The sequence below is a fragment of the Suricata suricatta genome, chromosome 2, assembly GCF_006229205.1.
Source record: "Suricata suricatta isolate VVHF042 chromosome 2, meerkat_22Aug2017_6uvM2_HiC, whole genome shotgun sequence".
NCBI classification, from domain to species: Eukaryota; Metazoa; Chordata; class Mammalia; order Carnivora; family Herpestidae; genus Suricata; species Suricata suricatta.
In genome coordinates, this window is record NC_043701.1 from 114,913,689 (window position 1) to 114,985,777 (window position 72,089).

General features: G+C 39.9%; 1 protein-coding gene across 2 annotated transcripts; it reads right to left on the reverse strand.

The window, feature by feature from the left end:
- Positions 1-7,192: 7,192 nt before the first annotated feature.
- On the reverse strand, positions 7,193-59,863 carry A1CF (APOBEC1 complementation factor). Of its 2 annotated transcripts, none has more exons than XM_029915082.1 (11): positions 59,765-59,863; positions 42,536-42,670; positions 40,195-40,325; positions 36,200-36,438; positions 30,436-30,600; positions 22,455-22,552; positions 16,832-17,105; positions 14,697-14,878; positions 11,638-11,774; positions 10,556-10,710; positions 7,193-7,426 (listed from the first exon to the last, which is right to left on the reverse strand). In XM_029915082.1, exons 1-11 carry the CDS (start codon positions 59,861-59,863, stop codon positions 7,275-7,277), a joined length of 1,767 nt encoding a protein of 588 aa, XP_029770942.1. In that variant the 3' UTR covers positions 7,193-7,274. The 2 variants fall into 2 exon arrangements, with proteins under 2 accessions (XP_029770942.1, XP_029770934.1); XM_029915074.1 differs by having other exon boundaries at positions 14,697-14,902.
- Positions 59,864-72,089: the final 12,226 nt, after the last annotated feature.

The following is a 72,089-nucleotide window of genomic DNA, read 5'->3' on the forward strand; positions in this document are numbered from 1 at the left end:
TTACGTTTACATCTTCCAAACCAATGATTATTGTCCCAATGAATGGACGTTGTCATTTTACTTATTATTCAGGTACATCAGGGTTCTATAAAATAGGGTACTCAAAGTACAAAAATAAGGGCTTTATGCACATTCTTTAATACTGTTTTTGTCTCTCTCTCTTTTTGCTTTTTTTGGTACCTCAGCTAACTAATGTCACATAAATCAAGTGTATAGTAACAGAAAGGAAAAGAAGCAAGAGATTGTGTAACACCTGGAAACTAGAAACACATTTGGTTAACAGCATTCTTTCTCTTGGAAGGGGGTAACAATCTCTGACTGTACTGCAGTCACAGAAGTGGGAAAGAAAGAACTCATGAAGGAATAGACACAAAAATATCAATGATTACATTAAATATTTAAACCAGTGATAATGATGGATTGATGAAAATAGACCTATCTGAAGCACTTATTCTAAGATCCCCCACATCTCCTAGGAATTACAGTAAAAAGTGCCAAATTTCAAAATAAAATTTACATTTGAAAAGAGCATGTACACTTCATTACAAATCATTTATTGCAAACCATAGAGGTATAGCTAAGGCTTGTTAAAAAGGTTTTTGAATTTTATAAACACAGGTATATTTAGAATACAGAAATAGTGAATAACAAAATGTTTTCAAGAGAATAACAAAGCCTGGGTACCTGCTTTTTAACATCATAAATTAATGTGTGAACTTGTTAATGCCATGTTTTAAAGCACGTGTTTTTGTTTTGTTTTATAAAACTTCCTGTATCATGTGCTGGTGAGGGTACAGAGCAACTAGAACAGTTTTTTTTTTTAAGATTTAATTTTTAAGTAATTTCTACACCCCAAGTGGGGCTCGAATTCACAACCCTGAGCTCAGGTCACATGCTTCACCAACTGAGCCAGCGGGTGCCCTGCTGATGTATGTTTGAAATCTGTACCACTCACGAAGATGGTTTCTTCTTCTTTTTTGCACTATCATTTTATTTAACATTTCTCCTAGGAAAAATCTTTGAAAACTCATTTTACTTAAATCGCAATAATAATAGGTCGAGAGTTAATCTTTAAAAACACTTACTGCACCCACCTTGTATTTGGCAATAATAGTTGAAACTTAAAATTGAGAACAGAGTTGATTTAATTTGGAGGATTCTGACTAAGTGAAAAAACTATCAACTGGTGAACTTAAGTGTAATTACACTCAATTTATAAAAATGCACAATGGATCAATAGACCACGTACTGCACTGTGGAAATACGTACTCGCACATTCATAGTTTCTGGCATAAGAGAACTGATCATACCTTCTATGAAGTAGAGGCTTGTGGTTTATAGCAATAGAGATTAAAATTAGTTTCATTATTTTCTTCATGAATATTAAGAATTAAAGAGTGAAAAGGAGGTTCTATAAAAAGGAAAATATCTGCCAATATTATTCTCCATTAAGAAATATTGAAAACTTTATATGAAATTACATGAGCACAGTTCATAAGCAACAATAATGGCAAAGTGAAATGGAAATGTTTGAACAAATCTGTAAAATGGGGAAGGAAAAAGGCAACATGCCTTTTAAGAGGAAGGTTTACATTCAAAGTCCTTTCTGGTTTGCAATGTAAGGAGATTGGTTTAAGGAGGAAAGGAGCTGGCAAATCCTCCATGACCCTCCTAATGGCCTATCTTTTATTTGTCCCTTGTCCCATCTGGCCCCCGAGGCAGAGCTCAGGACCCAGAGCCCAGGGGCTTTGGGAGGACAACTAGGGCCAGAAAGGGGTTGGTCTTGGAATCACTGGGTGGGGAGTGGATTGAGGGGAATCATGAACGAGAAGATAATATGCTTCCCTGTGCTTCTCTCCACTCCTACCTAAGTCAGAAAGAAGTCAGTGGGGCAATTTCATTTAACATGCACCTGTTCTGGAGAGGATAAAGCCAATCCTACAAAATTTAAAAAAAAAAAGAAAGAATGAATGAAAGAACGAAAGGAAGGAAGGAAGGAAGGAAGGAAGGAAGGAAGGAAGGAAGGAAGGAAGGAAGGAAAAGAAGAAAGAAAGAAAGAAAGAAAGAAAGAAAGAAAGAAAGAAAGAAAGAAAGAAAGAAAGAAAGAAAGAAAGAAAAAGAGCCATAAAGATGAGGTCACTGTATAATTTGTTGTCTAAACTGGGACACATTTGTGAGTCTGAAGAGTTATGTTAATATTGATAATTATGGCTGTTCCAGCAAACAGAACATACTGATGCCCCAGAGAGACATCATTAACCCTGAGTGGCGTTGACACTCTTCAGTCTCCAAGAAGTCCCTGCAGGCAGCTTATTTTCTTTAAAGTGCTGTTTCTTGGCACTTCCCCTTCCTTTAGACAAAGTAAGGAGAGAGCAAGGCATATTCTTCTTGATTTCTCTCCCCAAATAAGAGAAGAGTGGGGGAGGGAGGTGCAGAAGGGTTGTAGATTTCATTCCAGGCATATTTAAATGAATGGAGACTTCTGGTTTCCAGGCAAAGAAGTGAATTATTTTTCACTTCTAGATTGGTTACCAATTTCTTTTCACTATTAGCTGAAGTATACAGTTTTCTTTTTATCTTTTCTACAAAACTGAGGTGACCTGCGATGCATGAAGTTCACATTCTCCCATCAGTGAGTCTATGTGTTCAAGATACAGTGTTCTCCCTACTAAACTCACATTATACTTCTTGTAGAAACATTGTAAGAAAAGCTGGGGGCGCCTGGGTGGCTCAGCCAGTTAAGCCTCCGGCTTCAGCTCAGGTCAGATTTCAGGTTCGTGGGTTCGTGCCCCACGTCAGGCTCTGTGCTGACAGCTAGCTCGGAGCCTGGAGCCTGCTTCCCGTCCTGTGTCTCCTTCTCTCTCTGCCCCTCCCCCTCTCATGCCTGTCTCTCTCTGTATCACAAATAAATAAAACATTAAAAAAAAAAAAGAAAAGCTGACTTTTAAAATGGACATTTTCTGTAGAATTCAGAATATTCTGTATGCATTTTTTATTGAAAAAAGTTTGTATATGTTCTCCATAAGCAAAGCAATCAGGCACGCAGGTCAGAAAGTCTCATTTCTCTGATGGTTTTACTCATTAGAGCAGGATGTCCTTGGCTTTGTTCTGACATTGGCAAAGGCAGACATCTATCCTGATGGATACATGACATTTTCTAGGACGATGTTCTTGTAAAGCTCAAAGCATTTTTAAAACATCACTAGAATGAAGTAGAATGTCAACATCATATTTAGTGATCAGTTCAACAAAATGCAGTAGATAACTATTCCACATCAGGAAGGAACAGTGGGTGCCTAGTTTCCCTGTCTTCCAAGAAGTATATTAAAATTCCTAAATTTTGCTATTAATGTTTTCTTGTAAAAGTATTTATCACAAAGTTCACTTAAAGTGTTCTATTTGAAGCTCAGTTTTGCCTTGGACAGAGGTATGTATGATACATAAAAATGTATCCCCAGGATATAAAGAGATATAAGTTGTTTCATCTCCTGGGTACTTCTGGATGAATGATGTCAGAAGGGGGTGACGGACCATGACCTTATGTGAACCCTTGGGGCACACTGTTCACTGTTAGTTGTAAGTTACTTTGGGGAAATCTTTGCTGGTCCTGGAGCTAGGCAACATTAATATATTTTATCAAACTTCATAGCTTTGGATATCTTTCCTAACCCTTATTCTTGAAAAGCCACCCTAGAGAATTTCCCTGTCCCCCATGGATTCAAACTGTGACCGAGTTGTCCAAGGCAGAACTAGAAAACAGTCATTTAAAACATATCATGAAAATGAACATAATTCGAAAGTTATATTGAGGCAATATTCATGAAAAGCAAACCAATGTGAATGGAAGGATGTGTTTTAAAAAAACTTTTAAATAAAGCTAAACCTAATTTCCTGCATAACTATTATCAATACATAGCTATAATTTGATCTCCATCCACCATTAAAAAGTCAAGGAACTGTGGTTTGTTAGATATTTTTTGAAGTCAATGTTTTCTTAATACGAGGTAGCTTTCTAGCAGCACTTTTGGGTGCTTCTACCCAAACACAGAGTGGTTTGGCATGATACCAGGTTTGGGCACAAGTGGGAGGCAAGAGCTAGCTATGTAGGAAAACTGTATCTTGCTGCAATTAGAGATGGTCTTCTAGCTACAGTAATGGGGTGGGAGAGATATATAGCAATTGGAGAATAAGCAGCCTTTTTACAGGTAAGAGAATAGATATCTAATCTCACTTGCTGTACCATTTCCTTGTACGTAGCAGTGGTTGATTTTAATTTTCACTAAGCTATTAAGTCCCCAAACTGAGAAACTCAATCTAATTTACTAGATGTTCCTAAATTATTGGCTTGGTATTCTGTTATCACTTGGTTGGTTGACTAATTTTAATTTCTTCTACGAAGGATTTTTTCTAGGAAGCAAGAAGAAGTAACAACAGCAACAAAAAAGATATTGATGGACAAAGGTACAATAGGTATCAAACAGGTGCTAATTTCTGATATCCAAAAACGAGAACATCATGTGAAATAAACCTCTGGTCCCACAGGTGATTTTTAAGCATCCCATTTTTTAACATTCCCAACTCCTTATAGTCAGAGCTGTTCTCCATGACTTAATTTGGGCAAAGTAAATACATATGGCAGTACAGACACATTGATACTTTCTATGAATAGGTTCTAATGAAATTCAAAGTATTGTTTGGATTTTACTAGAATGAAGTAAAATTTCACCAAAAAGTAAAACAACAGCTTCTCACTTTAATACAGCTGGTCCTTATGAGCCAAATGCATGAAATGTTTCCTTAAGCAAGTAATGAAGTGGTCCAGTAGTCATTTTCTCCATATTTTGCGATTTTTGTATATTTAGGCTTCTGTTCTTAGCCTTTAAAAGTCATCATGATTTCACCCAGAATAATGACTTTTCTCATAAAAAAGATTCTTATGGTTAACTAATTGTTCATTTTGAGTAAATTTAAAACACCTCTGGATGAAACCTTCTATTTTTCATTGATGAGACACACAGAGGGACTCTTTTCTATTTCCAAAGATTTAAAAGAAGGTTAAAACTTTTGCTCTTGAAGTTTGGAATGTTTTTTTTTTTTTTTAACTAAGCAGGAATTTGCCTACCCCAGTGTAATTACACTTTTTGAGTATAGAAGAAGGTCTGTAGGGGAATGTAGATTTAGACCTGAAAACTGCTTAGGAAAGAATTTTTCACTTCCTCATTTTAAAAATTAGTTTGAAAGAGTTAGTTTGAAGCCAATATGAATTATATTTCAAATTTGTACTTTTTATGAAGTGAAAAATATAATTTGGCTAGTTAACTTTGAGAAATTTTTCTTGCATTTTTCTATTTAATGGAAGTCAAATTAAAAAAGGAAGACATTAAGGGACAGGGTTGAGATGGAAAGATTATGGTCATTTCTAAAGCTAGTTATACATTGAAATCACCTAAGATCTTTAAAAAGTACCAGGAATATCACCCCAGGATATTCTAATATAATGGGTATGAGGCGCCATCTTGGTACAGGCATTCTGAAAAGCCTTCCACGTGTTTCTAATGTGCAGTCAAGTTTGGGAATCACTATCCTAGGGAATATGAGGATCAACATGTAAAGCCAAAAGCACCAGGTCTTCCAGAGTGAGCTTACCCTTGAGGCCTTTGATTATCTGATTGGAATTACTAGAACTGAAAAGTTATAAGGACTTTTAACCATTATTGGAATTGAGCTGATTCTGATTGGAATCTGGGTTGATTGTGAATCCCAGGATTCCATTCAAGAGTTGACAAATTGTTGTATGTATTCATGTTGGTGTTCTCCTTTGAGTCCTGTAGAATTTTACCAGGGCTAAGGGACTTTTTTTTTTTTTTTTTTTTTAATGAAAATTCTGGTACTGTAGGTCTTAAGCCACTAATGAGACTGAACCTGTAGTTACACGTGTTTGGAGTTCAGACCTCAATGACTTTTGTTTTGAACAAAACACAGTCATTTACATGCATGGTAAGAAAGCAGTGCTTTCTGCTCCCTCCATCCTGGTTTATTGTAGCACCTGAATCCCAATGAGATGTTCCTGGAAGATTTTGGTAGAATCAGTTTCTAATCAATTAGCAGTGGTGGGTGTAAGGTTTACTGTGACGAGTTCAAGACCAAAGGGCTTGGATACGGTAAAGCTGTCTGATAACTTGTTGAAAGTAGGAGGGAGGAAAGGTAGAGGATTTGTCAGTAGATTTAATATGAGTGGGTCAGACAATCCAAGGCTGACCCCACATCAATATAAGAGTCTCTGAATGCTGGATGGTGGTCAGGATGCTGGAAAAAGACCAACGAAATGAGAGTGAATCTTCACTTCTCTGTTTAAAATGACTTGGCAGCCCATTTGCTGAATAGGAAAAAGCATCATAAGTGATAATTGGTAGATCTGATGCGGCTTTTTATGGTATTAGGCATGAGCAAAATGAGACTGATATGAAAATAAACCAATGTGAACAAGTGGAAATGTTTACAATGAGAAGAAGTCCTTTTACACTGGGGTGACTAATGTGTTGGGGGACCCTTGGCAAGGATGGGGGATCCAGGGAAGAAGAGGTGTAGGCTGATGAGTTTAACAGACAGTAGGCTTGGATTCATTTTATCGTTATCTGCAACACATCACAATGATTTCCAGGAGGTCCCTGGGACCATGGGGGACAGGGACATGCTGGCCTAGGACCGATTGAGACGGCGCAGTGAACAGAAGTTATGCTGACCCCATCAGCCCTTGGGTAGTCTTTCACAGACCCCAGCCTGAGAACATATCCCATGCATGGTGGGGAATGCAGACCTCCTTTCAAAGAGCATCCCGCTCCCCCCTCCTCTTTGTGACTCTGTATCACAAAAGCAGGTGAGAGCCCAGGTTAAGACTCAGGCATTCACATGCCTCTCTTTGTTGTTTCTGACCCAGGTCTGCTCAGCCTCTGAACTCTTGCTCATTAACAGATCTCTTTCCACGTTATCAGTGTTCAGAAACATGTCCCCAAGTCCCACGGGAGCCTGGGAGAAACAACTTTGGGGGCATGACCCTTTAGCTTTCTGTCAGACAAAAGGCTTCTTGACATTTGGTTTCACTGGGAATATATCCTCATATCATGATTCTACAATTAGTATAAGCTAAACAGTCTCAGGAAAGTCACTGCTTTAGGAAAAGTATTACTTGTGATCGGTAGGAAACTGAGTGAGAGGTTTATTTCTTCTAGATAGAGTTGTGTGTGTCTTATTCTTAAATTAAAAGAAAGATATCTTCAGAAGGCTCCATATCCATCCCCTCGGGCAGTCACTGCAAAAGTGGGGTAGACCTCATACGTTGTATATGCTGCTAAGTCTTGTCCAAGGGTCACCGCTTGCTTGAGCTGGGCTGCGGACACAGGTGCACTTGCATTAGGGACAGCGTATCCTGGAGGAGGAGGCAGAGAAAGCTTCATCAAAGGCATTTGTATGTGCTCCCTTTGGTTTATCGTCTTCTTTTTGGAATGTGAAAATTTAACATCTCTTAAAGCCAAAAGTTAATATATCTATTTGACAAAATAAACTCATGGGGTGGCTCAGTCAGTTAAACATCTGACTTGGGCTCAGGTCATGATCTTGCAGTTTGTGAGCTCAAGCCCTGCATCAGGCCATCTGCTGTCAGCACAGAGCCTGCTTTGGGTCCTCTGTCCCCCTCTCTCTGCCCCTTCCTCTCTCTCTCTCTCTCAAAAATAAACATTAAAAAATTAAAAAAGTAAAAAATGAACTCAAGAGACCTAATATCTAGACTCATTGACTAGGGGACAGTGTTCCTTGAAGCAAGGCCAACTATGTGTGCCAGAACCACTTCATGCTTACAGGACTGGAAACACTGAAGATTGAGTCAAAGAAACAGAAATGTAACAGGATGTTGAATTAATGAAATCTTGAGATGTAGAATGATTTCAGAGGGTGGCAGAATTTACCAAGGAGGGGAGGTGATTGAGAGGTTTGGTAGGGCTGGAGAGGTGCAGTTCTGTGGTCTGGTTTTGTACCTCTCACCCTCATCTAAATGAAATGTTAAAAATCATTGCTTTTACCCAAGAAGGACATATAGGGACTAGGTAGACCAGTAGGAAAAATACTGAATGTTTTTGCGTATTTCTACATAGCATCATAAAAGCAAATACCTGGCCTGTTTACATTTGTACCCAACTGTGAAGGGGGAAGACCATCTTGGCTCCCCAGCAAGCTGTCTGGGGGCCATAAGGCTCGTCCACACCATCAGGCAACCAAGGGGTTTGGGTGGTAAGGAGGTCTTCACGTGCGGTCACATTAGTATCATGTTGGGCTGATTTACATCTACTTATAGAGAAAAGAGCATAACAGCTATTATCTAAAAGTAGTGTTTCCCTGTTAACATTTTAGATCAAAATCAAGCTATTTCTGAGATGATCCAAAAAGGGAAAAACATACTTAAGCAACAAACAGGGACCTGATTAAAAAAAAAAAAAGCCCCATTTGGTTATGTGCTGAGGCTATCATCCCAACCCCAGACACATTGATTTCTTTCTGGTGGCTTCTCAGGAAGTGGTGGCAGGAAACTGGCTGGACTATTTTTTTAAAAACTTAAATCCACTCCTTGGCTTGTGTACTTTGGTCAGTAATACTGACTAATGCACTACTGAAGTTTGGTACATCTTCCAAGGATGTGAGAAATGTGTTACCAATTACTTTCCTAACTTTGGAAATAGCATTTCTAAATAAGTGAGTAAGAAATACACATGTGTGAGAGTATGTGTGTGTGTGTGTGTGTGTGTGTGTGTGTGTGTGTGTGGTGTAGATTCTATTTTAGGGGTTTTGAATTTTTTTCTTCAACTTGGCTAATTTCTCAAGTGCAAGAGTATTTGGATTTTAAACAGATTCTTCCCAGGAGCCCATTATTCTTTGCTTGACTCCACAGCAAAGTTCTAAGAGCAGCTCTCTGAGTCTTCGGTGTCCCCAAGACAACTCTCATGCCCTAAATATTTTTTACTTCTTGTGGGAGCAAACAGAGGTGAGGACAAGAGCAAACATTCTTAGGTAAAAGCAAATCCTTTCCAATGTGCAACTGGAAAATTCTGACAGTGGCTCATTTGTTTTTATAGAACATTACTTAGGTGGCTTTGGGGTGCAGCTGTCCACAAGACAGGGGCTCCACCTTCCACAAGAACTGAGACCCCTGGCGCAGGACCCCCAGTAGACTGGCATGTCGACACCCTTGTGTGGCAAGCGAGCATGGGGCCCCAGCACAGCCCAGGGGACCTGCCCTGTGTAGTGGCAGCTGTTGGCTTGGCAACCTCGCAGGGGCACGCCACACATCTTCTCCACGTTCAACAGGCCAGAGCTGGAATTGAGGTCACATTCATTGGTTGCAACCTTGCTTGCCAGAATGGAAAACATATTTGCAATTTTTTAGAAGCAAAAGAAAACCAGAATGAGCCCAGGTGTTATGGATGTGAGCAATAGAGAGTCGTCACGCCTGTAACGTGACCAATATATGAATGAATGGATTAGCAGACATGCCCTATTTCTGGGTCCAGTCAGATCTCTGAATTGGCCTTAAGGGAGGTATGCCAATACAATGACTCATGACCAATTTCTTCAAAAGAAATGAACTTTTATTGCTAAAAAATGGAGTTATTCAACCTAACTTCTAAGGAAAAATTTCCAGAAAAAGTTTGTTGTCTGGTTTCTTTTCATCTCTAGAGGGTTCACATTTTTAATTATTAGCATTGGTTGTAGGTACCTACATAATAAATGGGGGAAAGTCTTTTAAATGTAACCCTGAAGGCATGTCGATCTACAGATAGGCTTTACTCTGAGCAAACAGCATGTGTTCCAGACCAAAATTACAGAGCAGATAAAATGAGGACTGATTATCTACATATTGAAGAGATCTCAATCTGTCTCTGGCTCTCTCGCACACAGAGTTTTTGACTTAAAATAACTTAAGAAACACATTTCTTTCAGAAAGCAAAGCAATAGAAGTCAAGTTGAGTTGAAGATTAGGAAAGTGCAGATAGTTCCAGGGCTCCTTAAAAGCCAATTGACCTTGGCCAAATTACTTCATCATCCCTGTCCTTGGTTTTTTTCAGCTTACGATGGGCATTATGCTACAACCTACCTCTTGCCATGTCATGAGCGTTACTGACATAATATAAAGTGTGCTGAGCATTTATTTGGGTGAGAGCCTGGCATGCCCTGAGCGTTCAAGTAAACATCAATTTTTAATAGGCAGTTCCAAACTCTTTTACTAAAAGTGAAGACCCAAGCCAGCCAGATGCAGAGACTGGCTCTTTCAAGATCCCGCTGCCATTCAAGCTGAGCTGAGGCTGTTCTCTCCCTACTGCCCCCCCACTCCCATCACTCCTCTCTGTCCAACCTGGATGGTACACTCGCCTGGACAGTGTTTTTGGTTACAGATGGTATAAATCAGATTTGCTGTGGGTGGAGGTCATAAACAGCTCTAAGAGTCCACGGTCCCAAGGGAGGGCAAACACTCTGGGTGGGGCGCCATGTCTGGCAGAATTTTCCATACCTGGGAAAGCAGTGGCGGTGGCGGCAGTAGCAGCAGCAGCTGTGGGGGCATCGGCCCCTTCGGTGGGGATGCCCAGGGTGTGAAGGGTGTGCTCAGCTGCGTAGGTCTTGGCCTCATCCACGTAGGCACTTAGCTTCGGAGGCGTGAAGTGGTGGCTGCAAAAGGCATATTTGGTCAGGGTACGCATTCACATTTGAGGTGTTGAGATGGAGCCAAAGCTAGTCACTGTTAGTGTTTTCAGATGAGCAGATAGTGGAATTTTGTGAGTGTTTTTTATTCTCTTTGCATCTAAGACCTACGTGTGTGTGTGTGTGTGTGTCTGTGTAGGAAGATTTGTGATCTGACTCAGGACTTCCGTGGTGGACATAACATTCTTGGAACGCACACATAACTTACTACATGGCTTTTTTACTGCATGTGTGAAACAGGAGAGTTCCTAAAATACGCAGAGATGCAGGCTTGAGGCAGTGATACCCACTCACAGAGAGGATCTTGGATCCAAAATTTAAGTGACAGAGCACAGGGTTATTATGTACAAAATGGCAATTTCCTATGGTTCAACCTGAACACTACACAGATAAAAGAACAGATGATAGTTTTCAATTCTGTTATCTTTCACAGCTGAAATTTTTCATTGGTTGATGATGTTACACTGTCTTCATTGTCTTTAGGCAGTGTGGGGCCTTTGAGAGGCTTGCACATCTATCCCACTATACAACTCAATGTTTGCCTTTAATGGAAATTGAGTAGGTAGTAGACAAGTAGTTAGCTTTTATAGATAGTGACAATATAGGGGCCCCTGAGTTGCCTAGTGGGTTAAGCATCCAAATCTTGATTTTGGCTCAGGTCGTGATCTCACAGTTCATGGAATCAAACCCCATGTCAGGCTCTGCGCTGACAGTGCGGAGCCTGCTTGGGATTCTCTTTCTCTCCCTCTCTTTCTGCCCTTCCCTGTTCATGCACACATTCTGTCTCTCTCAAATAAACATTAAAAAAAAGATAGTGACAAAATACACTTAATTTACTGGAGACTCTTATTCTAAAAATCTTAAAAGATTATGAATTTAGGAGACATTACGCACATGGCAGGATTCTGGCTGGCCAGGGCAGGAATGGTTACTTTGTATAAGAATAGTTGCCTTTGATCTTGTCCAATGGCCGAGTGCAGCTGATATACCGGTTGTCCCCAGTTATTTTTCTGACAGATTTCTTCTAATATCTACAAGAGTTAAAAATAAAAGTGATTTCCCTTCCAAATGTCACATTTGCATTATTTCTCCAGCTTTCAAGGTTTTAAGCTCTACTCTTCAGTGTTGAAACTAATGTAAGAAAATATAAAATGCCACATGGTTTAATGACTCATACAATTTAAGATGAACTCAACTTGAACTCCATTTAAAGTGTTATGTCTATTAATTCATAAAAATCATTTTCACATCACTTATTCTAATATGTTTTTAGTTCAGTCCATTAGCTGTAACTTTTTTTTTTTACCAATAGCTTAATTTTACAATACGTTTCATGTATTCATTGCATTAAAGAAAAATTGACATTTCAGCACTGTGTGGCTGGATTTCCTCCTTATTGCCCTCAATCCTTCTGTCTATAATGGTTTAGAGAAAATAACCTAAGACTATATTTTTATTTTATGTCATTTGTCATAGGGTTTTAACTTTACATTTTCATAAAAATCGAGTTAAAAAGTTTGGTGGGTTACTAGTTCCCAATGAGCATTAATAGATAGGTGTTGACAGCTGCAGTGTCTTTGGCAAACCACTTCTGGCTATTTTTACAGCAATCGGAGTTTTAGAATCCTCCTGCATGCTTTTTCCTTCCTTCGTCCCTACTTCAAACTAAATCTTCTCTCAAGGCACACATTTTTAATTTTTTTTTGTTCATCCTGAAGCCATTTTTGGTGGCCCACCAGTGCTGATGCTTCCCATGAGTCAACAGATTCAGGAAACTGCAAAATGGGGCATACGTCTGAAAGGAGTATGTGTTTGGGATAGAGGAAGGCCCCTGGCGAATCTAGGCAGGGTCTTATCTCATTTGTTCCGACACTAATCGCAGCTGCGATCATGGGGCATTTTCCAATTTATTAAATTTGTAGATTGCTCCTATTTCCTCTCTTAACTTTTTCTTTCCAGTACTCGTGATTTTGCAGGGATCCTTTGTCACCCCTTGTCATCTACAGAGCATTCCCTAAGTGTTCCTGGATGCTAGAAAACTGCTTTAGCAGGCAGACACATTGTGTGGGCTGCGTGTGCCCGGTGTGCAAGCATGTGCTCAAGCAGTTACAACTACTGACTGTACAGGGCAGTCCTTGTCTCTCTGCTCCTGTTGGGCATTCATGACCCCATCATGGGGGCCAACTATGTTGGTTTGGGTCAGCATAGCCTTCCATGTCTAAGCTGTAGTTGTAGAGATTCAGAGACAAATTAAAGAACTTTCATTGGCTGCTAGAGATCGTTCCTTACATATTACTATAAACCATGACCAACTTCTAAGCTGGGTTTAATACCAGAAGCAGAGATGATCCCTCATGCTATGGCAGCTCATAGAACTATGATATGGAATTTATAATAATTACTATTTTTTATTTTCTTAAAAGATTTCTATGTATCTTAGTTATTTAATAAGGTTCCTTATTTTAAATTTTAACCCACAATAGATTGGATGACAAGCTTTAGTGTTTTCTGAGCAAAGCTTCATCATGACACTGGATTTTATTATAATTATGTATATTTACTATATATATACATAATATTATGTATAATTATTATATTTGTATGTCAATATTTTCTTACTGGATTAACATATGGCTTTTGATGGCAAAGACTGTATTATATTCTCTTTTCCATCCCCAGAACCTAAGAATACTTGGTGCATGATGAATGCCCACGAAGTGGTTTTTGAATAAACAGATGATTGCTGTTTCTCACTCTGATAGGCATCTTTATTTTTAATTGCCTGGGTAGGGATGGCAGACACCATAGATGAACTAATTTGTATGTCTAAGACAACCACTAATCCTGCAAAAATAGTGAGCTTTTAGAAAACCAAAATTTTTACTTGATTGCAATTGTAAGGGTACTTCCATCAACTTGGGGCTTATACCTTTGGGCTAAGAGTAGGGAAGTTACCTTTAGGGTCTGCAAACTGTACCTCTGAACAACTGGTTATTGGTTCTTCAGTCAATGCCTCTACAGGGAGACCCGCATGTACTGCACACTCACAGGCAACAGGCTAAGGGTTAACATAGATCCCATTTTGTTTTATTTTTAACCCTGTTATTCATTTTCCACACTGGAACAGCTTTTATAACTTTTAATTTTCCAATAATAAAAACCACAGCCTCATACAGACACATGGAAACGTGGAGCTGTGGAATGAGAGCATTAAAACTTAACCATAATCACTGCCCAACTATAATCATTATAGAAGAGTTAATTGGATATGACAGATGGCATCTCATAGTTAATATGGATAATGATATCACCATTGGTAGCATGGTGCTTTGTTTTAAACACAGTGTCTCCGAGGCACCTGGGTGGCTCAGTCGATTAAGTGCCCAACTTTGGCTCAGGTCATGATCTCACGGTTTATGGGTTTGAACCTGCATCGGGCTCTGTGCTGACAGCTCAGAGCTTGGAGCCTGCTTGGGATTCTGTCCCCCCTCTCTCTGCCCCTATCCCACTTACCTCTCTCTCTCTTTTTCTTTCAAAAATAAGTAAACATTAAAAAAAGAAACACGGTGTTTCGAGTAAAGGATGTCCTGTCTGGTCTATTCATTCCCTGTCATGAATACTCTTCATTAGTCTATTCCTACACAGTAGGTATTTATTTTGAGTCAGGGTCTTTGTTTCACTTTATTTTCATTTAAGGTATTGGTTGATAATTCTTGGTTGCTCTCAGGATCTTGGTATACCAGTTCTGATTATTTAGAGTGTCAAACTTGATTTTTAAGAAGTGTGAAATGGGACAGCGACACTCAACAGTGGGCATTCTCTCATTATTGGCTGCTTTGTCTATGTAAACAAAACAAGCAGTGGCCTAAGTAGGGATCGAGTCAAATCATTTGATGAAAGGTGAAGGAAGGTCTTGGCCTCACTTAAGGAAACTCTGGAATAACATTACCTACCTGGGGAGCAAGTTTAATTCCTTGGGGTTTTAAAGTGACAGGATTCATTGGGGTGAGCTCCATCCCAGGTAAAAGATCGTAGAGTTTGTCTTCTCTCTTGTCTCCCTTGACCTGGTATCCACGGCCCAGGCCTGTGTAGGCCAAATAGCCACGGCCGCCTAGTCTTCTTACTCCCGCAGCCCCTACAGGTATATTCATGTAAATTTCTAGGAATGTAAGAAGGCATTAAACTGAATCAAACCACCAGAAAATCACCCTGAATCTTACTGTAATGGAAAAGTTAGCCCAAGTCCCATTGATTACCACCCTGAAGATGCACAGAACATTCTAGGATTCTGATGTAATGAAACTCAACAAAAGGTAGTGGTCGTCATAGGTGCCTTTTTTTTTTTTTTTTTGACTCTGGGGAAGAAAGCAATCCTATCAAAGCCATCGGTAAGTGCATGAGCAGCTTTGAAACTTTGGTATAGAGGAAACTTTTGCAACTTCTGTCTTCAGTTAACCTTTTTTGACCTTTTTCTACAGACTAATAAATGTGGGGAAGGCATTTACTGAAAGATCCCAGCGTGTTATGACCACGTGTATTAAAAGAAGAGTTGCATTTTTATCATCGATCAGTAAATCAGAAATGAATTCTAGCTTCCCCAATAGTTGCATCCCCAATGATCAGTCAGGAAATGAACTTTGAGAAAATGGGTTTTTAAGTTCACTATTTTCTGTTTTATGATCTGTTGATGTGAGGCTTAAATTTCTATTGAGTTTCATTAATAGATTCCTTTTGATTTTTTGTTTTGGCATGTTGCTACTTTGATTTCCTACTGATGGCGTAAAGTGATAAAAAAATTAAATTGATTACCCTTCATCCATGAATCTCATTCATTGATTTCCTTTCTTGTTATAAGGTATTTTTTCCCTTGGAGTGGAGTTTGTTTTTTTCCTACATTACAACTGGTTGCCAATCTATATTTAATGCATGGATTATTTAATAACATGATTTCAGATTACAAATGCATAATATTTGATGACATAGTTTGTCATCACATGGATTATGCCAGAGGAAAACCTGATGATTTCTTTAGCATTATAATCTTGGGTGGAGTGATTTTATGATGATTATGGAAATTTTAAGGCTGTTGAAGACTAGAGATCTTAGGATGGTCAATTCAGTTTTCCTGAAAAATAGTAAAACAGAGTAAGAAAATAGTTTTCATAGTAATCTGACATGCCCCTTTGCTTCTAAGTAACACCCAAGGATGGAGTTAAATACATAGTTTGTTTTCAAGTTGCCCAGAATGGTATCATACTTGGAAGATAGAACCGAGATCTTTTTGGCATTAACTACATCCAAGCAGAAGGATTCCATTAGGCAGAGACAAACCAGTTTACTAGAAATTTAAAAAAAAAAAAGGTTTCCTTTTCATGTATTGCTTGAACTGAGCCCAGAACACTGCTTGAACATTTGGACTTCTTATAGGATTACATGGGAAATAGTTATTGTTTAGTAGTCAGTCTTTTTTCTATTTGGACGTACTATTTAGTTCCCCATATCCTGGAGAAATAAGTTGATTTCCTCAGTAGTGTGGCTTTTTAGACGGCATAGCACATATTTCTGGGGAGGGAAGTCAGATGAAAGTATGTCATGTGTCTATTAGAATGTATTTATGATAATTTGATTTATATATGAATATGACCCTGAGTTACCATCAAATACACAGGTGTCTTGACATATTTTTGTATTTGACATAATTAGTTTTCATTGGCCCATCTTTGCTTTTCACTTGTAAGTCTTCTAACGAGTCACACATGACTGCAATATGGTGGTCGTCCAATAATAAGGGACAAGCTAACTACTTAGCCTGTACAAACTTTATGCACCCATGAAAAGATCAAATGTATGCATTAGACTCCTTTGTGCTATATCCTGACCAAGTTTTTCCAATAACCAGTTGTAATGTGAAAAAAGATTTTTATGAAAGGACAACTATTGATATAATAACATTTGATTTTTCATAAACAATTTTCCAGTTCTTTTCTCCCAGTGGACCCCCCCCCCCATCCAATTTGTCTAAGGCTATAGCAATACAAATCATTTCAAATTGTAAAGTAATCCCCGGGCAAGAGCTGATGAGCATTACCTCTAACAGAAGGGGCTCGGATAATGGCCCTGTTGCCAAGATGTCCTTTGGTGGCTGGGAAATGAAGGCTGGGAATTGCTGTATAGGCCTGAGGGGCATAGAAGACAGGAGCTCCAAGGTAGGCTGTTGTGGGATCATAAACTTGGCCCAAAGAGTAGGTGTAGTCTCCTTGCAGCATGGTACCCCTTCCGCCTGTGCCTCGGGTGTACCTAACGTAACTGTCCTTGTCCACTGGTTTGGCTAGGGTCACTTCAATGGGGGAACCATCTAGCACCTGTTGTGGAGAGCAAAGAAGAAACAACATCAGAAGGTATGAAAACAACCAGACAGTGGAGCCCTGTCTCTTGAGTGTTAGTCAATTTGCTACTCTGTTCGCTGTTCCACTTAACATGTATTTTGTCTTTTTATCGGTTCATGTTTGTGGGTCAGTTGAGTTTTCCTGAGTGGTTTTGTTGGTAAATTGCATATAATATGCAACAGGTTTGACAGTGACAAATTGGCCACTATCTACTGACTGGTTTATAAATTATATGAATACAGTCACTGTGACAGAGAATTATGTGATATCTTTATGAGATACATATGTTTTAAATTACATATTATATAATTTTAAGAAATTTTAGGTTAATAATGGATGGAATATAATTTCCACTACTTAGCACAGCACAATGAAGGTGAAAGGAAACCAATATGAGGATCTTATCTGTTGTTAGCACCTTGCCATGGGTGGCCTAGTCAGGTCCTTCTGGCTGCCAGCCAGCTTAAATAGCTGCTTCTTTTTTTAATGGTTTATTTATTTTTGAGAGAGAGACAGCATGAGTGAGGGAGGAGTAGAGAGAGAGGGGGACAGAGGATCCAAAGTGGGCTCTGCACTGACAGGCTGATAGTAGCAAGCCTGATGTGGGGCTTGAACTCACGAAATTTGAGATCATGATCTGAGCTGAAGGCAGATGCTCAACCAACTGAACCCCCAGGTGCCCCTAAATTGACTTACTTCTTAGAGCGGCTACATAATAGGTAAGTTTTTACTAGGAAAAAAAGAGGCTTAAAAATGGGGCCCAACTTAGGGAAGAGGATTTCCCCACAGGTAGTGGTGAAACAAACTTTTGACCTGCTGCCAGCTGGGAGCCAGCAGAGAAGCCAGGGGAAGCACTGCGATTTCTCAGTAATGCACTTCTTAAAATGTGTCCTCAACAATTGTTGGGGTGGTGTTTGTTTTTGAGGCAAGCTTTTGACATTTTGATATGTTTCACAGATCCCAATGTTGAAGACAATGGCTGTGTGTAGATCTCCATGCACGACTCACTTCTCTCTGTTGCTTGCTGACACTAGAGACTAAAATGGCTCTTGACAAATGCTTGATGGATTGACGTATTTCTTATCAAAGGGACAAGGTGTAGTGAGGAAGCATTTGTGGCTTCCTCTGAATAAGAATGTTGTAAGCCTCTATTTTTATAAAGAAAAGAAATGATACGAAGTCTTCCTGCAAGAATTCCCTGTCACAGCAGTTTGCCATTTTGTGAGAGCCTCAGTCGTTCTGGGATCATAGAGGTTGGCTGGACAAAGTCATGCTTCATGGTTGCTCTGACCATTTTGGTCAGCCTTGGGGCAACTTATGCCTAGTTCATATATCTGCCCTGCCCTGCTTTTTTTTAAAATATAGTTTATCGTCAAGTTGGTTTCCATATAACACCCAGGGCTCATCCCAACAAGTGCCCTCCTCCATGCCCATCACCCTTTTTCTCTCTCCTCCAACCCCCATCAGCCCTCAGTTTGTTCTCAGTATTTAAGAGCCTCTTATGGTTTGTGTCTCTCCCTCTCCTTAACTACTTTTCCCCTTCCCCTCTCCCATGGTCTTCTGTTAAGTTTCTCCTGTTCCACATATGAGTGAAAACATGGTATCTGTCCTTCTCTGCCTGATTTATTTCACTTAGCATGACACCCTCAAGTTCCATGCATGATACTACAAATGGCCAGATTTCATTCTTTCTCATTGCCATGTAGTATTCCATTGTATAGATAAACCACATCTTCTTGATCCATTTGTCAGTTGATGGACATTTAGGCTCTTTCCCTGATTTGGCTATTGTTGACAGTGCTGCTATGAACATTGGGGTACATGTCCTCCTATGCATCAGCACTCCTGTATTCCTTGATATCTGCCCTACTTTCTAGCAGCAAGAGCCAGTATCAAATATGTTAGTTGGAATAGACTGAGAGAGAATCCTATTGATATTCAACTATCTTTAGCTGGTATTGATGTACTTAGAGGAAACAGACCAGGATATCAAAGGTAAGGAGAAGTCTTGGCAATAAGATTCTTTATCTTCAGTCCTGTCTTGAGGAAGGTGAGAGATTCAATCAGGTCTCTGCTGATAAAAATATCAGGTCTCTGCTTGATAAAATATCAAGAGGTATTTTTAATGGAGTTTTTAAAATCCATTTTTAATGGAATGATTCTTTACTGCAAAGTCAGATTCCATATTGTAATAGAATTTATAGTGTATTAATTATCCCTGTAGAAGTGTTTTTTTTAAATTTTAAACATTTATATTTTTTCTGAGAAGGGAAGAGACAGGGCATGATGAGGACAGAGTATCTGAAGCAGGCTCCAGGTGCCAAGCTATCAGCACAGAGCTTGATGTGGGGTTTGAACTTGTGAACTGTGAGATAATGGCCTGAGCTGAAATCAGATGCTTACCCCTCTGAGACACTCAGTTGCCCCTTGAGTGTTTTAAACTCAGTATTGTATTTTAGTTATTTGCTCTAGATGTTTTAAGAGCTAGGGTGATATCTTATTTATTGGTATATTCCCAAGCCCAGAAAAATTCCTTGCACATCATAGACACCCACAAGTATTTCTAGAATAAACAACCACATGCAAAGCTCAATTCATCACCTTTCTCTCTAAATAGGTTTCCTTTCCTGGCTTCCCTAACCATACCATCCTGGTATCCCATATTGAAAACTGATGACTCTTGCTTGCTCTGACATCCTATCATTCCCCACAGCCCTATGTGGAGCTTTCTCCTACTTTCCTTTCCCGCCCTCCTTCAAGCCCTTATTTCTTCCCATTTGGGTGACTGTAACAGGTTTTTAACTAGTTCCAACGACATCTCTCTCCCTACTCCATAAAATTTCCATTCTTAGTGTGATAATTCCCCTAAATTGTAAATGTGATCATTACTCCATTGCACACAAAACTTCAAAGTCTCACCTTGTCTGATAAGTTAACTATTAATATGCATATCTGTACTCAAAGCCTTCATAGTTCCTAGAAAAACTTACTTTAGATTTTCCCATACCACATTATAGTAATATATAATTATATTTGTTATATATTTTAAAATAATGAATATATGTTTAACTACATAATAGATATACATTGCTGTAGAGATACCGAGCTGTGAGGCACCTGGCTGGCTCAGTTGGAAGAGCATGTAATTCTTGATGTTGGGGCTGTGCATTTGAGCCCATGCGGGTATAGAGATTATTTAAGACATAAAATCTTTCTTTTTAATTTGAGAGAGAGAGAGGGAGAGAGCATGGGCAGAGGGAAGGGTAGAAGAGAGAGAATGGGGGATGGGAGGCCAGAGAGAGAAAGAGAGAAAGAGAGAGAGAAAAACTTCAGCAGTCTCCATGCTCGGCATGGAGCCCAATGTGGGACTTGATCCCATGACCCTGGGATCAGGACCTGAGCTGAAATCAAGAGCTGGATGTTCAACTGACTGAGCCACCCAGGTGCCCCAAGACATAAAATCTCTAAAAATATATCTAGCTTATCTAGCTGTAAAAACTGGAAACAATTTGAATGTTTTTCATCTTAATTATTTCAATGTCATTATTTAGCATTTAATTTAGGACTGACTGTCTCTTCTCAGCAATCATCATGTATCCTCAGGAATGTTTTAAAATTGAGAAACTAACCTATGAATTGTTTTCAGAGTAATAACAGCTTTGTGACACTAAATGTGATCTTCGATAAAGGTGAAGTGGTGATTCGCTTCACGGATGTGTATCTAAATCTGCATTAATTTCTGCTTTGCAGTTTTTCTTTTTGTGTTTTGGAGTCAGTACTTTCTCTCCTCCAAGACTCAACCATGTCTGTGGACCCCAGTTTGGCCCCTAAGCCCAGCCTCCTGGGACTGACGGACCTGCTCTGGGAGGTACTCCCGTAGCCGCTCTCTGTGTCCTTCCGCCCAACACCCCTACTTCCTTCTCCCAAAGAGACCTACTCTATCCAGTCCTCTCTTCCTTAGGATTCCCATTATGTTTCCATCCCCTTATGGCCTTGACCCCAGTAGTGTAGTGATCTTCAGCTCCTTCACTCTTTTGTTTCCCCTTCCCCACACTCACACTCTGTCCCTTTACCCGCTGGCCGCTGCTAGGATCAACAGGTGCAAAGCCCAACAGGCGATGCAGCCCTAGGTACATTATGTTCTAACCGAATTGGTCTACTTTCACTGTTCCTCAGTCATTTCTTGTGCCTTAGAAGTTCTGTGCCTCTGAGACAGCCTCTCCATTTTCATGTGTTTTTCTTTTGGAAATCTGCCCAATTTTTATGGCTTCTTATAGTTACTATCTTTTCATCTTCATGATTTTCTGATTCTTAATAACTCGTTCCTCCTTCGGACATGCTCACCACTTTCAATATTAATGAAACTTATTTGGCTAAACTATGAAAGACGTGGGTGTACTTGTCTACCTCTGGTAGACTCTTAGCTTGATGAGAAGTATCTTTGTTTTTTTGTATCCCAGATATTATTTAGCATGATAAGTGGTCTATAGAAGGGTTTTAATGTTTTTTTAATTAAAAAAATTTAATGTTTATTTATTTTTGAGAGAGAAAGACAGTGTTTGAGCAGGGGAGGACAGAGAGAGAGAGGGACACACAGAATCTGAAGCAGGCTCCAGGCTCTGAGCTGGCAGCACAGAGCCCAATGTGGGGCTCAAATTCATGAACTGTGAGATCATGACCTGAGACAAAGTCAGACGCTCAACCAACTAAGCCACTCAAGCACCCCAAAGGGTTTTAATGTTTATTGCATTGATAAGTAAATATTATATTGGTTTCTATTTACAAGTCAGAAAAAAGGATTAGAAGCTGATTTTCCCCAGACCTTACTCTTGGCAAGGTGATGAGACCCAAAGCCTTCCAGAATGGGGAGATCAAAACTCTGAAGGCTGACTGACAGCAGTGACCTTGACATCTTTTCTGGTCATCAGCCTCCAAAATACTACACTACTGAGGTAATAATCTCTTGAAGTAATGACAGAAAGTTGCACCTGAGAAAAACAACTTGAAATAACATATGCTAATACTCCAATCCCCCACTTTGTAAGGAAATTGAGGGCCAGTTCAAATTGTTCAAATCAGCCAAAATTAGAGAGAGAGAAGGACATACGAGTCACATCTCCATTGTGTTTTCTGTTACTTACTCTTCTTTTCATTGTCAATGGACCAAGGCAGCCATGTTAGAAGTGGAAAAATCCTGAGTGACATGGACTTGCCAGGTCATTCTTTTGAATAAAATTTCCACACCAAACTTGGGTGGAACTTATGTGTGTGTGTGTGTGTGTGTGTGTGTGTGTGTGCGTGCGAGTGTGCATTGTCCTACATTACCTTTCCATTTAAAGCTTTCATAGCCTCAACTGCATCCTCCCGATTACTGAAATGCACAAAAGCATAGTCTCGGATTTTCTTTACCCTTTCCACAGAGCCTGTAAACAGAGAAAGTAGGCCCATTAGCAAAGTTGAGATAACATTGAGTGATACATTTTAGCAATTAGCTTCCAAGAGTATTGAATTTTTTTTTTTAGAGACTCATTATTTAGGTAAAGATCTAGAGAATGCTTGCTGTGTCCAGGTTTACAATTGTACACATTCACTACAAGCTTTTGTTTGTAATTTTTTTATATCACCTACATTCTTCCATATATACTTCTGGATTTGTGTTTTCCACTTCCTAGAGTATAAGATTTTTAAGGATAGAAGCAGTATCTTATTTTGTCTGTATATAATGTAAAAGATAGTAACTTATACTTGGTAAAATATTTTTTCAGTTGTTTTGAACTATTGGTCATCCTATTAATATACATTTAGGTGATTACCTTTTAAAATTTTATGGCTTTTCCTCTAGACAAATATTTTATCTCTTTTGATTTATGTAGTACAACTTTAGAATTAGGAGAGACTTTAGCAATGATTTACTTTAAGTTTTTAGAAATCCATTTGAGCTTGGGGTGTGTGGGTGGCTCCGTTGGTTAAGCATCCAACTCTTGGCTTCAGCTCAGGTCATGATCTTGCAGTTCATGGATTTGAGCCACATCAGGCTCCGTGCTGACAGTGCGGATCCTGCTTGGGATTCTCTCTTTCCCTGTCTTTCCCCTGCTTACTTTCTCTGTCTTTCAAAATAAATAAACTAAAAAAAATTCACTTGACTTTATTTTTAACTTAAAGTTTAGGGTTCTGACAAGGTAAGTGAGATTTATAAGAGTTCACATAGCTAGGAACTAGAACTCAGCTCTCTTAACCGCTTCTCTGATAGTCTTTTGATAAAAAAAAAAGTAGTTTCTGAAACAACATCTGAAAACCAAGATAGTTCCTTACTAAGCTGTTCATAATATCTAAATGTTGGAAACAATGTAGATATCCACTACCTTTACCTTGAGGAATGTCTTTTACAGAAGCACTCCTATATGCAAAAGGATCATGCATAAGGACATTAACTCTACCACTGCTGGAGTAGCAAAAATAAAACGACTTAAAGTCCATTCTCATGAGAGTGATTAAATCTGGTACATTCATATCAAATGAAATATGTCTTTAGAGATGCCTCAGCGGCTCAGTTGGTTAAGCGTCCAGCTCTGGGTTTTGGCTCAGGTCATGATCCCATGGTTTGCGGGATGGAGCCCACATCCCACCATCTGTGCTGATGGTGTGGAGTCTGCTTGGGATTCTCTGTCTTTCCCTTTCTCTCTGCCCCTCCCCCACCCTCTCTCAAAATAAATAAACATTAAATATTTTTAAAAGAAGGAAAAGAGTCATTGAAGAGAAAAAATAGACTTATGTGTGCTTACATGGAAAGATTTTAGACCTACTGTTAAATTTAAAAACTTGTAAAATAATAAGTATAATTTTGTAACATTTATGTTTTCAAAAGCCCAACCTATGTATATGTACACAGACATATGAATACACACATAGAAAGAGAACTGGAAAGATAGAGACCAAACTGTTAAGAGAGGTTATTTAAGGAATGGGAAGAAAATTTGCAAGAAAAAAGGGAACTTTCATATGTTAATTTATATTCTTTGGTGTTTTACAAATATGTGCAATGTTTATTTCTATTATTTGCATAATAAAAAAATAACAAATCGATCGCACCTCTTTTAATGTAGAGGAACTGTTTCAGATGCTAACGGTAACATGAAAATAAAAAACAGTTACAAACATGTTTGAATTTTACATTTTACCTTGATTATGAAAATGTTTTTAGGGAATATTGTTGCCTTCTCAGTTTTAAAAATAGAAGTTTTGGGGAGCCTGGGTGGCTCATTTGGTCAAGCGTCTGGGCTCAGGTCACGATCTCATGGTTTATGAGTTTGAGCCCTGAGTCGGGCTCTGTTCTGACAGCTCAGAGCCTGGAGCCTGCTTCGGATTCTGTGTCTCCCTCTCTCTCTGCCCCTCCCCCTGCTTATACTCTGTCTGTCTGTCTCTCTCTCAAAAATAAACATTGAAAAATTTTCTAAATAGAAGTTTCACCTAGAGTGAAGGTAAAATGGAAACTTTAACATCAACTTGTTAGCAGTTTAGCATGATGATTGCCCCTTTTTAGTGACACTCATGTGGGTGTGTCTTGAGAGATGTGGTCTCTTCTCCTCTCCTTAGTTTCCGGACATCACACAGGAGGGGACCCTTTCCAAGGGAGGATCAGAAGAGGAGATATGGGTTCTCCTTTTGTCACCTGCTACCAAAGCTCAGTCATCTATCCTCTTAGATTTATGATCACAAAGGCAATAAGACTTTTTTCACTCTGAACCACGTGGTTCAATGGCTATAGTTGTCTTCTTTTGGAATAATAGCAAGCCCTTCTCTCTTTCCTCTGCATTCAACCCTCGACTCGTCTGGCAGAGGGCGCGCAGAGCAGAATTGTCTGGCTAGGCTGAGAACATACATACAGGTATTTGAGACCATGAGACATGGAGCATGTAATTCATTCAACTTCCAGCACCATGTCTTTATTCCTTCAGTGTCAGATAGGGTAATTGTCTTGATGTAACCCCATGGCTTGTCCTTATAATTGAGAAGTAAAAGCTGGGCTGATGAGATTCTCTATCTTTCCAGTCTTTGCTCTGTTCATTCTCCAGTGCAGGCTCCACTAGACTGTTAGCCTCCTGAGAACAGGATCTCCTTGGGGGCCATCTTGGCATTGTCTTCTCCTAGGTCCTACCTCCTGCCTTTTGTATAGAGGCTGCTCTACAGATAGACATGGAATGAACGCATATTACCAGTCAACTCACACTCCCACTTCTATCATTCATATTAGGTGGTGTTTCAGATGATAATGAATCTAAATGTCCTCAAATTCTGTTTGTGGATAATGCAACTGGCTTGCATTTTTGAGCAATACTGTTCAGCTATGCCTGATTTTGGAAATCTTAATATATGAGAATTTAGCCTCATGAAAAAAATTGGAATGTGAGAGTTTGGTTTTCTCTACAATCGTATTAACCACATGGCTTATGGTAGTATGTCCCTTCTTTAATGTATAGGAGCTTGTTTACTGATTGATCATCATCTGGAAGAGAGGGGAGGGAATAAAATACTAGGGATCAGCAGCAGCAATGGTGAAAAAGACTCTGAAGTCCTAATACAGGGAAATAGAAAAATAGTACTCTACACAGGAGCACATCAATTACCTGAAGAGAAACACATCTGTGATCCAAAAGGAAGATTACCAGAGGGCCATGGCCCTCAAAGTGTGGCCCTCAGACCAGCGGGCATCAGCCTGGGTCCACCCAGATCCATGATTCCGAAACTCTGGGTGGGGGCAGGTGGCCAGCAGTCTGTTTTAACAAGCCCCTCCTGGTGATTCTGACCCTAAACTGTTTTAGAGAAATCAGATTTTGTAGAATGGAATCTCCGCAGACATCCTTAGGCTATGCTGTGGAAGCACATGCATTTTCAGCCCCAGTTTCTGTTCTGATTGTCATTTATCTCTCTGAGTGGTGGTACAGTATTTCCAGGCTAATCAGGGTTAAAACAATATGGTCAGATATTTGCCAGGAATATTCTGGCTTCTCTGAGGGATCCAAACTTTAAATAGGATTTTTAAAGCATTATTTTCCTGTTTCTCTCCATAAATTTTCCTAGATAAGTATAAACACATCCTTTCTGCTAGAAAATAAACTAGTTTAGCTCTGACTTTTTATTCCTAACCCAGCAGATGTCTGCTAGTCATCCACCCTGTAGAGTTCATATTCTTTTGTGGAGTGTCAAGAAGCAGTCATATGTCATTATAGAGCCCTGAGTTGTGCCACCAGAGGGAGACAGATGGAGAGGGAGAGAGAGCTAGCATTTATTATTTTCATTATAACTAGTAGGACAAGAAAGCAAACAAAAAACGGTAATGTTTTAGATTTAGAAAATATTGTGTGTAGCTATCATCATCGTCCATTTCTAGAACTTTCTCATGAACCCACACTGAAACTCTGTGTCTATTAAATGATTATTTCTGAATCCTTTCTCCCCTGTCCCTTAGTAACCATTATTCTATACCCTTTATCTATGAATGCGACTACTTTAGGTACCTCATATAATTGACACCATACAGCTATGTCCTTTTGACTGTCTTGTGTCATTGGAATAATGTCTCCGGGGTTCATTCATATAGTGTATTTCAACAGTTCTGTACAGTTCAGGTCTGAGTGCTGTTCTATTGCACATGAACACCTTGTTTCGTTGCTCCATTCCTCAGCTCCTGGGCGCCTGGGCGGTTCCCACATTTTGGGTGATATGGATACTGCTGCTGTGAACATGGTATACAAATATCTGTACAAGTCCCTGCTTTTATTTATTTGGTGCATATGTCCTGAAGTGGAATTGTTGGATTCTATGGTGATTATATGTTCATTAGTACCCAGCATTAGTTTTCCACAGAGGCTGCACTATCTTTGTGTTTCCATCTACAGGGCACATGGTTCCTATTGCCCCACAGTCTCCCCAGTATTTCTATCTTCTTCTTGTTCGGTTATCACTACCACTACCATTGTTATCTTGTGAGGTCGGAGATGGTTTGAGGTTGCATTGCCCTGGTGAATAGTAAGAGACATTGAGCATCTTATAATGTGCTTATTGGCCACATTTATGTGGCAATTGGACAATATTGTTCTTCGGACAAATATCTACTTGAAGTTTTACTTGTCTTAATTTGGCTGTTGACTTATTGATGTACTTAATATACTTGGCCTGTCGATCCTTTTATCACCTATATTGTTTGCAGATGTTTTCTCTTATTCTGTGGGTTGCTTTTGTGGTGTTAAAAGTGTCCTTTGAATGGAAGGAGAAAGAATGAAATCATGCCATTTGGAGCAATGTGGATGGAACTGGAAGGTATTATGCTGAGTGAAATAAATCAGAGAAGGACAGATATTGTATGTTTTCACTTATATTTGGATCTTGAGAAACTTAACAGAAGACCATGGGAGAAGGGAAAGGGAAAAATAGAGGGAGGGAGGCAAACCACAAGAGACTCTTAAATACAGAGAACAAACTGAAAGCAGAAGGGGGTGTGAAGGAGAGGGGAAAATAGGTGATGGGCATGGAGAAGGGCACTTGTTGGGATGAGCATGAGTGTTGTAAGTAAGCCAAAAAAGAAAGTGTCCTTTGATGCAGTTTTTAATTTGGATATAGTTCATTTAATCTATTATTTCTTTGTCATCTGTACTTTTACTTATTTATTAAAATTTTTTATATCTTTATTTTATTTCGAGAGAGAGACAGAGAGTGAGCAGGGGAGGGTCAGAGAGAGAGGGACACACAGAATGTGAAGCAGGCTTCAGGCTCTGAGCTAGCTGTCAGCACAGAGCCCGTCGTGGGTCTCGAACCCACGGACTGTGAGATCATGACCTGAGCCGAAGTCAGACACTTAACCAACTGAGCCACCCAAGTGTCTCTGTTGTCTATACTTTTAATACCATCCAAGAACTTACTGCCAAATCCAATTTTCATGAAGCTTTGCCCTATATATTCCTCTAGTGTTTTTATATTAGCTTTTTCTGTTAGTCTTTGATCCCTTTTGAGTTAGCTTTGTATCCGATATCAATTTAGTCCAACTGTATTATTTGCATGTGGACATGACATTCTCTCAATCCAATTTATTGGAAAGATTGAAAAAAAGGAAGTATTAAATAAAATTGGAAGGTCAGGAGTCAACACAAAGCGGGAACAACACCTACACACACACGTGTCAATCATCTCCCTACAAATGGATCAGCTTTCAGATCTCAGCTCACACTTCACTTTTCTTAAACACAAGTCTGCTCCGTGCCACAAGGACAGGCTGTCATCACTATTATTCTTCTGGCATCTTGAACTCCTTCCACACACACACCACACCCATTTGCTCCTCCCACAGTGCCTGGTACATAGGAGCTATCAAAGTAACGACAGTTCAATGAATGAGTGAATGAATGGAATAAGGACAGGGCATGGAGGTCACAGAATTGTGAAGAACATGGTCTTGACCAGACCTGGTTCTAATCTGGGATTTGGCACTTGCTAGTTGTATGACCCTGAGCAAGCTACTTAATCACTCTGGGTTTTGGTTTTCTCATCTTTACAACAATGGAAGTGACAGAGTAACCTATAGCCTGGAGTCATGGTGCCAAATATATGACAAGTGCTGGGAAAGTGCCCGTGGCAATGCCTGGCTCATAGTGAGCAGGCAACCACTTGTATTCTCTATGTTAGTGATGGCCTCCCAGCTGGTGGTATGGAGCCACACATTATACACTAGAATGGCAGTAGGGCTGGAAAAAGATGAATCTGGGGAATGTCTCAAAAAGAAGTGGCATCCTCATTAATTGCCTACAGAACAAATCGACAGCTTCTTCTATTACACCTGACATGGCACCCAGAGTTGACAACATGACCACATGAGGGGGATACACTCAGGCAGCTTTAACATGATAGCACCATGGCTCATGCTTATCAACAAGGTAGAGAATTACTGCCTGAAGACAGAAGGATTCTCATTTATGGAAAGGTGTTCCCATGGTGCTCAATGTAGCCAGGTGTGTTCCCAAACAAGCTAATTTCACAAGATGATTAGCCACAAAACTGAGATCTGTGGTCCAAATATTTGGGCATCCTATATCTGTTCTTTTGGATACTTTTAAAGTATATTATAAGGTTAAGGACCCTGATAAGTCCCACAATTAAAAACTTTTGTTTAATTTTGTTGAAATTGTTGTTTACAAAGTTCTTTGACAGTGGACCCCTTTTATCAGTAACATCTACTAACAGTCCATAGAATTAATGCTCCACAAAGCTGGCTTTGGGAAATGCTTATTTGGGCATTGCTTGCTGAGATGTTTTACTGTCTCACTGTTATAGTTCCCATATAAGAAAAAAGTGATGAAGGCTGAATCTCATGGTTTAAAACTAATACTGAAAAGTAGCGACAAAGATGAGCAATAATAATCATCCCCCTCCCTCTCGTTCAGTTCCGTTCTCCTCTCTCCTCACCCAAATGAATTTCCTAGAACTAATTCTTGCCTCCCTCCTTATGTACCCAAAGTCACAATCATATTCCATTAGACCAGTGGTTCTCAACCGGGGCAATTTTTCCCTTCAGGATAAATGTCTGGAGACATTTTTGGTTATCATATCTTGCGAGTGGTGTCTAGTGGATAGAGGTGTGGAATGCCGTTAAAGTTCTTATAATGTGCAGGACAGAGCCACATGACCAATAATTATGTGGCCTAAACTGTAAAGAGTACTGAGGCCGAGAAACCCAGCCTTAGATTTATATTTACAGCCATGCATTCATCAACACAGTAAATATTTAGTGAGCATCTACTATGACCTGGCACAGAGATAAGGGCTGAGGAGACAATAGAAGCCAAAAAAATCTCTTTGAATTTATAGTTTAGTGAAGGAAATGTGTGTTAACTAAGGAATCTCACAGGTAATTGTAAAATTATAATGTTATCAATGTTATCCTTGTTTTCTTTTTTTTTTAATGTTTATTTATTGTTGAGAGAGAGAGTGTGAGTGGGAGAAAGGCAGACAGAGAGAGAGACACAGAATCCAAAGCAGGCTCCAGCCTCTGAGTTGTCAGCACAGAGCCGATGTGGGGATTGAACCCACAAACCATGAGATCATGACCTGAGCTAAAGTCAGATGCTTAACTGACTGAGCCACCCAGGCACCCCTGTTGTTTGCTAATCCAAAGGTTGGAATATGGTTTTTGTAGTCCTCATGAAATTATGAGAATGCCAAGTGAAGGCTATCCTGTTTAAAGTTATGGGAAGTCATCTCAAGCCTAAGTGTTCTCAGAGCACATTTCGACAAAGCAATCTTGTATGGTAAGTCCCACCTGGTTTAATATTGTTGAATTCTTTCTCAATCGTCTCTTCAGAGGTAGACAGCATCAGGTTCCTCACATATAGGATTTTCACCGAAGACATTGTGTCTTCATCAACTTCTACTTCTGGTTCTGCCCAGTCTACCGCGATAGGATGTCCCCATAACTGAATTCTGCCTGTTCAAAAGGATCACAAGTCCTATTAGTTACATAGAAATCGGGATAGCACCATCTCAGTTCACAGAGATGTCCTTTTAACTTCAGTTGATGCTCATGGTCTTGATTGGCCAAGAAGACCAATATTAAAAGAGGTGATTACTGATTTCAAGAAATATTCTGAATAAATGGAGAGCATGCTAGAAGAGAGTTCTGTGTGACAGATGATTTATTGTAATAATTGAGTATATAGGGAACTAGGATGTGGTTTGAAATGGAACAGAAATGAGGCTGCAATGGGCAGGTTTGGGTTTTTGAAAAGCTCTCACAGGGAAAGTAAGTCTTTGAAAGTGAGGTGGCAGAAAGAAATAAAGGAAAAAATGGATTTAGGGCTTGGGCATAGAGTCTGACTTCATGAAGCATTAAGGTCATTAGGGAGTATGTCTGCTGCTTCTAGAATCTGCATGACCAGGTGCCACTACAAGCAGTTTAAAAACTGGAGGTGTGTAGGCAGGAGTGAGTAGGGCTCAGGCAGCCCTGCTTTGTTCTCTGTCCCTTACACTTGGTCAGGGAGCCAATCAGCTGTGTTCATGCCTAGTTCTATGGCAGCACCTGGGCAATGTGGGAATCTGTAGAAACATTCTTTATCCTGATTAAGAAGACAGAGAGCAACAGAAGGGTCTATAATGAGAAACCAAACTCTTGTTAAAGGGGTAGTTGTTACCCATGACTACGTATATTTTTGTATTTCTATAGTTGCAATTTACTGAGTGTCTTGCACTATATAATGTGTTTTCCATATGCTACCGCAGTTCCTACTCACAGTAACTCTGTGGGGAGGGGAGTGACTTTCTTGATTTTATGGAAGAGGAAATGAGCTTTAGAGGGATAAGTAACTTGCCCAGACCCACTTCACCTCTCCATGGTTCCTTTGGGTTTTGAAGTTACCCAACCCTGTACCCCTAAGCATGGCAGAGCCTAGCTGAAGTGATGAAGGGTCAACTCAGTTTCTAAGTTTGCTTGGAAGTCTTGTGGTTTTTATTAGTTGTTTTGGAACAAGCTATATGCTGCTGGAGAGAACACAATCAGAAATTCTCAGTGTTGGTAAGAGTTCAGTTGTTCAATTATTATTCCACATGGGAGGCAATTATTTTCAATCAAAAATCATCTTTTTATTCTTTGGAAAGCAGTTAATGAAACCATCTGTGGCATTGACTCTCTGAAACCCTAACAAAGAAGAGGCACATTTTCATAAGTCAGCTAGTCCCAGAGGGGCTGGCTCTTGCAGGACCCCAGTGGCTAGCTACCTGAACTGCATCCTGGGGAATAGTTTTCTTCATCCCTCTCTTCCCTCTTCTTCCCTCTGCTCCCTTCTATCCCTTCCCCTTCCTTTTCCTTTCACTCCTTTTGCTTTGCTTTTCTTCCCTTTCTTTTCTATGCTTTACCTAGATCTCACTGACTGTCCTATCCCAAGATCCCCGAGGTCCTTCTGGTTTCTGTAGCTGAGGGCTTCTCAATGTTGGCCTCAAATTGTAAGAGCTTTGAGAAATACCCAACTTGAGTCCCACTCCTTGTTGAGCTGGGCCTAATTCCTTTCCCCTAGCAACACTAGACTGTTAAGTTTTCAGAATTTTGTGAGCCAGACGATGCCATCTTGGTAGCATGAAATCAACCACAGTGGGAGTGCTAATGCCATGGAAATCCACACATACTACAAGTCAGGGCTTTGGATTTTCTCTGAGAGTTACCTGTTAAAGATTTACCAACTCAGGGATGCCTGGGTGGCTCAGTTGGTTGAGCCTCTGGCTCTTGATTTCAGCTCAGGTCATGATCTCATGATTCATGAGATCAAGCCCCACATTGACTTCTGCACTGTTAGTGCTATTAGCTTGGAATTCTCTCTGCCCCTCCCCTGCCTGCACTCTTTCTCTCTCTCTCAAAATAAATAAACTTAAATTAAAAAAAAAAAAAAGATTGGCCTGCTCATCACTGACCCCAGGACTCTCCTTCCCAAATTTGACATGATTGGTCTGGGCCTCAAGATTCTTAAAATCACTTCAGTTAATTCAGCCAAAGTTGGGAACACTGTTCTAGCCTTCCTGTCCTAGGACCACAGTCGGCCTTCGGGCGGTCTGAAAATCTGCAGACAGTTGAAGCAGACAGAAGTGAGAGGAGGTATGGTGAGCAGTAATCTCAAACATCCCTGTGGAAGTCAGTGTTGCAGATGAATTTGGGAACATGGGATCTGAAGCCAGACAAGTTCAAATATCAGATTGCCATCCTTGCTAGGATACCACCTTTCTAACCATCAACCTCCTCATGGATAAGATTGGGATAATAAAATTCACTACCCCCTGCTGTTATGGAAATAAAAAATGATACATGTAAGGGGTTTTTTGGTTTGGTCTCTTTTCTTGTGTGTATAGTTTCAGGATGTGCACTCTTTGAGTGCAATAGTTAGGTTTGATTTTTTTTTTTTAAGAATTGCCTTTGGAAGAGAGCAATGCATATTGTAGAGTCTTACTAAATGATGCCATGCTGAGTGGTCCCCACATGTACTTAATGACTTCCTGTGCAGGTGACAGCCAAAATCCTTAGTTGAAGGATTTCTCAGTGGGTCACAAAACTAGCTGCACGAAAGATCATGTGGAAAACTGAAAATACCAGTGCCCCCGAGAAGCAGATTCAGCTGAGGAGAGGTTGATTTGGTTTCTGGTATTGTTTAAAAAACGTCCTCAGGATATTCAGATCTGTGGCCCATGAAGGATAGTCATTGACTTAGATTGCTGGTTCTCAAACTCCTGGTCTCAGAAGCATAGCATTCTGGGAACTTGTTACGAAGGCAAATTAGCAGATGCCACACCTGAACTTCTGTCTCCAAAACTCTGGAGGCAGGGCCTGGCTCACTGCACTTTCACAAACCCTACAGGTGGTCCCCATGCAGGCTGACCCTAGAACTTTCCACAGAGTATCCTTAGAATGCTCTGCTGGCTTTTAAGTTGGACACAATGGCTTTGTTTGACACACACCTCCACAAAGATGCAGTGTTCACAGAGAGCCGCCACTGTCACCATGGAAGGTAGGTGGCTGGGGAGCCATATACTGTGTTTGACAATTTCCTCTGTCTCCAAGTCTGGATCAATGAAGAAGGAAAAGCTTCTTGTGGTCCTTGCTTGTCACACGGTAAAGATCTCATTCTTTCATACTAGGCCCTCCAGAGGATTGCCAGTGACTGAAATCGTTTGTTGTTGTTGACTCTATGGTGAGGTAATAGATAGAGTGTCCAAAGGGGCAGTTGACTTTCCTTGGAAGCTACAGCAGAAACAAATGGTTTACTCTGGCCGGCTTATCCATTGTCAGTCTGCTCATGAGGCCATCAGACTAAAGAAACTTTACTCAGCTGAGGCCTATGTCAAGTGAGGTGAGGGGGGAGGGGGCTGACTCCAGTCCTGACAAAGATGCATAGCAGAAGGTGAGATTGGGGTGCCTGAGTGGCTCAGTTGGTTAAGCGTCTGATTTCAGCTTAGGTCATGATCTAAGGTTTGTGGGTTCAAGTCCCACATTGGGCTCTGTGCTGACAGCTCAGAGCGTGGAGCCTGCTTTGGATTCTGTGTCTTCCTGTCTCTCTGACCTTCCCCTGTTCACGCTGTCTCTTTCTCTCCCTCAAAAATAAATAAAACATTTTAAAAAATTAAAAAAAAAAAAGAAGGTGAGATTGAGGTAGCCTGGGGGTTGCTGGGTCCTGCAGGCAGAATCCCTAAGGAAAAGTCTGGGCTTCAGATGGAGACATAACAAAGTGCCTGAGAATTCCTGAGGTCTGGCTGCCCGTTCCTGCTGGGCGAGCCAGCTCAGCTCAGGTAGAGAGCAGCGCTTTCATGGGTCAATGTGCTCTTTTCCTTGAAGATGGAAAGTTGAGGGGACATTCTAGTTCTTTAGGAACACTGGTTGGCCCCTGAAAACTATCTTTCTCCCATTTTGGACCTCTTTCACTGCTAGTCTCCCCAAACCCCTTGGGACAGAGTGGCGCCATTCAGTCTATCGACACATAGAGATCAAATTCTTACTATTTGCAAGAATTGTAGAAAGGATGGCATGATATTTTGGGAATAGTGATCTGATGGTAATATTCAGGATGGAGTAGGTAGATGGTGGGGTATGTCCAAAAAAGCAGAGCAGGAAAAATAATCTGGAGTTTTTGAAAACAGTCTCTGTTTGGAAATATATGTTTTGAGACTCCAACGTCTGAAGATGGATACAAGGAACTTTTTCGTGGTGGAACCGTTGAAGAGAGAAGCATTGAAGAGGACACCAAAGATGAAGTTCAGGTCACCAAAAGGCTAAGGACGCCTATGAGGAGGGTCTGGGATTGTCTGTGTCTGGGCGGCAGAGGTCTGGCCATTGGGGGGTGACAGAGTAGTGAAAGGAAGCATCAATGTTAAAAATATTCACCTCTCTAATGGACTCAGCAAATTTGGGGGCTATTTCCTATCTTTTTATTTATAAGCCATCTTCATGAAAATATTAATTAAAAGTCTTCCACAAGATCAGAGGCCATCTTCCAATTTTGACCAGAGGGCAAATGCTCTTACTGAGTTAACACTTGTGTATGTTCTGAAGTATAGTTGATACACGTGTTACGTTCATGCCAGGGGCACAACGAAGTGATTGGACAACTCTATGTGTTGTGCTGTGCTCCCCACAAGTGTCGCTACCACAGTGTCATATGACACCATTAGTATACCATTGACTACATTCCCTACTCTGTACCTTCCATCCCTGTGACTTAGTCATGGCTTGTTCGTAAGAATGTGTACATGGACAATATAAATCTAGTTGGTGGTTGTTTTATCTTTAATTCTTCTGGTTCTTCCATGTGCTTGAGAGAAGAGTTGATTCCAACATGTCCACTCTGTCATTCTTTAAATTCTCTTATCATTTTAATACTAATTCCTATTATACGTTGTGTACATTTTGGTAACTACTTTAGGATGAGCAGAGGACTTTCAATAATTTTCCCTGAGCTGATCTGACTGAGGCACAGCCTTGTTGGAGTCTTTTAATCTCAGAACTTGGTGGTTGTTGCTCGCATGGGACCCAGTCTGTGGTTGTAGCACCTCCCAGGTGCCTTTCTGTGGAGAGCTATTATTTCTATTCTCCACCCCAAATTAGAAAATATTAGACACTGAGGAGTCACGACATAAGTTCATGTCACTTAGTTGGCATCAGGATAAAGTTTTGCTTGCAGGTTTATTCTACAACGTGAAGGACAATATCCTCCATTTCTAGTATGCCTGACAAAAACATCTGTATAGAAAAATAATGTATATATTCACTTTTGAGATGATTCCTCACTTGAACACCTCATTACAGGGTTGCTACAGCTCATAGCTCTGGATATCCCCAGGGCATGTACATTAGCCTAAGGGCATGTTTTCCAGAACCCATTCTGTGAAAACTTCAGGGAGGTGAATCTACAGAAACATGTATAAGAAGGGGGTGAGGTTAGGATAGCCCAGAAGCAAAGCTCCAGGGCAAGCAGACCACACACAGCAGGTGTCTCCTCTGCACACAGCAGCCTGCAGCAGAGAGGAAGCTTCTCTTTGTGGGGTGGGGTGCTGACCTGGCAGCAGTTTCCTTCGGGCCATGGCAGCTGTCCGGTGACTCTCGTACTCCACAAAGGCAAAGCCCCGGTTTCTGGTTTTGTCTGTGGCACTTGGGTAGACAATGACGTCGACGACTCCCTCGGTGACCTTCTTCATCTCCGCTAGGATCTCTTCTCGCTTTTTGGTCTTGGGGATCCCCCCAACAAACAGGCGGCAGTTGTCCACACTGGTGCACACCCCTAAGAGACGCCCATTTCTGCAAATAAATAAATAAATAAATAAATAAATAAATAAATAAAGGCAGGTATTCTGCTTGGCAAGAATCTTGTGCAATTGAGGTTTATGAAGTTAAAGACCTATGACCTTGGACCTGATATGGCCTGGAGATGTGGCATATTTGGTTTTTACAGTGTTTTCTTACCGCCCAGGATAATCCCCAATACTGGGGTCGCTGCACCTTGGCACACATTGCTCCTGCAGCTTGCCTGGCCCAGGAAGGTCATGAACTTGCAAACCTGGCTGCTCCCTGCCTTCCCCAGCCAAACAGGGAAGCTATTCTGACATGTCTTAGAAATTTTCACATATCATCTTATTTGGCCTACACTAAACCTGTGAAATGAGCAGAGCAGGTGTGGTTTCCATTTTCTAGATGAAAACCTTGAAGCTCCAAGAAATTAAGTGATTTAAGATTTTTGAGATTCTTAAGGGATGAAATTGGCCTCTGGATTGGACGTGTCCTCCTTGTGCACTGTAGTGGGTTTGTCCTCCTGGGTTCTTCCTCACTAAAGGCTAAGAGCCCCCTGTTAGGTCATCTAAAAATGCCTCTCCATCTTTCTAAATGTCCCCTTGGGTGTACACTACTACTCCTGGCATGAATCACTGGAACAATAGACAGGCATTTATACCCCAGAATGCTCGATAATCATTAAACATAGTAATGTAGAAAAATATTTATTGATTTAAAAAAGCTCACAATATGTTGCTGGCTTAAAAAAAGATGGCAAAGTACATAGAAGACCATTTTGATGGACATGGTACTGAAAATCTCGGAAGACAATAAAAAGCCAACATAGCGAGTATCTGGGGCAACGGGGTTATGGAGGAATGGGTTTTGTTTGGTTTTGCTATTTGCTGTGTATTAGGCTCTGTGACTTTTGTAATAACAAAAAGTTATTAAAAATGGGTCACGTTCGTTTAACAGAAATTGTGCGTCATGAATAGAGGCGCTCAGCTAGGTGGAATGGGAGGTTGCTCTGGTTTCTTGGGATTGGCGGTGTCGTCGTGTGACAGGTGCTCTCACCGCCACGGGGGCCCTGCCCTGCTGCCCTCCATGCTTTGCTGAAGAACTGAGGACCCCATATCGGATCTGTGTCAGGCCCGTCACAGTCTGGTGGACCTTGCCCCAGGAATGTGGTTTTTCCCCTGGGAGAGGGAAGGGTGGATAAAGTAATCTTCCAGGATTTTTGTTTTGTTTTGCTTCCTTTCCTAAGACCCCCCTCTATTCCAAGATATTATTTCTTTAGAAAGTCTGTTCTTTTTGAGGTAGGGACAGTCAGGTATAAGTTAAATGCAGGTGGAGCCTGGAGCTCCGTGTCCTATTTTTAAATCTGTGGGGTTTGTCAGGCACTTTCCTGGAACTGCTTGGAGATGAAAAGCCATCTCTCCCAAGCTTAGGGCATGGCTTTAATGTCTCTAGAAGCCAGGCATTTAGACAAATCTCAGTGAATATTTGATGAGGAGGAGAATGATATGACAATTATGGGTCTTTTCCGGATAAAGAACCTTATCTCTCCCCTGAGAAATGGTGGCTAAAAGCCAATTGAAGTTTATCCTTCTTCTTTGCAAGAGAGGACTGATCCTTTCTCCGGCAGGATGGATCCAAGTCAGGGTGGAAGTAGGTGAGGACGGCTCTAGGGTATTCATTCTTCCACTTCATATTCTATTTATCCTACATCGTGATTTTTAAAGTACCTCTGTGCCTTCCCCTTGCTTCTGGCATCCAGCCTGAACCTTGACTGGAATGTGGCCACCAGCTTTCTCTTTCCAAATGCTTTGTAATATTTCTCCTCCTCCTCCCTCTCCTCCTTCTTTTCCTCCTCCTCCTCTTCTGCTGTAATCATCAGCAAACATTCAAAGAGCATATGATCTGTGCAATGAGCCTTACTGCATGATCTATTTATTTTTCATAATGCCTCCATGAGGTAAGTATTTTTTTTAACTCTTTTATAGATGAAGACCCTGAAATTCACAGAGAATACTGTTATGTATCAGGGACTATAATGGATGTCTTGTGTTCATTATTCATACCCTCTCTATCTTAAGGCACTGACAGGCCCCAGTGTGTAACAAAGTGTTGAGTAGCTACAGCAAACTGTACCGGGTCCCTACATAGCCATGTCTATATCCACCTCAACATCAAAGCCATTTTGAGAAGAACCCTTGGTCTTAAGTTGTCTAGGCTCCATGAAAGACCAAGGAATGAGGACTCTTTGGATCCCTGAATCCCTGTAATTGTAATATTTGAAAGTTATATTAAAATAAAACTTTCTGTAGCCCTTTCCAAAATGGTTCAGTGTGCATTGTCTCCTATGACAGATGCTGAGAACAGGTGAGTAATTATGTACTGATGGGAAAACTGTTGCTGAACGAGGTCCCTGATTTCTCCAAAGTCACCTGTGCACTGATCGCCCAGTTTCCACACCAGACAATCCTCCACATAGTGGACAGAGCTCTTTGGGATCTGTGGAGACCTGTGTGGAACTCCCTTTATACTTTCTTCCAAACCCCTTTTCCAGGCTCTGACCTGCGGCTAGGCTGCTAGGGTTGCCAATCCAGTCAATCTTTTTGTGGCTAAAGGGTTTTAAGAAAAATTACCCAGTAATTGATTGATTTACAGAATTATAAGGATAATACATGACTTATTTGGGGCATATAGGAAGGAAGTGAGACAAAAGATAATTATAAAACATCTGTTCTCTATTCACATTTAGGATGACAATAATTTTCAGAGACAGAAAGGAAATACATGAAAACTATATCCTAGAATTGATGGATGTGCTACTGTGTAAGAGTTCTATCATTTATTGACCTATTACTGTGTTCCACATACTGGGCCGAACATTTAAAAATCTTTATAGTATCCTCACAATAACACCTGTGAAATGAGGACTCGTGTCACCACATTAGGAATGAGGACATTGAGGCTCAGAGCTTATGTCGTTTGCTGACACTCAAGTGAAGCCTGTCTGATCCCAAACCTGTTGCTTTTCCACTGTTCCACTTATCTTTCTTCCAGATGGCCCAGGAATTTCTTTAAGAGAGGATTGAGGACAGTTCCCTCTCTATGCAAAGGTTTTAGAACTCCATTTCATGATGCCAGTCTTCTTTCCAGTGATAAAAGCCAGTTATTGATTGCACAGGGCCAACTGGAGCCTTCCACTGGTCCCATGACTTGCAACATTTTTTGTGTCTGACAGGCTCTGTGACCTCTCTTCTGACTCTGATATCATATGGACAATCACCTCCTCCACCACTCTCCTGGGGTGTCTTGTGTGAATCTCAAATGTAAATTCTCCCAAACTAAGCTCTTCATGTTTGCAGCAGGCTACCCTCTCAATTCCCATCTCAATGACTCTATGTCATTCACAGATACTGGGACCAACACCCCAGCTTTCTTCCCTAAATTCTAATATTGCTCACTCTCTAAATCCAATATTTAGCCAGTCTTATCTGTCCAACCTCCAGAATGTTTAGCACCTCCCTTCTCCAACCCTGGCAGCCATCACTTTGTTCTCTGTATTGGTAGGTCTGGTACGACTTTTTGTTTGTTGCGTTTGCTTTTTTCAAGTCCACATATGACTGTCCTACTCTTAAATAATCTTCTGGATCTATTTGCTTACTGTGAGGATAGGGAAAGGTATCTTGATATTTCCAATATTTTGAACAGTGCCCAGCACATATTTATACAGATTCATTGTCTGCTTCATTTTTAATCAGAAGAGGCGGATCTTACCTAATTTCATAGTTGTTAAGTTGCTTGATTGCATCCTTGGCTTCTTGTCTATTTGAGAAAGTTACAAATGCATACCCTCTATTGTTGCCATTAAAATCCATCATCATTCTCATTTCATATATTTTACCAATCTACACAGGAAAAGAGAGAGAGTTCATGGTTGTATATCTGTACTTCCAAGTGAACACACACTCCCACCATATTTTCTGAAGTCTTACCTCTGTCATGTGTGACATTTGCATCCTGTGTGGAATGTTCCACATATTTTCATGCTGGGTTCAGATCTGCTATCTGACTCATGGGCAAAGTCAAATTAAATTGAGAAAACATGTATCCATGGCATTTCAGCCTGACCTAATATGTTTTCAACAGAGTAAATGGCCTTTCATCACTCAGTTCTATCTGTGGATTTATCTCCCATCCTAGGAACCAAGAAACACATTTGTCCTCAGAAGGACAATGTCTTGATAGATTTGTCCTTGTCCTCTACATTGGCCTCTGAAGTTTCCATAGTTTTATCTTTACTTGGTCATACTCCACCACTGATGTTTAAAACAAAAGCCTGGACACTCAATTTGGAACCTTGCTGAACTGATTTCTTAGTGGTCTTTCTCCCACCATGATCTCAAGATGTATGGAGAAGATGTGATTCAGAGGGGATAATCTGGGGATTCCTGTTGCTATTTTGATCACTGGGCTGAAGGTAGGTGCTAGTCGTACATGGCTGGCCCAACGTCAGGACCTTCACGTTAGAAGGACACTCACCCTACCCCTTTAGCCCCAGACCTTTTGCTTTGGGTATAAACTACTCTTTCCTTCTACCATAAATGCTCTCCAGCTAGCCAGGCTCAGCAATTTATTATTGCTGGACGGTGTATGATAAGTGACCATAACAGGCCGGGCATATACAAGGAGAAGAGGTGTCGTTCAATGTGTGCTCTTACCTTGGTGGTTGGTTACCCCTTGGCACAGTCTCCTCATGCCGTGATATTCAGTGGTGGACACCTATCTATCATGGGCTCATGAGGAGAGTTCAAACATGTTTCATCTATTTCAGGTGTATCTTGGTGCTCATTTTCAGGTTCAGTATATAAGATTCTTACAGGATTAAATCCTCATAACTTATGCACATGCCAAATGAGATCATTTGTATGAAATTAGGAACACCTCTGAAACTGAGGCTGACCAACACACACAAGTGATTTGGGCATTTAAAGAAAGAAATAAATACACTCCAGTTTTTCTAAATTTTCTAGGAATGGGGTTGTTGAAACACCACTGGGGAAAATAATAAAAATAAAATTTAATTTTATGTCCTCCCTGTAAGTTTGGGTTTAGTAACAACATATCACTTGGAATTAAAGCTGAGGAAATGTATCCCTCAATTATATAATGACTTTGAGAAACCACAGTATTCATCTTGTTGATGCATTAGGACAGACAAATTCAAACCTGTAGAAGGAAATTTCATTTTGAATCACTATGTATAGACACACATTTGAGCCATAACAAGTGTACACATTCTTTAAATGAAAATGGTATACTTTTGAAAACCATATTAAAAGCCAAATCATGGGAAGAGCCTAAATGTCAACTGATGAATGAATCAAGATGTGTTTTATCTATGGAATTCTACATGGCAATGAGAAAGAATGAAATCTGACAATTTGTAGCAACGTGGATGGAACTCTAGGGTGTTATGCTAAGTGAAATAAGTCAGGCAGAGAAGGACAGATACCATGTACTTTCATTCATATGTGGAACAGGAGAAACTTAACAGAAGACCATGGGGGAGGGAAAGGGGGAAAATAGTTAAGGAGAGGAAAAGAGGGAAACCATAAGAGACTCTTAAATACTGAGAACAAACTGAGGGCTGATGGGGGTGGGGGAGAGGGGAAAAAGGGTGATGGACATGAAGGAGAGCATTTGTTGGGATGAGCACTGGGTGTTATATGGAAACCAACTTGACAGTAAACTATGAAAGAAAAACAAATAAAACGATATTAAAATATCAAGTAGGAGAAGTATCTTCTTTTGGAGGCTTGCTGTAGTATTACTATAGATGAGTAGCTATCTCGCTGCAAACTCTGTATGTCTGTGTCACTGTAGATCAAAGATAGAATTTGAAAGTTAGCAGAAGCAGTTCAAGCTGTCAGGCACAGGAAGAGCTACATCAAGTCAGTGACAATAACGGGACAGCCACTTATAAAGAGGTTTTAACTTTGTCCACGTTGAGGAATGGCAATTGGAAGAGACATCATCACTTACCAAGAATGAGAGTGAAACAAAGTATGGGGTATTTTCCCCTTAAAAGATAAAAGAAAATATTATTTGGACTCACTTTTTCACATAATGGTATAAGTTCATCCTCAAAAAGGTCTCGGGGAAGTTTCCCAATAAAAATTTCACAGCCCCTTTCTGGGGGTGCAGCATCCCAGCCAGGTGGAGGTCCGCCATATTTTCTTTGTCCGTTTTCCTGCAAATCCAGCGTGGATTGTATGAGGGAGAGAAGAAAACAATAAGAACTTTAGTTTGCCTCCGTTATTTTCAAAATCATGATAAGGAACATATTTATCACTGACAAATAATAATGAGTTGGTAGGGGGCACCTAGGTTGCTCAGTCAGTTAAACGTTCAACTTGAGCTCAGGTGATAATCTCATGGTTTGTGAGTTTAAGCCCCATGTCTGGCTCTATGCTGACAGCTCAGAGCCTGGAGCCTCCTTCAGATTTTGTGTCTCACCCTGTCTGCCCCTCCCATGCTCATGCTCTATCTCTCTCTATCAATAATGAAGAAATGTTAAAAAAAATTTGTTTTTTTTAGAAATAGCTGATCAGAGCAGAAAATCAAGGTCTTTTATGTGGATTTTAATACCATGCTCTGTGCTTCAGCAGCTTGCTTGCATTAAGCATCATGAAAACATGTCAAGTGTTGGACAAATATTATTATTGTCGTTCACACTCACCAATGACTGACCATCAGAGGATCAGACTATAATTTGAATCCAGGGTTCTGCTATAACATGGAGTCTGTGGTGTGGTGGTAAGGGTTCTGGAGCTGGGCTGCCTGGTCCCATGACTCACTAGCTATGGGGCTTTGGGCAGATGGCTTAAATTCCTGGAACCTCAGTATTCTCATCTACAAAGTGGGGGTTAATATTGGCTGTTTGATTAATGGAGATAATACATCAAATATGCATGGCACTGCTCTTGGCATTTGATAGATAGTCAATAATTATTAATTTTCGTCTCATGTTCCTGGATTTGGGCAGTCTCATGTGCCAGGTGAGGGGGGCCATGTGAGCCCCTAAATAGAAACATTTTGGAGATTAACGTTTGAAGGTGTGGACTGGCCTTAATTTTGTGAGGAACTTAAATCTGTTTTCAAAGCTGACAAGATGGTGAGAGGGGTTTGCTTGTGTTGGATCTCTTTGTGAGGAGCAGTGCTGTTCTCAGTCCAAATAGAATTAGCTTCATTGTCATTGTTGTCGTCTTCTTCATTTTTTTTTCTTGGTTTTGCCTTAACCAACCCATGGTAAAACCAACCAACACTTGGCTTTTATGGGAAGGAGTAGTTCTGGTTCTTTTCTTTACTAGACATTAGATATTAAAGATAGCCTTACTGTCTTTATTTTTCCAGAGGTCAAAGACCCGAAAGAAACTTCAGGGGCTCCCTGTGAAGTGTGGGCCTGGTCCCCCATTGCTGACCTGGAACAGTGCATTTGCTGGGGTGCAGGGTCCTCTTACTTCCCACCAAGGCAAAGACAGAGCTCTTTGTCTTTACACTTTATTATTTTTGGAGAAAAGTGAATTTAGGGGACCAAATATCAGTATTCATTGCTAACTTCTACAAGTAATGCTTTAAGAAGTTTTAAACTATAAGAAGTTTTAAACTATAAAATGATATATATTGTTGGAAAAAAACCAGTAATGTAGAAGGGGAAGAACACGGTAAATATATAAGGTAAAAAAAAAAAAGCATTTCCCAGTGTGTCACCCTACCCATCTTTAGAGGTAGTTAGTGTTAAGTTTATTTGCTTTTCCAAATATTTTTCCATGTATATTCTTAACGTCAATTGTTAGCTGCTTAAAAACCTTGTTTTACATGATCATTTAAAATCAGAAGTAAAGCAGCAGCTAGTTTCACTGTTAAATATTTCTATATCCCAACTGAGACTTCCACAATTACCTGATAAGTGTTAGCACAAAGGCTAACATGGATCATAGCATAAATTATGTCTCTGGTTGTGATCACATTTTTATTCCTAACTTATATCATGTTGTTTTAAATTTAAAAAAAGGGTCATCAACTGGGTGTTCTACCTTGCCTTGATTATTTTATGCTTCTAACAACTAGGTGTTTATTTTACTAAGTATTTAAGTATTTATCTCAAGAGTTCTTGTACTTTTTCCTTCCCCTATGTTCTTGCAAAGTCATCTAGGAGCAAAATGTTTACATCACTGAAAATAAAATGTTTCATGTTTATAAGGGGGAATTTTCCTTAAGAATTCAATGAGTTATATCTTAACCAAAAGTTTTCTGAAAAATATGACATTGATATTTTCAGAGATACATTAAAAATTTCTATTGATTTCTTTTCTAACAGAAACCTATATGGCACCTGCTACATAACAGACACTGTTGTAACCCTTAAAGAACATCATATGTTCAGGACTATTGCTCTCCTTGTTTTATGGAGAACACTGAAGCCCAGGCATATTAAGTAATTTGCTGAAGTCACCTGGTTGGGAAGAGGAAAAGCTGGGATTTAAACTTAGGCAGTCTGGTTTCAGAGACCATCAGCTGAATTCCCACATTTTACCTTGTCCTATGGAAGCCTAATCATTTATAACAGATCCATACCTTTAAATACTCATATAAGAAATAAAACTAGCATGCAAATAAATTGTAAGCTCTCTGCTATATTTAAAATCCTTTTCAATTTGCAATAATTTTATTACACAAGTTTTGGAAGGACATATCTGATATCCATTGCCTATAAGGAGGGATATTTCTATCGCTGAAGTAAAATCCACCTCCATGGTCTGACCCTCACCATTTGGTTGATAATGACCTCTTGGAGGTAATTTCTGTGTATGTTAAATGTCTAGAGGTCTATTCAATGGATTATTGGAATACATGTAGAATAATTTTAGTAACATTTTTATTCTTCAGGTTGAAGAAAACAAACTTTCACCCCGTAATACTAAAGTAGCTATTCCAGAATTTCTGATTTGACAGGCTGTGTCTGATAGATTGAAAATAAATAGGCAACCAACAGATTGACCTTTAAAATTTTCCCTTCAACATTCTTTTTTGCTATAATTGCTAAAAATATCACTAAACTATTTTGCGTACCTCACTTGCATAGGAGGATTCATCTGCTTATGAGCCAAAATGACTGGGCAGGAAAACTTATTAGTCTTACTATGGTTTCTATAAACACTTGGGAGAAAAATTCCCCAAGGATCATTTTTGGGATCATGGAGTCTGGCTGGTTCAGCGACACCTCAATGTTTATCCCTGGGGGAGATCTGCTTTACCCACCACCCACTGGGCTTGGAATGCACCAGGCTGGGAGTCCAGGCCAATTTAAGACCACGCTGGGCGTTAGTCATGGGATTAGAATAGCTGTCCATTACTCAGGAAGGACAGTTGGGAGCTGTATTGTCGGTATTTTTGGCCCTCTGTTTTTATAGTTAAGGAGTTTAAAATAGATAAAGTCCAGTTATAATGGCTCTTTCCCCTACTGGCTGATGTCCTTCTCAGGGGATACGTTCCCTCAGCAGCACAAATGTATTAATAGTTCAGAGAGCAAGAATATAGGTTTTTGTTTTTCATGAGAGAACGTTCATTACACTCTGGAAAGCTTTATTTTTCTAATGGAAGATTTGGAAACCACTTACTGTCTCTCATAGAACATACATAGATAGAAACCTTCAACTAGCTACATGAAAAATTGAAGATCTAATGCTAACTATAAATCCAGTGGGTTGAATTCACATATTGGATTTTGAGCCCACCTAGTAATTCAGTTTATATATCAAGAGTATTTGAAAGTTCCTCTGTCACAGATTTTAAATCTTTCATTACAGAACCATAGAGTCTTTAAGAAATGATGTATACCCATCTTCTTGAATAAAACCACCCAGACATTGATAAATGATTGTAAGCAATGACTCCTCGCATGAGGTTAAGTGGACAGAGTTCATTTTGGCCACTGAGCATCTGCTTTTTTTGCACATCTGGGGAATCTGAGCACAAATTTATTTTCCTACAAGAGTTAAGAAAGGCCAGATAACTTGTCATTCCAGATTCTTTTGCAGCTGGGACATTCATGGTTATAATAAAGTAAACTTGACTTCTGGTGTAGAAATTATACTGGTGCAGACTTGCAGTGTTGAGTACCCATGATGCATTTTCTTATTATTCCAGATTCGTGATGCGGTTTCCTAAAACCTTACTTTCTAAAAACCTTAAAAACCTTACTTTTAAATCTAGTTTCCCAAATTCAAAGTTTTCATAAGCAAACATTCTTTTAATAAACTCATTTTCTGTGTAATCGGCCAGAGCTGACTTCTGTTATTTATACATAACAGTAACAGCACCCCCCCCCCAATCCCACAACACTTAACCCTAATTGAGTCAGGCACTGTGCTAAGGATGGGATTTCCATGTATTAACTCACTTAATCTCCTCAACAAACCCATAAAGATGATAGTATTCATTTTATAGATGAAACATCCAAGGCACAGACTGTGTCCCAAGTCACTCAAGCTCTAAATGACAAAGACAAAACTTGAATACTAAGTCCTATGCTTGTATTAATATTTTTCTTTGGTTTTTATACTAAACCAACATGCTCATTTTACAGATGAGGAAATTGAGACCAGAGATACTACAGGACTCACCTAGAGTCACACTGGTTTAATTTATTGCACAAACACTAGTCTGAAGGTCCAGTGATTATCAGTCTGGTGAATTTCATGGCGTATATACTGTTAAAAGTCATGAAAGCATTTTTCTCATGATTCTTCATGTTGTGCTCTGCCTACTTTTTTCACTCAGTTTCACCAGATCTGGAGACTAGATGGTTTGTTGTCTCCTCTTAGTGAGCCCATTTATAAACTGGAAGGAGATTCCTACAGTCTTTTTTTTTTTTAATTTCTTAAATAGTAATTTCAATTCTTTGAATGATTCTTTGAACGTTATCTGTAATCCTCATTGTGGTTCTCTTTGGTCCTTTGTTTTTTTCTTGCCAAGGGGAAGAGATTGCTTTCAGATATTCTTCTTGCCCATTTCCCAATTGCTGATATTTATATTTATTTCTGTTCCTGTTAGTTCAGGTGGTGGATGGTTCATTCAGACTGGGTGGCATTTGTAGCCTTTGCAAGCATGGGAGTCACTAAGGCCATGGCCAGAGCACTGGTTCTGAGCCAAAACTCTTGTAGACTGTTCTCAGCAGTGATATCAGTGTATCAAGAATGTCTTTTGGGACTGCACCTTTTGAAGTTTATGACTTAATACTGTATGTTCCCAGTTATTGATTTGTGAGATTGAATAAAGTTCTTTATTAGACATATTTCAATGCCCACCCATATACCACCTATATGTCCCCTATGTCATAGGGTTCAAGGCCAATGTAAGAGTACTTAGATGTACCCAAAGGATCCTCTTAGATGTGCTTCTACCTTTGGTCTGCTAGTGACCCTTCTATTTTCTGAGGACAGCAGACAGTGCTATGGGGAACACTCATTTTATTGATTCTATATGTTTTATGTACCAATTATTCCTCTCACATCTTAACATCAGTGACTTCAGGTTGGTAAAATCTATTTTAGGCTGAGAAATTTTAGGAAGCAGAGGTTTTTTTTTTTTTAACTTATATATGGCAGAATTTGACATTACCTTTATTAGTTATATATTGTTTCTTAATTTTTTAATACTTTTTTTTTGAGAGAGAGAGAAAGAGTGTGAGTGGGGGAGTGACAGAGAGTGGGAGAAGGAATCTATCTCAAGCAGGCTCCATGCTGTCAGTGCAAAGCCTGATTTGGGGCTCAATCTCCTGACCATGAGATCATGACCTGAGCCGAAATCAAGAGTCGATGCTTAACCGACTGAGTCACCCAGGAATCCCCCTTCCCCCACCATTATTAGCTATATATTTTATAGCCCTTACAAAGCATATACAATACAAATATCAGGTACTACTTTTCTACAAATACAGCAATAATAATTGTGATGTAAAGGCTGGATAAATGGGATGTTGCAATTGATAGAGGGCGAAACCATATCTGGAAATAGGGGAAAAGTTAAAGCAGGGACATAACAAGCAAAGTACAAGTTGAGCTTTCTCCTCACATAGCTTAGAGTTTCTGAAAATGTGTGTGTGGGATATGACATAGTTTATAGGCCAATGTTTTAAGAGGTCTTTTTTTGTACGTTAGAAAACATGTAATTATCATATAAAACCTGTGGCTTTTCTGTTTACATAAGTGAGAGAATGTTTACTTCTAAACTTAATTTGAATAAAAATGGTTGATTCAATGAATTCTGAATAATATTCTTGGTGGCATGGGATCATAGCAAAAATCACAAAGAGAAACGCAAATAGATTTTGGCTCTTGGAAACTCACTTCATTCTCCACAAAGTCGTTACGTTTGATTGTAAAAAAATGTATGTTACAGTTTTCCCATAAAAATGACTTTTTAGCAAATTAGGAATCATGTTCCTGTTTTACTTTGGAAAGCTGATATTTGAAGGCCTATTTCCTAGAAAATATTCCTAATGTCATCTCAGGTTATTTGTTGTGTCATGGAGACAGAACTAATTAATGTTATCAAATGCTGCATTTAATAGCCTGTAATAATTTGTTTTTCCCTTGAAGGAGTATGTGCAGCAAACCATTATTTTGGAACTCAGCGCCCCACTATTTGAAGTATTCAAAAGCAAACAACCCTTTAAATATACCTTGTATTTTGTAAAGCTTTTTATAATACACATCTGGCCAATTTCATGGGAATATTCAATTCAAGACTATTCTTATGCAAAATTCAAAATCAGAAAAACTCTTTGGAGTGTATCTGTTTTTACCTAAGAGGAAGGTAAAATGCCAACTTACTTCTAAGACCCCGTGTTCACATTTTGCAACCAAATCCACCTAACAATGGACCCCACAGCACCTATTTGTGTGAGAGCAGATTCGCTGTGCTCATACCGCCTTCTGGCTCTGGGCATGTGTGTTGACACACTGTTGAAATCTACAGGAACCTCTCGACCTCATCCAAGAAATAACTGGGTGAAAGCTTTGGTGATTGCTTGATCCTTTTTGGGCTTTTACCTTTCAGAATGTGTAATTTATTCAATAGGCTAAATTATAGATTTGGTTCACCTTTTTTAATTGAGTAATATTCTGGTAGTTCGAGATCTGGTTAAATTACACAAAACTTTCCACATTCAGATAAAGACATTCGTCCACCTGCAGATGAAGAATGTTGGTTTGAGTGACTGCCCTCCTCCTAGCCTGTCCTACTTGGTTCAATATGCCAAGAATTCCATTTAAGGCTCTTGGTTTTTGGCATGAGAGGAATTTTATACAGTAATTATTGTCCTTACCAAATTCTCCATAAATTTTAATTTCTGACAAGCTGAGGGATTTGACAAGGCACTTAGCCCTTTTTGATTTTAAAGTCTTATTTATAAAAGAACAGAGCTGGCCAGGTGATGGCAAAAGTCTGGTGAGAGTCATGAAGGGAGGCTACCCTTGACCCCACAGTTCAATGTGGGAAAAGATTCAGAGGATGTTTGGTGAGTTAGTCAAAAGGACCCTTAAAGGGAATTTTGTAGAGATTTAAAAAATCAATGTATCTCATTGCTATTCTTAATGACTTTCTTTGTATTGATTTCTTTTCTTAAAGAAACTTAGACAAAAAAGAAAACAAATCATTCTTATAAGTGAAATATTGGGATCCTTTCACACAACTGGAAGGTAATTATAAAAACCACTGTATAAGACAGAAATCATGATTGCATTCTCGCTAGCCTGGTTGTCTAAAACCACTGAGCCCGAGTCCTGTCCTTTGTTTAAGAAGATCAGAAGAGACTGGAGAGGTGCTTCAGACGTACCCTCAACCACTAACTCTTCCTATCGGAAAGCTTGAAGGATGATGGAAACTATAGTTGACCTTCAAACAACAGGGGTTTGATCTGTGTGGGTCCACGTACATGTAAATATATGTTCTCTTCCTTATGATTTTCTTAACATCTCCTGTCTAGCTTTATTGTAAGAATACTGTATATAATACCCCATATTAATTGGTGTTAATTGACCTTTTACGTTCTCAGTAAGGCTTCTGGTCTGCGGTAGGCTATTAGTGATTACGTTTTTGGGGAGTCAAAAGCTATAGGGAGAGTTTTGACTGTGTGTGTTTGGGGAGGTCAGTACCCGAACCCTCACTGTCCCAGGGCCAGCTGTAGACTAATTCGTACTCTGAGATTCAGTCATTTAATGCTGTGGCAAGTCGCCATTTAACATTATCTCCGCTTTCTCCCCTGAACCTCTGAAACAATGTTAAAAAAGAATCAGAACTACTGAAATCCTATACAGATTCATGACTGCATGGTCTTGTGATCTCCCTTTTTTAGTCCTTGCCTATGTTAGACAGCTATCTTTGAATCTCATGACAAACTGAGGTTCTTTAAGTAAAGAGTCACTTACTTTTGGTTCACTATTAAAAATACTTATTTTGATAAACCTTAATACTTGTCTTGGTCAGCATTAAAGAAACAACAATTTAAGACATCCTGAAGTTGCCTGTAAGCAGAGTCCATTGTCCCAAGGACCTGTCCGTGCTTCTATATATTTGAGTCATGAAGTTCACACCTATTTTTAAATAGAAAACCCCATGTGCTTCTAGTTTAAGGAAAACACTATCAGACATAGTTTGCAAAGATTTTGAACCTTATATTGTAGAGTGCATCTATAACCAATCTTTTTTTAAGCTCTTGGAGAATTTCATTGATGTCTGCAAATTGCTTCAGGAATGAATTCCTATTTCTTGGAATTCTGAAGTTCCCATCACCTGTCAGGCATACGTTTTCCACAGAAAGAGTCACAGGACAGTTGTGCCATTTGGAGTCTTCTGCACCATGCAAAGGCACCTCTGGCTAGTGGAAGCAAAGCTTCTTGGGAGTTTTAAAGTTGGTCTGTGGGTGGCTGGGGCGATACGCTTAGGGAAACATGTGTTTCTGATGATTGACTGGCCCCTCCTGTTCTCATGCTTTGTCTCCCTATTTAAAGAATTAGTATTAACACACTTGGTGAATGACTTATGTCCTTGGATAGCCAGGACATGAGCAGGTGGCAACAGGCACTGGGAGGAAAAAGTAGGACCTGGGAGCTATATTTTACCATGAAGTCAAATTCCTATTTCTGTCCCCAGGATTTTTGTGTGGTGGTTGGGAAAGAATGTCAATGCCACAGTGTTCTCCCATCTGCTTCTCACTGTGCTAATCTAGATGAAGCCAATTGTAAATGCTGGGATCCTGAATTGCTTATTTTCATTGCATTATTCATAAGAAACAAACCTCAATTTAAGAACTGCCCAAGTGAAATGACTAAAGTACATTACACAAAACCACAGAGATGAAGGGAATTCTTTTGGGGCACCCCTAGAGTGGGATGGTATCCTAATCCTATTTATACTTAATCTTCCTACCTTATGGCTTATACCTATTGTTGAGGAGATGACCAAATTATAATTAAGATATGTGGTTGTACTAAAACCCCATATAATCGAATATGCACCACAAGCAAAGTTCAAGGAGTAGGAATTAAGCTGTATTTTGTTCCTAGTCCGAGGGAACTGTTCCCAGGAACCCAGGCTCATGGCTGATTAACAGAGGAAGGGAAAAATGGGGCCCACTCATTTCTCTAATTTGTCTGGTGTCATCTTACTGGGTCTTTAAAATAAAGACACACTGATGTGTCTGTTCAAAAGTGCTGTGCATTTTATACATGTTTTGCTTCTGTCGTACTGCCCACATGGTCCCCTCAGCCAAGGAGGCTATTTTGTCCCAGGTTCCTTGCAAGGTTTGTTTTTGTTGGCACACATCTTCCAAGTCCCAGCGTCAGTGTCCTCTTGCTTGAAGAGGGTCACCGGCCATTCTCTGGGATATAACCTGTTTATTATACTTGTGGCTCTTCACATGGTTGATTATTCTTTGGTTTCTTGGTTATTTTCTGCCTCTCCCTGGAGAATAATCTTCATGAAGGCAGGACCCGTGTCCCTCTTTGTGGAGTCAATGAATGAAAGGGTGAGTGAGGGCTCTGGCTGGAGCTGGTGGGAGTCGGTAGAAGAAACAGGGCCACCTGCTTCTTTTAAGGAAGTTTAGACACTCATCTATGTTATGGGGGATTTTCTTTAAACATAGTAGATTTGCTCCTAAAAAAAGTGTTAGAGTTGAAGTCGGCAACCTTTTTCTGTCAAGGGCCAGATAGTTGATGTTGTTCACTTTTTAAAAGACAACTCTTGAAAAATATAAAAAATCAAGGGCGCCTAGGTGGCTCAGTCAGTTAAGTGTTCCACTTCGTCTCAGGTCATGATCTCCCAGTTCATGGGTTCAAGCCCTGCATCGGGCTCTGTGCTGACAGCTCAGAGTCTGGAGCCTGCTTCAGATCTGAGTCTCCCTCTCTATCTGCCCCTCCCCTGCTCACATTTGTTTCTTTGTCTCTCAAAAATAGTAAACGTTAAAAAAAATTTTTTTTAATGTGAAAAATCATTCCTAGTCTGAGATGATGACCAAACAGGCAGGAGCCAATTTGAGACATAAGTCAGTTTGCTGACCTCTGGGTTGTGTCTCTACTGGATTGTATAACCGTGGGGCTTGTTTTCTGACTTCAAAATTAAAGGGTTGGACTATATCGATATTAAGCAAATTTCAAACATGAAAAGATTTGAAAGACCAGCCTGATGCACTATCCTGCACCTTTAATAATGAGTTTTTTCTCCATGAAATTTTCCCAATTTTTCTACTGCTAACTGAATGCCGCTTAGAACATCTTTCCACTTCCTGGGATTTTTTCCCCTTCTAATAAAAATAGTCCATACTCATTATAGAAAGTTTGGGGGGGGGGAAGAGCCCCAGGCCAGAGAAATTTACCCTAATCAGAGATTACATTCTATTATGCTTCAGTATTTTTACTCTGTGTAGATAATCTCTCAGGATATTTTTTGGAAGCTGTATACAGTTTTGCACTCTGATTTTTAAGTAAACATTCATATTTAAACATTTCTCCAAGACTTTCTTTGAAATTATAGTTTTATGTGACTATGTAACTGGTACATAGAAGGGTGGCCATATTTTCTGTGACAAGTAATATTTAATTGGACTTTTAGGACATAGCTAACTTTTAACATTATAAATTCCACTATGAGGAACATCCCTATGTGTAAATATTTGTCCTTACTCATTAGGCCAGGGGATGGTCAATGCTCTCTCTCTCTCTCTCTACGGAAAGGGAACACCCACAGCTATGTTCTCACTCAATGCAGTTTTACGTTATCATTTTTAATTTTGGATAAACTTTTATTGCACCAACTTTATATGCATTTTAGGTCAGACACTACATCTGATACTTGTGTAACTCCAAGGCCTTCTACTTACACATTGCATTCAATGATAGGGACTAAGGAAACAAACAAACAAAACACCTTTATGTGTACTACAAGCAACCATTGGATTAGGAATGTAATGGAGGGGTTGCCTGGTGACTCAGTCAGTTAAGCATCCAACTCTTGGTTATGATCTCAGGTTATGATCTCATGGTTTGTGAGTTCAAGCCCCACGTCAGGCTCAGCACTACTGGTGCAGAGGCTGCTGGAGATTCTCTTTCTTTCTCCCTGTATTTCTGCCCCTCCCCTATTCACGTACTCTTTCTCTCTCTCTCTCTCAAAAATAAATAAACAAAACTTAAGAAAAAATAAATTACCATACTTCATAAAAATTTGTATTGTAATGATTTTAGAAAATAGATTATTTGGGTGCCTATGTGGCTCAATTAGTTAAGCATCTGACTCTTGATTTTGGCTTAGGTCATGATCTCATGGTACACGAGTTCGAGCTCTGCACTGACAGCATGGAGCCTGCTTGAGATTCTGTCTCTCTGTCCCTCCTGTGTTCCTTCTCTCTCTCTCTCTCTGTCTCTCAAAAATAAATAAACACTAAAAAAAGAAAATAAATTATCAATAGGGTAGTTGGACAAACAGCACTAATGCACACCATATTTTGAATTATTTAAAAATAATACAAAAGTATGGAAATACATGATAAATATGATAAGTATTTATAATTAATATAAAATAAAATGTCCTACTTTAAAAATATTTAGGGGTATCTGGGTGGCTCAGTCTGTTAGGCATCAGACTTTAGCTCAGGTCATAACCTCGTGGTTTGTGAGTTTGAGGCCGGAGTTGGACTCTGTGTAGACAGGCAGCTCAGAGCCTGGAGCCTGCTTCTGATTCTGTGTAGCCCCCCCCACCGCCCCTCCCCCACTCACACTCTGTCTCTCTCTCAAAAATAATAAACATTAAAAAAATTAAGAAATATTCAGACTACTCAAAGGCAATCTTTATTAAATATATTTTAGTTTTAATAGAATTAAGATTGATGTAAATTGATTGCATATTGGGTGGGAAGTTTTCTGCAAAGGCTCATTTATGAAAACCTATTTTTCTGGTGTTACGGAGAAAATTCTAGGTGGGAGGATCATCGCATGTCAGAATTCATGACCCACATTATTAATGCATTCTTGAAGATAGCATCCTCATGATCTGATTTTATTTCTTTGACTCTCAAAAAATATATTTGTTTTAGGAAATTTGGCAAGTTCAGTTAAGAATGAAAAAGTAGAGGGGAAAGAATTACATGCCATGTAATTCTGTTGTCGGGAGACATAGAGTGTCGGCAAGGAAGCACGGTGGCAACTTTGTTCCAAAATATTTCCAGACGAGTGTCTACTGAATGCGGGACATGGCATTAACTTTCTTTTATTCTCTCAGATGCTTTGATAAAATTTTCAGCTATCAATATCCAAAAATGTCCTTTGTGATATCTTTTTTTATTTTAAATGAGTGGATGTTTGCAAACCCTCGAAGACACAAGATGCTGCATCAGTTGGCATATGAAACACTGGCTCATCGTATTAAGTCACCGGCAAAATTCTACTTTTGACAGCTGTACTTGTCTTGCTAGCGAGAGAGAGCACCAATTAATTGCCCTCTGGTTTTTGAGTTCTTGCTTTACAAGCATTTAACGTTCAATCCCACAGGCTGCAAAGATCCAACAAAAATAAATCCTTCAAAACTGAATTTGGCAGATACCATAAAATTTTAAATGACCTTTATGTGGGTGTGCTCCCTGAATTGATGTCAGATGTTTCTTTATCTTAAGTTTTTGTACAGAGATTTTTATTTTCATTTTTAATTACTTTTTAAATGTTTATTTATTTTTGAGAGGGAGTATGGGAGAGTTTAACTGGGGGAGGGGCAGAGAAAGAGGGAGATAGAGGATCCAAAGCAGGCTCCACACTAACAGCACAGAGCCTGGTGTGGGACTCAAACCCACAGACACATGATCATGACCCGAGCCAAAGTCAGATGTTTAGCCAGGGGCCCCGTGCAGAGACTTACAAAAGGAATCCTGATGTTGCCTTCTGGTTTTGAAGGCAGAAGTAAGGAGAAGGTTGAAGGGTCTCCCCTCAGTCCTGAAGTGCTCCAACGTGCTCTCCCTTTCCAGCCGGTTAATGCAGATTGCTGACTAGTGACCAGATGGAACAGATACCAAGATTGCAGCATCATGACAGGCAGAGTGGGGGTAGGACCTAGCCAATATTGTGGAAATCAAGGCCAAGAGTAATCAAGGGACATGTTGAAGATCATACGCCTTGCCTGTGGTAAAGAGCTGGTTAAAACAGGTCTCCAACTTGAAGTCTTGAGTGACCTCCTGTACCTTGCAGCCAAAATCAGGAGAGATTTTCTAGTTCATTCAAAAGGGTTTTCATGTACGTATTTAGACCTTGATCAGAGGCTTTTGATGGGGATAGCTAGACTTTGGAATTCTAGGTTTTATATATGGAAGAATTTCTGACCCAATAGTAATTCTGCTAACAAATAAATAGCATACCTAAAGTGAATCATGTTAACCAAGTTTAGGCTCAACAAAATATTTATTGCATGCCCTGGTATGCTAGTCTCTAACACTGCAAATATAAAGATAGTATTATAACAGCTCTTAGTTCTGTATATCTTGCCTGACATTTTGGCCAGTAGCAGTAGAATTATAGCCTGTAAATGGTGGGCAAGGTACCTAATCTTGCTTGTGCCTTGTTTTCCTTATCTGGAAACTGGAGATGATCATAGTGTTGTTTTAAGCATAAAATGAATTAATTTAGGGGTGCCTGGGGGGCTCAGTTGGTTAAGCCTTTGAGTTTGGCTCAGGTCGTGATCTCACAGTCTGTGAGTTCAAGCCCAACATTGGGCTCTGTGCTGACAGCTCGGAGCCTGGAGCCTGCTTCAGATTGTGTCTCCTTTTCTCTCTCTGCTCTTCCCCCACCACACTCTGTCTCTCAAAAGTAATTAAATGTTAAAAAAAATTAAATGAATTAATTTTTCAAAGGAATTAGAAGTGCCCATTAAATGTTTGCTATTATTTAGTTGTTATTAACTTGTGATCTCATTAACATTTTCTGAATGTAATTGAATACCTAAGATCAAAGTAATATGTAGATGGGCCATATATTTTTAGGGTTCTTTTATTGGAAGATATTTTTAATTAGAAGAGTAAAATAGCCCTATTGGGCTTTTCCCCTCTGTAATGCAAATGTTCTTAAATCCTAGCATTCACTTTATAAAATGATCATCTCCACAGCTACTCAGGTCTTTTAAAAAATATACTATTTGCAAACTTTTTACATAGTTGTAATAATAGACTACAATTTTCTGCCCTTCGGTTTTTTTTTAAATGATCATTTAATAACTGAATACTGTGTCATTTGCAACAAGATTTTGAGATGGGCGGGACTCTTTGGGGCCTCTGGTTTAGACATGAAACTGAGTCGCTGGACCACCACGCGGGATGAGGAGGTGGCAGGAAGCTGGTGAATTGTGTTCTATTCTTGACCAAACACCTCTTCTCTGCTCCCGATCCTCCTCGAGTTTCACAAAGCGATGGAGAGGTTTGAGAGGGGTTTTTGGAGTTTATTCAAAGATTTATGGAGTCCCTGTTGGTGGGTCGGGGATCCTCGTTTTCCCCACGTGGGGGGGATATGAGAAGTGGATCTGGGTTTCCTTAAGGCAGGGAGAGGAGACCTAAGGAAACAGCTCGGAGAGCTCCATGTGCATTTCCCACGCTGGGGCGCACACTCGCAGGTGGATCTAACTCATTCCTGAAATACCTAATGGTGAGAGCGGTGGGTGCTGCTGCCTTAGATGTTGTTGATAAGGAGGGATGGTTGCTTTGTGGCCAGTGTACTTCCAGATTGTTCTGGTCAGAGAATGTGTGAGTGCTCCCAGAGGACTTGAGTTTGGCCACAGGTAGGAATCAGGGGTTATCTCTGTCTTCCCCAAGAAGGCCTCTTGGAGTGTCAAAATGAGCCCTGCAGGCAGAAGGAGCCAGAGATCCAGGAAAGGAAAGCGTCTGGCCAGAGGGGAGTGGAGTCCTGGGAGGCAAGGCTGCAGGAGAACGCCTGCCCCTGATGAGCCTCCCTGCCGGCCCAGAGGCAGTGCTGACTCCCAGTCTGGCACACACCTGCCCCCGCCCCTTTGCTTTGATCCCTTCCTACTGCTTCAGCTCTGAGTCAGAAAGTGTAGTTAGCAGACTGGCATCGGAAGTTAGGCTTCTGAATGCACAGAGGAAGAAAATGGAAATCACTTTGTACCCTGACATACGTGGGGAAGGAAAGAGCTATCTATACCTTCAAAGTTTCTTATACTGCACTAGACCTGTTATTATTGAGTGCAGGATTTTTTTTATTACCTGAAAGTTACCAGAAAAGTCATGAGACTTGCCCTGAATTTCATTTGGGGGGAAAAGGAAGGAGCAGGGCTTAGAATAACATGGAGCAGACACTGTACGTTGTTTTGTGACTTATTCTCATAAAGTTCTGCTTCTTGAATGTAATGATTATATCTATTCATAGTTTACTTAATAACTTTCTTTTATGCATTTAGGTTTGCAATGTTGAAGTGTTATAAATAATGCTACCCTAGACAGGTTTATATGTATTCCTATTATTATATTTGGGCCTTTACAGATTCACTTCCAGAAGAACATTCTTATACATAAATCTTAGGAAATTGGGTTGCTTGGGTGGCTCAGTCAGTTAGGTGTCGGACTTTGGCTCAGGTTATGATTTTGTGGTCCGTGGGTTCAAGCCCCATGTCAGGCTCTGTGCTGAGAGCTTGCTCAGAGTCTGGAGCCTGCTTCGGATTCTGTGTCTCCCTCTCTCTCTCTGCCCCTCTGTCCCTTCACCTTGCTCTCAAAAATAAATATTTAATAATTTTTTAATAATACATAAATTTTAAATTGCTTTTCAAAAGGGTTAAGTGCTCTGTACTACCACTCTCTTTGCATGACTGTTTCACATACAAAGACAAAAAGAAAAAAAATTTAAATACTTTTGGTAACATTTCTAACATAACTACGTACACAATCTGACAAAGGAATATGTAATTAAATGGTGCAGCATGGTTTACTGATACCATATGAAATTTGTATTCATGAAAGCACATGGGTTTGGTTAAGTTAGAAAGGCATGTGTGTGAAAGGGTGCATCTGGGAATGAAAATGCTTTGCCTGATAGTAAAACCGGCAACATTGTTTCTTCAAATAAGATAATTAATATCTCTAATAATAGTTTTCTTTTCAATGTGTCCTAACTTCTCTGAAGGAGGCTGTCATAGATACCATAATATATAGATAGTTCTTAAGAACCAATGTCTGTAAAGAGCCAGTTTTAGGACTTATTCATTTTTCCTTTTGCTAGAGATGAGGAAAATTATTATGTATCCGGAACGTGGTTGGGTAGCTGTTACCAGAAAACATCATGAAATCGGTAGGATGACCAGACAGTCAGTGTTGGGGCTCCGCATCTAATCATCTTCCTGGACCCCCAGTAGGGAGTCTGTCTGGAAACAGGCTAGTTCTGGGATGACTTGCTCTCTGCTGATTCTTCAATCACTAGCTTGGTTCTATTTCACAGAAAGCGATGGGTGGTAAACTCCAATTGCTTTTTCATACACCAAAGCAGTCTTTCAAAGCTGTGATAGTCTCTCTGATCGTGAACCCGGATTCTGCTTTCAAATGGCCAGTGAAGGGTAAGCTGATAACTCAGTGTAGAAAGACCATCACCTTCCAGGGTCACCTACAACCCTGAAATGATGTGACTTCTTTCCCTGCTAGGAAGGAACATCCATTAACAGTTATACGACCGACCATTCACATTTTGCACATTTTCCCACCGTTTGGTGGATTCAGTGGTGGGTCTCAGCAGATATCATGAGAAGCTCCTACCTGGACCAAGCTATATCCTGTGCGCTGGACCAATGCGCGAAGGGCTGCTTCCTTCTGGGTGCCGCTCAATCCATCCCCGGATTTGTGATTTGATTCCATTGAGAGTGATTATCGGCAAAAAATCAGGTTAATTAGGGTTGCTCACTGAAACCAAATTTAAGATAGATTAAGTAAATTACTGTTCCCAAGTCCACAGTTGTCCTTCTCATGAAGGATTCCTTCAGGAAACGTTCTCTACAAATAAGCCATTAAGGTTAAAGCTACAAACATCTAACAGCTGGTTAGATGTCCTCCTTAAAAATGAGTTTTTAAAAAAATGTTCAATTTCAGTTGGAATTGAGAAGTCACAAATGAGTAATACCCCTTCTCCAATGAGAATGCAGATCAGTAAATCTCAATCCAATTATTTTAGAATGTCACTGAATGCCTAAAACCAAAGTAGCTTCGTCATTTAAAAATATGTAGGTTGGGGGCAACTGGGTGGCCTAGTCAGCTGAATATCTGATTTCAGCTTAGGTCATGGTCTCACGGCTTGTGAGTTCAAGCCCTGCATCAGGCTCTGTGCTGACAGCTCAGAGATTGGAACTTGCTTTGGATTCTGTCTCCCTCCCTCTCTCTGCCCCTACGTTCCCTCATGCTCTCTCTCTCTCAAAAATAAATAAACCTTAAAAAAATGAAATATGCAGAATAGTCCTTTCAGATCACCTATTGCTTAGACCACACAGGAGAGGACATGAAATTCTTTGCAAAAATTCTAAGAGATTATGAAAGCTTCTGTGTGTGCATGCTGCTGTAGGTATGAAAATGCAATTTCAGCCTTTTATTGTCTATACTTTTTATTTGGGACCATAATTTGAACCCCATCCCAAATGTGATAATTGCTCATCATTAGAGGGTCACAACGTCAGGGTGTGGCCATCTTGAATGGTCCAGTCTGTGGTGGCGGGGGGCTTTGGAGGCTCCTGTGTGCCAAGGGCTGTACAACGACCTGCTGGCTTGGTGTGAGGGCTCCGTGAAGGTTCCTCACTGGGCCTTCACTCAGCCAACTGGGACAGAAGTGTTTATAGTGACTTGACTCACATGCAGATTGGACTCATTTCACTATCGGCCCTTTGAAAACTTTTCCGTGTTGTGCACTGAGATTTCCTACACTACTTTGGGTGGCCATTTAAAGATTCAGAATGAAGGGGCCATTGGCAATATAGGAAATAAGTACAAAATTGGGTGAGAAGTGAAGCTGCAATGATCAGGCCGATAAATTACAGAGTCACAGAATTCTCTTAAGGTAATAACTAAGAGACAAGCATTATCTAGCAGCATCTAGAAAGTAATATTTTCGATAAAATCTCAAAAGCCAAAGGAAAAAATGAGATTCCAGAGAGACTACTTATCAGCTACTATAGGGACAGAGCAATTTCGTGCTTTGCACAAGGCCATTGTCACCACTGCCCTTGACTCTTCTAGGAATCCTAGCTTGCTTCTAACCCAGGTCAACCCCAGTTTTATTCCCTCATTCTCTCAAGCAGTATTTAGTCAGTGCTGTCTGTGCACCAGCTTCACCCCTGCCCAGCACTAAGGCCCCTGTGTGTTGGAGCAGTCAGTTGTCCATTAAGTTAATGGGTCAGTTTCTCTTGTTATCTTTTGCGAAAGGCACTGTTTCCCCCTCCCCCCACTCACCCCCACAATTCTAGCTTTGAATCATGGCAAAGACAAACGAGGAACTATTTTTATGATAGTGGTGATTTGGGAAATGTGGCTTTCCTGACACTTTATTGTATAAATAATCTTTCTAGGGATGCTGCAAGGTAGGGGTAAAAGGAGACCAGTATTCACTTTATAATTCTACCTGAATGGTGACTAGAGTTATGTTAGCTGTCTTTTCCTCAGGATACTCTCAACAATCCCCGCCCCCACACTGCCCCCAGTGCTAGGTTGAACCCACAAAGGCAGAGAGGCCATGGGTGGACTGGGGTCTGGTGAGGTCAGCCATATTCGTCATTGTGTCTTATGGATGTCTGAAGGCTAAGTCTATGTTTCTGTGGCCAAGTTGTAGATTTGCTCCTTGCTGACCTTGATGTTTTCCAGCAAAAAATAACAGTTTTTGGTGAAATGACAAGTTTTATTTGCAAAGCCTACCTTTAGTTTTGGTTAATTATTAATCAAGATAATTGAAGATGCTTTTACATCACAGAGATTTTTTGATCATGTGAACTCACTCTGACCTAATTGAGAAAAATCTGTAGACCATCTCAACACAGCATCTCGCTTTGGGAAATCAGGGCACAGAAATAAAATTCAGAATTTGCTACAAGAGATAGCTGATCTTCAATGTTTATTTCTCAAAAACAACCCCCTCTCCCAACATTGACCTAACCTGAGGGATGAACTTGGATCCCAGATAAATATTTTTTTAAGCAAGTCAAACTTCTGTTAAATCTGGTCAATTTGGAAGAAAGATGCTACAACACATTTTCAGATCTGAGTCCACTGTGATAGGATTCAAAACCTATAATACATCACAGGCATTAGGAACTTTGGCAGTAAAGGAGACCATTTATGAGCATAAAGCCTATGAATATACTTCTCAATAAGAATCACTTATTCATTAAAATGTTAACTGAGTACCTACTATCATGCAAGAATTTTTTGAGACACTAGGAACATAGAAAAGAACACCCTCTCTAGAGGGTGAGAGAGACCATAAACCAGTAAAATATACAGTTTGCTGATGCTGATTTCTGAGGAGAAAAAAAATACAGAGAGGTGAGATATGAACTGTGTGAGTGTTGGCAGAGGTGAAATGTTAGCTTGATCCTGAGGGGGTGAGTTTGGGGAGAGACCTGTTATATTTTAGTGTTTATTTACTTTTGAGAGAGAGAGAGAGAGAGCGCGCAAGAACACATGAATGGGGGAGGGGCAATGAGAGAGGGAGACACAGAATCCAAAGCAGGCTCCAAGCTCTGAGCTGTCAGCACAGAGCCCAACATGGGATTCGAACTCACAAACTGTGAGATCATGACACAAGTTGAGGTCAGATGCTTAACCAACTGAACCACCCAGGCATACTTAAAGGCATTATAAAAGACTAACTGGTTATGCTTGGATGGTAGATTAACAAATTGGTTTATCATTCTCATTTGATCATTTTAACTTTCTGTAATATAGCTCTTACTCTAATAATTTAAAAAAATAAGTTAAATGACACTAATAAATGAATGTCAAAGGAAACAAATAATCAAAAATAAAGATGTGGTCAAAATTATATTCTGAAAAAACTGTTGATCATAATTTAGGAAAAAATACTGGAAATTACTACAAGCATCCAAGTAAATAGTCCAGGAAAAGAACAAATAGACTTTATGAAATCAGAAGGAATCAAAGTAAAAGTAAATCAGTAAGACAGAAAAATCTGTAGACTTGATAGATTTAAGGGTTGATTGAAAAGGTTCATAAATGATCACCTCTAGTCACCTTGACAAAGTGAAAGGGAGAAACCTATTTTAAAAACAGAAGAGAAAAGGGGAATGAACCACAGGTGGGGAAAGTTTTAAAGAAGAGGATATTTTTTAAAATACATTAACAAATATGGATGCAGTAGCCTGTTACTCAGTAAACTGAAGGGTAAAATAAAAATTGAATAAACACACACACTGTAATGAAAAAAGTTCAGTCTTCCTCCTAAATAACACAAAGCCCAGGTGGTTTTATTGGGCAAGTTTTATAAATTACTTAAGAAACAAGTAATTCTTTCATTATATAAAGCCTTTTAAAGCATAGAAAATAATAGAAAACTTACACTAAATCCATTAGTAATTTCATGTATCTAATACAAGCCAGAGATATCAGATATCCATAGAAAACTATAGACCCCAATATCACATAGAAATCTAAACAGAACTAGATACAGCAAAGCATCAAAATATTAATATACACTAGGCATAATGGATTTATTGCAAAAATACAAAGACTATTCAACTTTAGGGATTCTATTAGTTTGATCCATGTCAGTGATGAAGAAAAAAAATGTGGTCATCCCAGTAAGTGTAAAAGTGGCACTCCCTAAAATTCAACACCCACTATTGATTTAGAAAAAAAATCCAAGTGTTAAGTTAGCAATAGAATAAAACACACTTAAATTGATGGAGAGCATGAGAAACATGTAACATAGTGAAACACTGCAATCACTCACCCTCATTAAGAATAAGTGAATCAACTATGGAGAACAGTTAGAATACAGGCATACTATAAGAACAGTTATAAAAACAAGTTCCTCAATGAAGCAGAAACGACAAATGAAATTAGGAAACCTAAACAATTTAAACAAAACTTGTAAGAATTAACATAATCTGGAATATCCAGTCTTTATGAAGAAAATGATAAAATTATATTGAAGGATATAATGTCTGGATACATGAAAGTGTTATTATTGAAAGTATCAATTCTTTCCAAATTATTAATGTAATGCAATACCAAATGAAGACCCAATATAATTATTTTTAAATTCGGCACATTCAGTCCAAAGTTCATCTGGAAGGAGAAACATTCAGGAAGTACATGTGCTAAATGTATAATATTCCTGGGAGCCAGCCTTAAATTACAGTCAAAATTAAAACAGGCACAGGAAAAGAATAATGGAATGGCAGAAAAAATGTCTAGACCTATGGTTTTGTTTATATTTAAATTTGATACTAGGTGTTATTTCAAAGGCTAGATCACAGACACTTTGATAAAAAAATAAAGTTGGCTTATCATATAATAGCATATAGTCAAATTCTAAGTGGATTAATAAAAACAAAACCTTTTAAAACACTGTATAACTACTAGATGACAAGATAGAACATGTTTACAATAGTGTGGTATGGAATGGTTTCCTAGTCTACGGCCATACCACCCTGAACGTGCCTGATCTCATCTGGAAGGGCTTCCTAACCAGACATATTAGCAGCCATCAATGAAAAGACTAACAGATTTGGCTATGTAAGAATTACAAATATCTGTAATGATACAAGAAACTTAAAAAGAAGCTATTTACATAAGGAAAATGATGGCTATTTTTATAAAATAGACTGAAAATCAGTATCTTTAATATACAAAGAGTACTTTTAGTTCAATAATAAAGAGACTCCTGTATCAGTGGACAAATGAGCAAAAGGCAGGAGTAGTCAATTCACAGAACAAAGAAAAAGAGTTTGTAAACTTATTTAAATATACTCATTAGATCAGAAAAGGTAAATGGAAATGAAGACACAAGATACCTTGGTTTTGCCTTTGATGTAGCAAAATCTGAAAAGATTTCAAATAATAGAGCTAGCATGTACTGAGCACTTATATGCTGTGTTCCAAAACTTTAAAGTTAATTCATTTAATCCTCATAAAAACTCAGTGTGGTGGGTAATATTATTCCTATAATGCCGGTAATAGACCAAGTTAGAGAGGTTGGTTAATGTGTCTGAGGTCATCTGGTAACAGGTTGCAGACCCATGAGTTGAATAGTCTGGGACCAGAGTCTGTGCTCTTTATTACTATATTCACCTTAAAAAATAGGTGAATGGTGCAGAAGGAGGAGTGAGATTATAATACCTCTCCAGAGTCTCCTTAAGAGTTTCTGTAAGAAACGCCACGACAGCCTAGTAGAACTGATGAGGCAGATACCATGAGGTTGTATCTTCCTCCATAGGGACAGATGGTTTTGCTCATCTAAAGCACCAGGGTACCTTAGCCTGTTTGCTGACAAAAAAAATGAGCTATTATCATCTAAGTAGTGCTGTGGATAGACTGTGTGATGATTCACTTGGACACATGCAGAATCTGATTTCCTTTGGACATGGTCCAAAATGGATACATGGTCATTGCCAGCTTTCTGCTATGCACTTGGTCATACATACTGCCCCCCGCCCCCCTAAACCTCATCCCTCACGCTCCTTGGCAGAATGTGGAGACTTTATAGATAGATGATCTGGTGATGTATCACTTGGCAGGATGTGGCTTAAATTCCATGTTAATTTCTATTCTTATAATTAAAGTGTTGGTTCCTTTTTCCCATTGACCTTTAACTCTTGTGGATTGTAGGCAGCTGGAGGGGAGGGAGTGGGCTAGGAGCCACATGTCTGACGTAGCCCAATGATGGCTGACAGACGCAAGTACTTCTGATAGGCACCAAACACAACGATTTTGGGAGCAGGGTCTCCTCTCTGTCCCTCTGCCTCCATCTTCAAATGTCCACACAGGTCCTCTTTTCCTTTCCTATCTCTTACTCTCTTTTTTAAATATCTCTTTATTTAGTTCTCTCTCCTCTCTTGATGACAACCCTGGCCACAGAAATTGCTGGTTCCACCTGGAAGGTATATCCTGTTTTTTTTTAAGGTGCTTTCATTTATTTATTTTGAGAGAGAGAGAGAGAGAGAGAGAGAGAGAGAGAGAGAGAGAGAGAGAGAGAGAAAGTGAGCAGGGGATGGGCAGAGAGAGTGGGGGAGAGAGGATCCTAAGCAGGCTCCACACAGTCAGCACAGAGTCTGACAGGGGGCTGTGAGATCATGACCTGAGCTGAAATCAAGAGTCAGATGCTCAACTAACTGAGCCGCCAGGCGCCCCAGGTATATCCTGCTTTTAAGATGAGGTGCTAGCAGGTGTAGAGAAACAGTGTGGATAGAAGCTACTCTGTCAAGGAACAGCTATTTTTGCAAAGATGTTTTGGGTCAGCTAATACTTTCATAATTGTTTGTTGGTGTTTAAATCTATCTACCTTCTTATTTGGAGTCATTTGAAGTCCTAGGTAGAGGAACTTAAAAATAGCAAAACCTAAGATACTAGGGAAATTGCACTATCATAAAAATATTTATGGAGAAAATATAACTATACCAGAAAAAGTTCAGTGGGAATGACTGACTTAAAATTATCAGAGAAAAACAAGCAGATGTTTTAATAGTCAAGTGAGTGTATTGTAATTTGCGAATTTCCTCATCTGTACAGATATGTATACACATATGTATCTATATATACACACACCTCGACTGAAACTCAGCATTGCAAATATGCAGAGGGTAAGAAGGTTTTTTTGACCTTTTTTTAAAGTTCTTTATTTTTGAGAGAGCAGGGGAGGGGCTGAGAGAGAAGGAGAGAGAGAATCCCAAGCAGGCTCTGCACTGTCAGCACGGGGCCCAATGCAGGGCTCGAACACATGAACTACAAGATCATGACTTGAGCCAAAACCAAGAGTCATATGCTTAACTGACTGAGCCACCCAGGTTCCTTGCTTCTTTTTAATTTTTTAAGCATGAAGCTGAAACCAGGAATCACACAATCTCATTTGAGAACAAGTTACCCAAACTCTTGGGAAAGTGAAGCACGTCCATCTAGTCCACAGATTATCGTTCTTGCCAAAACAGTTGTGACATCTAGACATTCTTTTTGTTTTGTTTGAGGGAAAAGTAATTTCACATAGACAATATATTTTCAATAAATGTATTTAAAATTGCATAATTTGTAGTCCAATGGACATACCTCCTGCTTTTAAAAAAAAATCTATTCTTAAGGAGATAAAATAGAAGTACATTTGATCTCCTTCAAAAGACATTACCCATTTATTTGCTTAAAATGACCTTTAAATACCAACAAGAAGCCATTAAACCCCTGGGCTTTAGCCTGACACTGTAAATTACACAAGGAAATGGAGGCGAGGATGCATTAACCTACACATGTTTTGTCAAAATAGGACTTGGAGATTTCAATGCAAGCTTCCTGAATTTTAGCAAGCCCTGTTCACACCATTACATCTCCCCCTCCTCCATTTTTATCATGCCCTGAGAAACAGCCTCTCTGTAATACTCTCAGAGGCTGTGTCTGTTTTAAATGAATCCTTTCATTCATTCATTCATTCATTCATTCTCTCATTGCCCTTTCTTAACAAACAGGGCCCTAGCCTTAAAATATTATACCACTGTGCAGCACACTCCAAAGTGGCACAAAGAAAGTCACTTGAGAATCGCTCTAGCCAATGGGAGCTGACAACAGAGAAGAGGTACAGGAGAAAGGTACAGACGGACTCCCTGCCTGGCTTTAGGTTATAATCACCTATGCCTGGGAAGCATCCTCTTTGCCCTGGAGGGATTAGAAAAACCTGGTCTGGAGTGGGGTCCCAGAAACGGAACATTGTAAGTCTCCAAAGTGACACTAATTGACAGCTGAGGTGGAGCTGCTGAATTAAGCTCCAGTCTATACATGTTCAATGTCATAACCAAAAATGTGGACAGCCATTGAATTTATTCCACCTGCCAAATAGATGGGATAGATATCACCTAGAGAAAAATGTATTAGAAGAAAAAACCTGTAAAAGAAAAGTAGAGACTAGATTATAGGAGACAAAGAGGGGGATGATTCCAAATTTTCTCTAATAGTTGTTTACATTTGCTTGCATCATTTCTAAGGAATAAATCTTCTCCTAAGCTAGTATTTAGAAATAAAAACTTTGAAATACCAAAAAAAATGTTCTTACTAGATTCTGGCTCAAATGGTTTGTTTTCAGCTCCGTTGCCATGAGGACTGACCCTTGAGGTATTTATATTTCCACTGTGGCTGTGCATGTGGAGACGGAGTGGAAGTGAGACAGAATGGATGGAGAGTGGACAGAGAGGAAGAATGGCATGGAGGGGACAAGAGGCCATGATGGAGGGAGGAGTGAGTCAGGGGAAACCCCTCCACAGGCCCAGAACCGCTCCTGCTGGGGCCCTCATCCGGAACAACCTCCTCATGAAGTTCCATCCTGGCTTTTATCCTGCCTTGTGTGCATATAAATTCTCACTTCTTGCTCCTCTTGGAATCCTCCCCTCCTCTTCCACCCCTTGTTCCCTGGACATAACCTGAGCTCACAGTGTACAAAGAAGCCCCTCCTCTTACTGTCTGGCTCAGTCTTCCTGAAAGATTCCTTGCAATATTCTCTTGTCAACACCCCTCATTGGCCTCATCACTGACTACAGAGGAATAGTTCATTCCCTCAGCCTGACCTATGTGTCTGCCGTACTCTGGCCCTAAGTCCACTTTCCTGCGTGTTCCAGGATAAGGAGAGACTATTTATTCTGTGCTTCTCCCATACACACCAGTTACTTGTTAGGTTCTTTGCTCCTAGTTCCCATTTGCCATGTGCCTAGTTCCCATGCTTCCTTCCACAGTCTTCCTGGCCGAGACAAACTCAAGGTCCTTCTGAGTGTGTGTGGTTATATAGGTATGCATGTAGGAATGCACAATGTGTGTGTGTGTACACATGAAGGTGTATACACTCACATGTGTGATACTACTCCTAGTGCCTAGTGTTGGTAGCATGACATCACACAGGAGACTTCTCCTACACCCCCTTCCTTTTGTAACTGACCACTTTTTTTTTTACTTTTATTTTTAAGACAGAGAGAGAGTATGAATAGGGAAGGGGCAGAGAGAGAGGGAGACAGAATCTGAAGCAGACTTCAGGCTCTGAGCTGTCAGCACACAGCCTGATGTAGGGCTCAAATCCATTAACTATGAGATCATGACCTGAGCTGAAGTCGGATGCTTAACCGAGTGAGCCAGCCCAGGCACCCCATGACCCCACCACTTCTTTACAAATCCTTTAGCCTTGGCTCTCCTTGGATAAGAATATCAGAAACTCTGAGACACCTTCCAATGTGACCTCTTTTTGGTAACACCAAAGACTGAGAGATGAACAAATCTTTTAATCCAAAAATGATCTGGGAAAATGTGAATAGTAGGTGGAAATTGCATGTGTAAGAGGAGGAAGTGGGTAATGGGGAAGACACGGAGAGCTTTACAATCAGACAACATAGGAACTCTTTATGCCATTAAGGTTCTACTGTGATGGCTGATTTTATGGCCAACTAGAGAGGGCCATAGGGTGCCCAGACATTTGACTTAATAGTATTCTGGGTGTGTCTGTAAAGATCTTTCTGGATAAGATAAGTTTAAGTGGTAGACTGAGTAAAGCAGATTGTCCTCCCCAGTTGGGGGTGGGTCTCTCATCCAATCAGTTGAAGACTAGAATAGAACAAAAAGGTTGAATGGGAGGGAACTCCACTTACCAAGGGACCTCAATCTTTCCTGGACTTTAGACTTGAGCTAAACACTGGCTCTTGTGTCTCCTGCCTGCTGGCTTTCAGACTGGAAGTATGCGTCATCTGCCCTGGGTCTCCATCTTGCCAACTTCAGGGCTTGGGGCTTCTCCACCTCCATAATCATGCGAGCCAACCACTTATAATAAAACTCTTTAGATGGAAGATAGGTAGATCTTAGAGGTGCTTGTAACTGGTACTGGTATCTTATAGGTACTAGAACAATGACAAGAACAAAATCATTTTTGTATATGCACAAAATTCCAGTTGGAATGTCAGCTCTGTTTCTCTGGTGAACACTGGCTAATGCATACACACGAATGATTACAGTGCTGTCATGTTTCTAGTAACTATAAGATTAGGCTGCAGATGGCTATTGTGTCCTCTCAGTAATGATACCCAACTCTTCCCACCATTCCCGACTCTTTCTCCTTTTTTTAAAACCTATTTTTGGTACAGAGAGAGAGAGAGAGAGAGAGAGAGCATGAGAGGGGGAGGAGCAGAGAGAGAAGGAGACACAGAACTAGAAGCAGGCTCCAGGCTCTGAGATAGCACAGAGCCTGACGTGGGGCTCGAACCCACGAACTTGAGATCTGACCTGAGCCGAAGTCGGAGGCTAACCAACTGAGCCACCCAGGTGCTCCCCGACTCTCTTAAAGATCTCTGGGAAAGATAACTGGCAGAGTTTAGAAATTCTAGAATGGCCTTAGAAGAATAGAATTTCTTTGCACATACATTAATTTCTAAGTTGACATACCAATTGGGAAAGTGGTCATCACAGCATGCAAGGTAGATGTTTTTCAGCCTAAAAGCAGATGTTATTCAATAACTCTGGGACCAATTATTTATATGGCAGATTATAGGGGCCTGATGAGCTGTGAGTGCTGTATTTCATTCATTCTTGGATTTGTGTTATGATGTCTCTTCTTTCCCATTGAGATTGTCCTTTTGAACTTAATTGCTGCATCTGGTTTCCTCAGACCAATTTGGAACAATTAGGTCCAACACTCAATTCTCACCATGATTGCCAACCACTGATTGGTAAAATATGTTTGGTTCCTGAGTGAAGCTTACAAAAATCGAACTATCTAAAGCTCTGTACTGCAGTAACCATGAAGCAATCTGATGCTTGTAATGAAAGACAGCCCTATGTTTCCTTTTAAGAAACCAGTTTATGGAAGTTCTGATTTTATGCAACTTACATGCCTTGGTATAAATTGTCCTAAGTTCTTTCTCTTTATTTCTATTCAGCCACTGAAGTCTGATACTTTGCCTTTCTCTTGAATTCCCATGGCCATGAATTAGCATGTATGCATCATCATTTCCTACCTGGATTTTTGTCTTACCTTGACCTCTGGCCTTATTTCTAACTCTAACATCCACCGCATAGTACTCATTAATTTTCTCAACCATTTTATGTTTCATTCCTACTAAAAGACTTCCTATAGTCCCTCTTCTCCAACTCTATCAACCCATGCCATCACCTATCGAATACACCCAACTTTATTTTCCAGTGTATAGCTTCTCTTTACTCAGACTAGCCCAGAAGCCTAGAGTCAGGAGAAAAAGGGAGACAGGGACTCTAGGGGACATGTGAAAACAGCATGGATGGTGGAGAAGTTGAGTATGGTTGGAGTGTTGAATTCAGGTGGAGTGGAGGGGATCAGGTTTGGGAGTGACAACAAGTGAGGTCAGTGAGGCAGATAAGAATGAAACCAATACTGACACGATGAATATTTTTGGTCTTATTATGAAGTCCGCATGGAAGAATTCCAACAGGTCCCTGTGTACTTTAGGAAGATGATTCCATGAGTGTTGCTGACAATGTATTAGAGGGCAGAAAGAGTGGTTTAGGGACAGGTGGGAAAAAAAGAAAGGTCCAGCTATGACTGTAGCAGTGAGGATGAAGAGACAGGAGGGCCAGAACCTCCCCAGGGATGGGAACTTATCTTTTTAGCCCCAGCCCTTAGCACTGAGCCTGACAATTAGTAGACACTTTATCATACTTATTTACTGAGCTGAATGTGAAACTTCCTGTGGCCTCTCCAACTACTCGAGACTTTGTTCTCTCTGTCCTAACTTTCTAGTTTCACCACATGATGGTAAAATACACAGTATTTTGCCCTTTGTTGTTTATTATTGATTCCCAAGTTGGAGGGTGGCATAGGAGACAAACCAAGGGATCATGGATTTGCAGTGACTCAGTTTCCAATGTTGGAGCTCTACCCTTA

Bases quoted from the DNA above. Each gene is read 5' to 3' on its own strand.
- A1CF (XM_029915074.1), bottom strand. From the start codon at position 59,863: ATGGAATCAAATCACAAATCCGGGGATGGATTGAGCGGCACCCAGAAG. The intron at 22,553-30,435 runs GTGGGACTTACC...CTCTGTTTACAG, and splicing joins ATTCAACAATATTAAACCAG to GCTCTGTGGAAAGGGTAAAG. The intron at 17,106-22,454 runs GTAATGTAGGAC...TCTCCACAACAG, and splicing joins TGAAAGCTTTAAATGGAAAG to GTGCTAGATGGTTCCCCCAT.